This window comes from Cetorhinus maximus, chromosome 2, assembly GCF_964194155.1.
Source record: "Cetorhinus maximus chromosome 2, sCetMax3.hap1.1, whole genome shotgun sequence".
NCBI classification, from domain to species: Eukaryota; Metazoa; Chordata; class Chondrichthyes; order Lamniformes; family Cetorhinidae; genus Cetorhinus; species Cetorhinus maximus.
Window position 1 is genome coordinate 127,620,335 of NC_135880.1, and position 72,089 is coordinate 127,692,423.

The following is a 72,089-nucleotide window of genomic DNA, read 5'->3' on the forward strand; positions in this document are numbered from 1 at the left end:
GACCTCGGCACCCCCTCGGTTAGGGGGCAGAAATCGACTGCTCCTCCTGCTATCTGATTCTCCTGATTACTCTGAAGGTTGTGTAATGTGTACGATGGCTGAGAGTTCCATTAACCATACTTGGTTGACAAACAGACACCTCTGCTAGAAGCACATGTGTGGATATCAAGCGAGAATAGAAGCAGGCTTAGTTCCGTTTGCTCCCATGTTGGAATTGCCTGTTGACAATCACTCCAGGTGAGTAATAGCCATTTCAGTGACATACTACTTCGATTTCTTCAGGAAGTGAGAGGAGGTGAGAAAGTAAAAAAGATCATTAAAACTTTAGTCTGTATGTTCAAAACAAATACCTCTTTGCACCCATCAATTGGAAAATATATTGAACAAGCACTGTCTTCTTAAAATCACCTGAAATTATTGCAAAAGTTACAATTAATATCTGTGCCAATTCCAAATAACATTATGATGCCTAATAATTCAGGTCATTCTGGATGGATATCATGCTCAAAAGCTGATAGATATTCATATCCTTTTGAGTACTATGACATATCTCCTGTTGCTTTGACAAAAGGGATATCGCTGCTGGTTGTTTTCAGATTCGTGTCAGTTGAAATAGATATAAGGGGCTTATTTTAGTTGTATCATTGTATGGCAGACATTTTTCCCACATACATTAACAGATCTTGTCAACAACGACGATTTGTTTCCTACCCCTCAGGTACATATCTTGCCCCTGATATTCTGAGTCACACAATCTACCACCAAGAAGTACTGCAGGGCAGGAGATCCCCCCTGTGGAACGGCCCCAATGCTGATCCAGTCAGAAATCCCAGGGTCAGCTTATCAAGCTGTTGCTGGGCAACATAAAGGCACAACTCCCATTAGCAATTGGTGCACTGTGCCTGGTAAGTCTAGAATGTATGTGGGGAAGGATTGGAGGAAGCGTATTTGAGTATGCAGCTTCAGGTTTAAAGCTGCCCTTAAAGCAGAACTAGCATACAGGGAAAGTGAAGGTATAGCTCCAGCTGGAACAAACAGCAAACATCTCAAAGGCTGATATCTGAGATTGGGCATGGGGCAGATGCACCATTGAGAGGTTGGTGGAACGAAACCCACCAGCACAGCCAGAATCACATAGAAGGAAATAACACAGGAAGTGTGTAGCTACTCTAATGCCTAGAAACCTTCTCCAAAGTAAGATGAGGGTTAATTAACTCACAGAGGCAGTGAAGCTAGGTAGGTGTTATGGTGGCATTAATAGATATGTTATTCATTTCAGTTAGTCCACGTATATGTAAGCAAATTCACAAACCTAAGGGTGTCACCCTGTGAATCAATTGCAATGACAGGTGCACACGCACATGAAAGACTCCAACTAAATAGACACAATCATTTGTAATGCGTTTATTCATGTTGTGGCCTCACTCTTTCTCTATGAATGTCATAAGAGAAATGGTGTGAACCTCCCATAGTTGTCACATGAAACAGTCAGTGACTAATAATCACAAACTTTCTTATTCCATGCGAAAAAGATTGCATATAGGACTCAGGAGGAACTGTAGGAGGAGGAAGCACAGAAAATCCTGGGAACACATTCAAATAATGCTTCAGTGGATGGAGTTGAGGGAGGGCCTGGGTGACTGGGCCGACCAAGTGCTATAGTCAAAAATGAATAACAGCTGCTCTTTTGTGAGGTTCTTACTCTGAGGAGATACTTAGAGGAGCCTAAGAGAAATGAAAAAAGTGAGACAGCGGGAAACCATTAGAATTCTGATTCTCCTTATCTTCACAGAAGCCAGAAACATGACAGATGCTGCAGAGAGAGAGAGAGAGAGAGACAGGGAGAGAGAGAAATCGCTGTTAACATTTGGAAAAAAAAATCGCAAATGGAATAATCCTATTTTTGCACTCTTAGGGGTCAACAGAAAATTTGTGATTATACACTGGATTTAATGGTTATGGTGGTGGACCAATCCACCGACTGGAGAGCTGGCGGTTACCCCACTACGGCCATTCCCGAGCTCCCTGTTTAAAAGCAAATCAGGCACATGCTTGGTCAGTGTCAGTGTTCCTAGGTCCTGAAGTGTGGATGTCCCACCTCTCAGAGCTGCCGGCCACGAGAAGGCCGGTGGCACTAAAGTACCAACAGTGTCATGATGAGCAGGGCCAGAAGCAGCCATGGAGGCCCAAAGGAGAGGTGAGTGGGTGAGCTGGCTGGCGAAGTGGGGGAAGGGGGTCAGCTTAAAGGGTGAGGCGGTGTCTTCCTGCGGGCAGCCCTCGCCGTCAAAGGAGCCTTCCAAGCAGGATGGACCCACCCCAGGCCACGGGCAGCCCAACAGGTGGAGTGCCCACATGGCATAGCCCTCCCATCCGCCACTGGTAGAGTAATTGACCACTTAACGGCCTCACATGGCCTCCGGGCAGGAAAGCCATCCTTAAATTGGGAGGAGTTGGGAAGGTGATGGGCTCTCCACCCTGAGCCTTCCCGCTCCATTATATGGCCTCCCCTACCTCCCAGCCTGTAACGGGGATGGGGGGTGGGGGTTGAGAGGCACTAAATCCTGACCTATGTGTGCTTTGGGCTACTGTTACTAATCTGCATATTGAAATGTGAATCAATGTTAAGCATCATTACCTAAATAGAAAATCATAAGCTCAACCAATAATTAAGATGGGAGAAGGACTGAAAGAACATTACTTTTATAATATGTAAACAGAAGTGCATTTCTGATTTATTTGAATAATTCCCTTAATTCATTTTTGCCAAATGTACCATTTTGTTCTGTGAAGCTCAGATAATGGATTGTGGTGAATAATAAGGGCTACCATAACTAAGAATCTTTAGAGAGGAAATTATTCCATGGTGACTAAATTGTGCTGAACTGGCGTTTTAAAAGTCAGGAAATGCAAGACAGTGGGGTAAGATGTTCCACAGATTTGAAATCCTCAGGAAAATGCAATAAATCAGGAGATGGAGCAATTTTTGTGTTTGGCACTGAGTAATCGGCCTGCTGTGAATTGACTAACACATGCTCAACTGCAGGCACCCATTATTGAATTAATTTTATTTATACCTCCCTAACAGAACAGAGAGTGCAGCAGAGAGAGAGCTCAAACCTTCCCACTTAAAAAAATAACTTCACAAAATGGTGCATGTAGATAATTTTCCCAAATTCAATATGACGAAACCGACATCAATAATACCTTTAATTTAATAGGTTGATTAGGCGCCCCCTTGAAACCATCTGCCTCATCATGCTAAGGAAAACATTTACTCTATCCTCATTTCCTATTTTATTTGCTTTCAGCCTAATGTGTAACCTTCATTCTTAATTGCACCATTTCCCTTTGTTGGGGTTAAATTCCACCATTGTTCCCAATATGTCTTCAGTGCTATTTTTTTCAATGATGTGCAGTGCTGCCTCACTCTCCACCTGAATACAAGGTGCACACATGGAACAATCTTTCAAATTGGTGAAACTTCCTCAAAATCAACCTTAGAAGTTCCAAAAAGTGTGTCACATTGTCCTTCAGTCCTTAATTTCTCAAATAAAATGTAAGAAAGAATTCCACCCCAGCCTCATCATCATCTTTTTTAGTGTATTGCACTGAGACTAACACATGCTCAACTGCTGGCAGCCATTACTGAACTAACTCTATTGACACCTCCCCAACAGAAAGGGCTGTACACTATGGGGGAATTTTTCACTCCAAAGACTAAGTGAGGCGGAGGGTGGGAAAGGTGGCATGCTTCCCGCCAGCCAGCATGATGGGTTTCTGTGCCAGATGGTCCACTTTTCAGCTCATTATGCATGCATGAATGAGCAGCATGTTGTATCTCGTGGCAGGACGGTCTGGGATTCGTTCGACTCGCCATTAGCTCATTGGCTCATATTTCCGGGCACCATATTTAAATGGCACCTGTTCACTCTCACACAGTCACTCTCTGCAGGCCAGGGCTTGTGGTAAGCAATGGAATGGCTCCCAGAAGAGACGAGCACTTGTGCGCCCAGGTTCAGCGTCAAGGAACTGGTGGCATTCCTCAAGGTAGTTGAGGACCAGTGGGAGCTCCTTTACCCTTGTGATAGGAGCCGGAGGACTACAAACCTCACCACCAAGGCTTGGGAGGAGGTCGCTGGAGCAGTCAGTGCCTGCGCTTCTCAGAGGAGGCCTGCTCTCCAGTGCAGGAAGAGGATGAATGATTTGATACGCTCTGCCAGAGTAAGTCAATCTTCTCCTCAATCTTAACTCACACTTTCATAAGCTCATCAGGCAATTGTGGTTACAGTTCACAGGGATCTCACACACTACTAGTACAAAGGACATCACCACTGATTATCTCACACACACTTTAACATTATCATCTCTTGTTACACCCTGTAAAAGTTGCATTTTAAGCCCTTACATAGGTCCACTCAGCACACACAGCATGCTTATCATCTGCTCTGGCAACCATCCTGCTCGCAATCTGTCCATCTGTCTTTGTGCAGAAAAAAGTCACCCACAACAACAGGGAGAGATCCCAGACCGAAGGGGCACGCCAGAGCCCTGGCCCCTCACCCCTTTTCAGGAGCAGGCGGCAGAGCTGGCCAGTGAGGACAGGGGCCGTTCCTGTGCCGAAGGAGAGATTGGCATTCCCAAACAAGCCAGTGAGGCCCCAAACACTTGTCTTCGTCCACCCGCTGAAACTGTGAGTGCTCTTTAATGTAGATGACCATCCAGCCAATCACTAATTATCTCTTCTCTCTATTCCAGCCACCTGCAAGAAAAGGAGGAGGCACACCGCCTGTCAGCCAATCAGCTTCTGCCCCCAGATCACCTCTGTGGAGGATCCTGAGGACCCACCAGATGTAGAGCCGTCATAACATTCACCTGCACTCTCCACCAGCGCAGAGACACACACCTCGGTGGGACCTAGTTCTAGAGGAAGCTTGGGCTCTCCATCTGGTCAGCACAGCACAGATTCGGGTCCACAGCAGGCAGAGGCAGTGACAGCCAAGGTCACTGACACTTGGGGGGGGCCGCTGGAGGCCAGGCTCACGCTGAGTCTGAAGACGAGCCTCTGGAATCAGCCCTCAGAGAGATGTTGGAGCTCCAAAGACAGGCAGGGTTGTTGGAGGCTGTCAGCAGATTAGTATGGAGGATGGAGGAATCTGTCCATGTTCTGCCTGATGTTGTGGCATTGGCATGCCTGCATATCAAGGTTACCACTTGAAGGGTGGCAACTGCCACGGAGATTTTGGTCTAGCAGTTTGTGACAGATATACATGCGGATTTGCACACCATTGCTAGAGCCATGAGCGGGGTCCATCAGTGACTAAGCGAGAGGAAGATAGGGCAGCTTTTTTCTTTATTCTTTTATGGGATCTGGGCATCGCTGGCAAGGCCAGCATTTGTTGCCCATCTCTAATTTCCCTTGAATTGGCCTTTCTTGGTCATTTCAGAGGGCAGTTAAGAGTCAACCACATTGCTGTGGGTCTGGAGTCACATATAGGCCAGACCAGGTAAGGACGGCAGATTTCCTTCCTAAAGGACATTAGTGAACCAGATGGGTTTTTACGACAATCGATTATTTCATGGTCACCATTACTGAGACTAGCTTTACATACCTGATTTATTAACTGAATTCAAATTCCACCAGCTGCCATGGTGGGATTTGAACCTATGTCCCCAGAGCATTAGCCTGGGTCTCTGGATTAATAGTCCAGTGACATTACCACTATGCCACCATCTTCCCTTCTCCTCAAGGAGTCAGGGAGAGGCCCTCAGGCACCCACAGGAGAAGGAGCATCAGCTTGACACCCGAGGGCAACCCACCCAGGACTCTCCAGGGTTGTCCAGCCATTCGAAGCCCCCTCTGCCTGTGATTCTTGCAACTCCAGCTCCTCAGACCGAGGACAGTGCACCTGCCCCACAGCAGGAGACACACAGCAGGCCGGGGCTATCGAGGCCTTGGCCCTCCAGAAGACAGCCACCAAGGTCATCACTGACGTCAGGGCATAGCAGTCAGCAGGCTGCCTCCACCCCTACTGCGGATGCCTGGGAAGCACCTAGACTTAGCAGTAGGGTAAGAAAGAATAAGAAATATTGAGAGCGTAAAGGTGGCACAGATGTTCACTCACTGTACATGCTTTGCACATCAGTAAAAGATTTTGATTCTCTGAAACTCTCATCTCATGAATGGCTCTTCTATCTGATGCAATGCTCCAAGGTCACATAAGTGTAACAGGTGCCCCCCGCCACCCCTACCTCCTCACTTATCTCCTATCGTGTGTCTCAGGTCTATGGTGTCTAGCACAATCTCAGTACAGCGAGTCACCTTTCTGTCCACAGCAGTGACATGAGCAAAGCCTGTTGCTCTATCAACATTGTGTTTCGGCAATGCATATCTTAGACTTGATTCAGAGGATCATTTCATATGGCCTCATGATTATAGATTTTGCAGTTTGGCTTATTCTCCTGTGGCTGCTGCACTGAAGACTGGTCCATGTGGATCTTATAGTACTTGATGGCGAACCACATTAGAGTCCATTTAACTCAGTGCATCTTTCAATGGCCTCCGTGTAATGTCTGTCAGGCTTGAGGGTGGGTAATATTTCAGGTAATAGCCAGGGATCTTAGGCGCTCGTGGCAGCCTGTAGCATAATGTCGTGATCATGTGTACAGCTAGACATCACTCCTGCAGTAGTTCCCACTCTTCACCAGCATGATGCAGAGCTATGGACTGAGTTAGCACTAGATGACCCCTGAGATGTCTGTTAAACCTCAATGGCTATGTGAGATCAGAGGTGTGTGACTTGGCTCCTGATGCCAGCCAATTAAAATGGGAGGATGCAGAACTGGACCTGAAGGTCTGGCTAGCATGGTTTGAAAAAATCCCTGAGTCAGGTCTCTGGTGGGCTATCCACAATACAGTGTAGACATTTTCAGGGCCACACATGCTAAAGCAATTCTGGACAGGAACTTGGGAAGCTCCAGATGAAGGCTGGGTAATGAGTGCTTGACAATGATCAGATGATAGTCCTGCTGGAGCTCTCTGTGCACACAAAGGTAACCTGACTCACAGGCTCACATCCATGACTGCGAGTGACAGATCACTGCATCCTAAAGAATGATCTCATGATGAGGCCAGAACATTATTCTTGCATGAGGAGTGGCCTGTGGAGAGATGCCGCAGTACAGATTCAGATCAGACCTCAGACGTTCATGCAAGAACCAGTGATTGATGATTGTCCTCCTTTTGGTGCCTTGCAACGCTCCAGGCATACTGCCATGAGTGCACTGAGGTTTGCAGTGCTGCTCTTGCCTCTTGAAGGCTGTCATAGGCAGTGAAATGTTGCCACAATGCTTGGAAAGACAGCACCAAGTCTAATCACTTCACAGTGTGCGCTGATGGAGTTCTTATCCCATAACAGAATGGCCACATGCTCCAGAGTCTGCCTAGCCTTCCAAGCATGAGGCCATCATCACCCAAATTGTGACTACTATTTCTGATATAAAAGCAAAATACTGCAGATGCTGGAAATCTAAAATAAAAGCAGAAAATGCTGGAAAAACTCAGCAGGTCTGGCAGCATCTGTGGAGAGAGAAACAGAGTTGATGTTTCGAGTCCATATGAAGAAGATTCATATGGACTCACAACATTAACTCTGTTTCTCTCTCCACAGATGCTGCCAGACCTGCCGAGTTTTTTCCAGCATTTTCTGTTTTTACTACTCATTCTGAGATTGGTTTCCTTTATTGAGGTGCTGAGGATAGCAAAGGAAGTGTTACTGTTGGGCCTGCATGGAGGGCACAAGTGAAAAAGGCTCGAATGAGCTAGTCGTCTTCATCATCCTGGAACCTCGCAGGAGCTCACAGGCACGTCTGCCACATCTGGCCCACACTATGGCCTTTTCCCCTGAACCCACAATAACCTTGCCCTCTTCAAGCTCATCCCTCTCAATGTCCTCCACATTGGAGGAGATGTGTAGCTCCTCCATCTTCATCTGGCAACTCATCCCCACTTTGGAGTGCCAGGTTGTGTAGAGCACACAAACCACGATGATTTGGAAGACCTTCTTGGGATAGTACTGGAGAGCGCCACTTGACCGGTCTAGACATCTGAAACACATCTTAAGTATACCAACGGTCTGCTCAATCAAGGAGCGTGTTGCGGAATGTGTCACATTGTACCTCTCCTCTGAAGCAATTTGTTGCAGCTGAACAGGCGTCATTAGCCACGTCTTTTGGGGGTAGCCTTTATCGCCGATGAGCCAACCCTGGATGCGCTGAGTGGCACCTGTGAGTGACTCAAGATGTAAGAGTCATGCGAGTTCCCAGGGTATCCCGCACAGAGTTACATAATCTGCTTTTGGTAGTTGGAGATCAGCTGGATGTTGAGTGGAAGCCATTTCTATTAAGGAGTCATTGTGGCTGCTGCCAGGGAGCTCTTTAGGCTACATGTGTGCAGTTGATGACACCCTGAACCTGTGGGAAGCTGGAGATTGCTGCAAATCCCACTGCTCTGGCAGCCTGGCTGGCTTCATCCAGGAAGAACAGGACATAATTTTGTGCTTTACTGAATAGGGCGTTGGTAACCTCTTGGATGCATTTTGAGCGGAGGATTGTGATTTTCTGCAGAGGTGCCCAATGGATCCCAGGAACAAGTCACTCACAAACATGTTGAGTGCAGTGGTGGTCACCTTTATAGCCACTGGCAATGGATGGCCTCCCAGTCCCTGCAATATCAGCTGCTTCCGAAGAATGTGGTAGATGTGAGCCACCACATCCCTTGACAAGCAAAGGCGTCTACGGCAATGTCTCTCACTCATCTGCAAGTATGAGCTGCCTCTTCGTACATGCTATCTCGTGTCAAATGCCACCTTAGAACTAGTTTCTCCACCTCAGCTTCTGTGTCTTGATGGGGCCCCGCTTGCCCATATTCCTCAGGGCAAAGCTCTTCCCTTTGCCCTGCCTGACGGTGACGACCTTTCTTTTCCTCCTCAGTTGCTTGGCAGCCATGAAAAAGGCAGCATTTTCTGCTGCCTACATTCTACACTCTCCCATGTCTCTGCAGGGACATTGAACAGAAACATGATTGAACATAACACTGCAATGATCGCCAGGCTAGGGAGTCATCATAAAGCCCTTGGACTGCCCTCATTCTAGGCATCCTCCCTTGCAGTTGTCGCACAGCCCTAAGGATCACTGGATGCTGAACCATTTTGCACCCCCCGCCACCTTCCCCCTCCCACCCCCTGCCAACCCCCTCCCCCCCAAGCCCCTCCAAACGCCTCAGGCATAACAGCCTTTCACAAAGAGGGTTGGATCTGGATGAGTACAGCCAGGCATTATCAGTCTCAGTCAGGGCACTGTCAGGCCACCTCCTCTGCAGTAGACTAGAGCCCAAACTTGCATTAATGTAATATTGTAATCGTTGAGGTGTGTACAGCCTGAACCTCTCAGCTGTGAGGTATAGAGGCCTTTGGAGCATTTTGCATATGCACTTTAGCCATTGCTTCTTTACAGTTGGATCCTTCTGACCTTTGCGCATTCTTCTGAAAGGGACGAATGGTCATTCACACCTAATCAACATTTGGCTCCAAACCATAATGGTTTCTTGCAAGAATGCGTATCATGAGTTAAATTGCTCAAATCCTTCAATTAGCATTTGAGTTTTCCTAACATGTCTCAGCTGAGCCTTGCTCTCCATGTGCTGAAGTGGAAATTATTAGGGTGACCCTTCAACTGGCCCAAAAGTGCTGTAGTCAATTGCTGCCACAAGCCCTCAGACCCCTCCCCTGGCGATTTTTTGCAAGGTAATTTTTCAACTTTCCTCATTCCATCAGCTATCAAAATGGTGCTGCTCTGCTTCTACTTTGAGACCAGCTTCCAACCCCACACCCCCACCACCATGGCCATCCACATCCCTCCTATCGTCCGGGAAGAACATCATGTGCAAGTTTCCCTGCCTCCGATCATTTTCCTTCCTCTTCCTCTAATCCTGGAGCCCATTGTAACTCTTAATTCCTGTCCTCCCACTGAACTGTTTTCTGTTCATGTCCAGATGCCCCAATCTGACCACTCCCCATATTGAGGCCCAATGCGCAGAAGCCTACCGAGGTGCCCACGCCACCCCCCGCACCCCCCCCCACCCCCTCCTCCGGCCCCCGCCACTCCCCCCACCACTGTATTACCAGTTTCACATTTACATGGTGCAGATACCTCCTCTGACTGTGACTGTGCTAACTGCGGCCCAATATCAAGTCATCAATCCCAAGGACCAATATGTGTGAGGGACTGACCACGACCAGCACATCATGCTGGGCACAACTGACACAGGACATATAATTCCGCCCCCTCCCTGGGCTGGGACCAGGACAGGCATGCCAAGCGCAGCCTTGTAACATGGTGTGCACTGGTCCAGGACTGTCTCTGCCTTCTGACCCTGACTACTTGGTGCGCACTGGCCCAAGACTGTCTCTGATTGATGCCCCCTCTTCCTTCTCACCGCCCCCCCAGTCATGTGTTTCTGTCCACCCCTCCCCTCCTGTGCTCCAATCACCCCACAGTCATGTGTCTCTTCCCAACCGAACCCTCCCCGTCAACCCCCTCCCAGTCATGTGTTTCTCTCCAACCCTTCACCCCAGGCTCCAGACAATCCCCCAGTCAAGCATGTGCCTTTCAGCCCCTATCCTTGCTTCTGTCTTGTTTCGCACACCCCCCAAGTCAAGCCAGTGCGCACCAAGTAGTCAGGGTCAGAAGGCAGAGACAGTCCTGGACCAGTGCACACCATGTTACAAGGCTGCGCTTGGCATGCCTGTCCTGGTCCCAGCCCAGGGAGGGGGCGGAATTATATGTCCAAGACCCCCCCCACCCCACAACTTACCTTCCCACTGGTCTTGCCAGAGCAGCCTCGGCACAGAGTCAGAGCAGCTGCGAGTGCAGCGCACTGAAAGGTGGGCGGCCACTGTGTGCACAAACCTCAAGGTCATGAGTGAAGAGCAGTTTGCCTTTGCCTGGTGCACGTCGGTTATATCTGGTCGTGATTCATACTGGTCTAATTAGCCACCGGCATGGCCATTTGATTTGGAGTGGAAGTGTGAATCTGGCGAGCTGGGTTTTTAATGAGCATTCATGAGTTGCAAAGGCGGTTCCCGATCTGGCCCATAGAGCTACCCGAACCGCCATGAAAGTCTGGAGCGGAAAATTGCAATCCGTTTTTACACTGGCGAGAAACTGACTTTGGCTGCACTCCGAATGTTCCCGTGCCACCCGGAAGAATGCCCGCCGCTGGCGAGACTGGAAAATTCCGCCCAATGAGTTTTCCTTTTAACACAATCAAAACTAAATAGAAGGAAACAATGATAAGTTATACATTTGGAACTTAAGACGAACAAGTGAGGAAAAATTTTTTGCACATTGTTAAGAAGAAAGAGAGAGACTGTAGGAGAGACTGATCACTATGTACAATTATTTTCATTGATCACAAAGCAATGATAAGTATTGGAAGCAACTTCTGACACCTACAATCCACTCACAATGATTGTATTATAGTCTGTAGTGTGCACAAAGGGACAGTAATAAATATCTTCTTTTTCGAGAAAAGAGAAAGCCTGGATGGACACGATTGATCTGCAGTGTCATCCACAGAGCGATTGCACAAAAATAAAGGTTATCTTTTGTGCTACTTAAAAAGAATGAGACCCACGTCAACCACAGAAGTCTGGCTGATTACAAAAGATTATGTTGTACATTGTCTGTTGTTAAGTTGTTTCATTTATGATTAGCTCTTTGTTCCATTGGCTGGTTCAGGTCGACTGCCCATAAATTAAGATGAAAAAGAGTGGTGGATCCTACAGTTTCATTCTGAGATAGAGGCAGGCAAACATCCAGCACCATCCATGCAACATGCACAGTACAGGAGAAGGCCATTTGGCCCATCAGTTTGCTGTTGGTTCTTTGCTGGAAGAATATAAAACTACTCCCACTGCCTTGCTTTCTCCCCTTAGCCCTGTAATAACCTCTGTTGCAAATAATTATCTACTTTTTTCTTATAGGTTACAATGCCCTCAGCCTCAACTTCCTCTATGGTAAAGCAATCCATCCACAAGCAGCTCTCTACAGAAAGTTCTCCAAATTGCCGTGTCACTTGTTGAGTGACAATTTTAAATTGATGTTTTCTTGGCACTAATTCCACAACCAGGGGTGAAGGGGGTAATATCAGTTCACTCAGACTGGTGGGAACAGGGTGGCACGATGTCAAAATTGTTTCAAGGTATTTACTGCTCCATTGCCCTGCTTTCTCGCTGTTTGCCATTTCAGCTGTGCCCTTTTTGTAGAACCAGCCAGAGACAGGCTGGGACCTCATAAATATATGCAAATTCAGGCTCTATGCTTTGATTGGCCCAGATTTTGAGGTATGTGGCAAACAAATGACGCTCGCAGGCCATTGCACTAGGGTATACTGGGGACTAAATTGGAAAGTCCCTGAAAATGGGCACAGGGATCATGTTACCCGAATAACCTGCACCTGTTGCAATGCATGCAGCATTGCCCTCCCTGCTTCATTGAAGGATCTCTGTGTCTGGAGAGCACTAATATCAGTGTTCATTGACTGGATGCAATAACGGTGGAGGTTCGGCTGAGTGGGGTAGGGTTGGGGAAGTGCAATACAGTGAGCAGCTGGCACCATAAAAAGCTAGCGCACTGTTTAAAGCTAGTCTGCACCACTTAAAGGGGAGGCATATTGTGGCTGGAGCAGCTGGAATCATGGTTGAAGAGAATCTGACCTAGGAAAAACTGAGGAATGGCACATTCCGCAAGGAATCCCATGGGCAGGATGAGGTTTCCAACAGTAATTAGAATAGAAATAAATTTTAAACATCATGTTTAATATGTCCCTGTTCATGTGACTGAGTCACATGTTTCCCTTATTTTTAAAATCTTTATTTTTCATTGTAAAATTCTTCAGCTCCCTGAGGCAGCTTTGTGCCTTCAGGGAGCTTTCAGTGCGCACTCCCCCGTGCACGTGCGGGCTTTACCGCTCGTGCTCCTCCCGCCCCCACCCCAACAGCACTGAGGTTCTCAGCACGTGTTTCATGCTGGCTGGCCATTAATTGGCCAGCGTGAAATCGCGGTCGGGGCCCGATTGTGAACAGCGGTCCATTTCGCATCTGCTGGCGGGCCCACCCGCCACGCCCGCCCAACGAAGGGAAAATCCTGTCCATGGTGTAACACTGGGCAAGAGTCAGCTGCAGCCAGGGCAGCTGACAAGGATAATGCAGGTTCCAACTCGCCAGTCAGTGAGCTCTCACATAAGCTCTGCTTTTAGGGACTCAGATGAGTGGCTCAATGGGGTAGCTTAGAGAAGAGCACTGATGGATATACATGATGAAAGGCTTGGTGCTTTGGCAGGCCTACCAGAAAGCCTGTGGTCATTGTCGAGGAGCATGTAGGAGTCCAGCACTTTAAACAGATGTTGGAGCCCACCCTTCCCAACATGGACGTAGTGGCCAACTCTATTTGCACAATTCTAGACTCATCCATGTTGCAGCTTCTGTGGTCAATTCCATTGCAGCACAGGCAGCATCCAGCCAAAGTCTGCCTGCTGTAGCAGAAGCTCAGATTGCTGTCATACAAGGCCAGCTTGTTGCAATTCAAGCTCAAACTACTGGCAGCATAGCTGTGGATTACAATACGCAAAGGGGCTTGCAGAATGTCACAGCAGTTCAGCACTGTGACCTCCGACAGATGACTAGGATTGTTTAGGCACTGCTCAAGGGGACTGATAATAGCACAAACTTGTTGTCGTCTCTCAGGATGACAAGGTTTGTCCTTCCAGCACTTCCATTTACCAGTGTCCTTGCTGTTGCCTATCAGCCAGCCTGGACTGCTCACACCCATGCTGAAATGGTGCAGTCTGCAGCTGGGCCTTCAAGGACACACTTATGGTGCAAGACATGGCAGAAACTATAAGCACTGAGGGAGTGACAGGGGTGTGAGGATAAATGCTGCCTTCCTGAAAGAGGACAGCAGGTTTCTGACCCATAGAGCCACTGCCATGCTCCTGGATAGGGCCCCAACAATTGTAATAATCTGTTGGAGGACTAGTTGCTGGATTTCTGTGAGTTCCTGCCATCCACAGCGATGATGGCCACCGTATGAGCTTTGTGGCAGCAAGCTGAGCTTGCATGAGGCCAGTCTAAGCTGGTATGAAAGAAAACTGATCTTGCATGACTTCAGCCAGTGGTACCAGTGAACACAATCTCAAATCCCCACTTTACAACAATTCCACACCTTACCATCACTCTGTTACAGACAACCACGTGTCTTCTTGTTCATAGTACTGTAATACAAGCCATCTGTAAAAAAAAACATCCCACTACCAACTTTAGCAACCAAACTGCATCCAATGTTCCACACAAAAGTCAACTCATAACCCTTGTGCATTCCCATAGTGTGTATATTCTCTGTGCCTTTGCTTGGCCTAATGCTCCTGTGCAGTGTCACCCCAGTGGCTGCAGCCTGACTGGCAGGAGGCTGCTGGATTTCAGTGGGGGAGACTGCAGATGGCCTTGAAGGATGTCCTGGAGCATTTCTGGTATGAGCAGGCCCAAATGCAGAATGCACTGCTTTGGCATATGGGGCAGCAGTCTAGGCTGATTTGCCGACAGGCAACAGTAAGAGCACTGGTGGAGTACAGTGGTGGGAAGACAAATGCTGTCATCCCAAGAGACGCAGCAGGTCCATGCTTCTAGTATTTTGCAAGCTCTGAGAATTTTGTTATATTGCCCTCTCTGCTGCTCTCTCTGTTGAGGAGGTGGAAATAAAGTTAGTTCAATAATGGCTGCCTGCGGTTGAGCATTTGTTAGTCTTACTCAGTGCAATACAGAACAATGCTCCATGAAGCCACTGCCATTCCCCTCGGCACCTCAGCAATTTTAGTGCAATGGTTAATGTTCAATAACTATTCCTAATTATGGAATTGTACAGTTCATTTAGTTCATGTATTTATACCCTTAAGTATGCCACTAAGCTCCTAGGGTTATTATTGGTCCGTAATCTGTAAAGTATAAAATACAGGTGAATAACAGATTGCTACCATCATAATTACCTTTGCTGTGGGATCATTAAAAGTCTTCTTGCACTGAAGTATAGCCCTGGGAGTTAGGAAGTTACCATTCACTGTATCTGCCGCTTCTTATCCTGGCTGCTGTGTTGACAGATATTGTCTCCCAGTCCCAATTCATCATCCCTTGGGCATCTAATTTCAGGTAGAAGAATATTTACCGAAATCTCTAGGAAAGTTTTCAGCTTTTTATGTTTTGGCTCCTATTGAATTGAGGCAGTTTCTTTTTGGTTATGCTTCAAGTGCAGTGTAATTTCCAACTTTTCAGAGTGCTCTTAAATACTCCAACATCCATCCCTCCCATTTTCATGCAAAATGGAGCCAATATTAACCCGCTACCTCCCTGTAACCCTGTGCACCATCCTCCCCAACCCCAACCATGATAGGTGGGAGAAGGTAGGGAGGGCAGTTTAAAATTTAAAATCAGGAACCTTGACCCCCAAACTCACCACATATTTGTCAGTTGCCATTTTATTGCTGTTGGGTTGTGTGATGTTCTTGTGTCAGAAAGGTAAGACATTTTGTCATAATACTTGAATCCAGCTCCCGTAGTGCAGTTGAATTCCTGATATAAATTTAATGGTTGCTATCTTCGTTTACCAGAGCTCAGTAAACCCGACAGTTAAATGGAGATGGGAGCGACTGGCAACAGAAGGTAAATGCTTTTCAGAGCACGGTTTGTTGTTTAGGGGGAGTGAAACTGCCCCCCAACCCTTTACACAAACCTTCTGCTGATCGCAGCTTCTCATCAGATTGTTGTCAGTCACAATCTGCCAACTCCCATCCTTTAACCCACAATTCTGAGCCCCTTGCTCTTCACTCATTTAAGGCTCCAGCAAGCCCCCATCTTTCAAAATTGGAAGAATTCTAATCAATTCTAATTTATATTCCCAAATCATGCCATCGTTTAGAAGCATCCATCATGAACTTGGCAGCATTAAATCTTTCAGATGTCTGAATCCGGATACCCACGTGATAGGAAGGAATCTATCAAGCCAGCATCTGGCTGGAGGAAAGGAGATTTCCTATTGTTGCCTTTCTGGCCCAGTAGGCAGTGAGCATGTCAATCTGGCTGACTGCCAGACAAGAAATGGGAACAAAAATGATAATAAGGTCCTGCCATTAAACTCAGCAGGATCTCCACCTCTCTGGGATTTTCGGATCTACACAACACACCCATTCCCCAGCTTTTTTTCCTCTCCCCACCCCCCTCAATAATTATCAAAGTCATATTTTCTGATCAACCTGGTACATTGATCAAATTCTGGTGGGACTAGCATCTTTGTCTTACCAGCAATATTCAGATTAGATGACATAGTGACTTCTGATGGGTTTATCCACTTTGGTCATAGGTGGGCAGAAGTCCTGCTCCAATTCACTTATGGCAGTGATTATAGCTGTGAGCTACAATTTACAGCATTTGACTTAGTGTGCTTGTGTCACTGCAAGCTCTTCAAATGTAACAATATAATCCCAATCCTTTCCATTTAATTGTTTTTTAAAGGTACTTATCAAGAATTATGACACAAGTCTCATAGAACCCCTGAACAATCACAGGCTTATGGAGCTGGGCTGATGTTGGGGATGATGGCAGGAGTATAGGATAGCAAAGCAACCTGCACCCTGAAGAAATGGTAGATTTTTAATTGAATTGACCCCTTGTGGTAACTAATGAAGGAGCCTATGGGGCCTGTGAGTGGAGCCAGAGCAACCTCCCCACAATAAACAGGTAGATGGCAGATTAAGTGCCTTCGTTCAGACCTTGCAAACTCTGACAGGGTCAAGGTAGGAGGGCACAGGCAATGCATTTTCTCTATTTAGCTGATGACAGACTGCTACATATTTCCAGTGCATTCTGTTTTAGTTTCAGATTTATAGCATTTACAGCTTATTTTTTTTTATCTCAATTTAAATTGCAATTGAGCTCCTTCACAATCTGCTCTCACTGTTGATTTTAGTGGCCTTGGTACTAAAATCCAATCTGCACTGCATCTTGATTTTGCTGACAGAGGGGCTGGAATATGTTTAGTTCTATCAGTTTGGCTCAAAGAGGAGACAGTTTGCAGTTTTCTGCTATGTGCAAAATTTATAGACATTCAGGGCACCATCGAGATTGGCATTCAATGGCTGCAAAATCTTGAAATTTGATTCGGAATGCCTTAGGCAGGGCAAGGGCTAGCTGATCATTATCCTGTCTGCAGTGATACAAAATTCAAACTACAAGGGGGTAATTTTGACTTTGGATGATAGTAAAAAATGCGTGACTTCAAGGGAAACAGATATCAGCAATGGTGTTTAAGGGGTGGCCAAGCTGATATAGCCTGGTTTATACTATTGTCCAAAATTACTCTCCATAACTCTAGAAATCACCATGATCTCCAGGAGGCCTGGAGGACACCTTTACTTAATCTGAGACAGAACAAACATCAATTCTGCTGTTCCTCCATCAGTGATGTTCATATTTACTCATTATCAATTTGGACATGTTAAGGCCATTTGTAAGTGTATGCATAAAACAGTCAGTCAGTGGGAAGAGCGAAACCTCCACCTGCCCAATGTTTCCACTGTGTGGCACAAGTCTCATTTGTAAGCTGCCGTTCCCAACTGTGCTCTACAGCAGCTGACTAGTGAATGTGGGAGGTGAATGGGCTCCTATCTGGAGCTGGCCAGCAGTTGGCATTGTGGGTGAGCAGAAGCAATACCAGTGGAGGTGCATACATCAACAGTGGGCTGGAATTTTCTTGAGGGTCCTCCTCATTCAGGCATTTTTCATGCAACCTCCTATGACTAGTTTAGGCCACTGTTTAGGTCATTCAATGCCAGTACAAATGGGTGGAATGTCAGCATTGTATACTCTGTCCATTTGTATATCAAAATTTCATGAACATCAGGTTGTGTTATTATAATGATATAATGCCTTGGTCTTAGTTACTGTACAAGACACAAGGTACCAAGTACTTAAAAGGGAATGGGTAAACACATTGTGGGTTCATTTATTAAGACTAAGCACATGAGAACAGTTATACATAGATATAAAGCTGGAAGACATCAGGGCTGTGTGTGTGCTCTGCTCAAAGCAAAAGTGAAACTAAGACTGGATCACATGACACATTTTCCTTCTAGTGGTGTCATGCTGATATCCCTTAAAGACATATTCCAACATCCCCCTTTCTTTTTAAAGATACTTTCCCATCTTCTCATAAAAGTTTAAGTATTTACAATATAAGTTTGTGTTTAATTAGCATTACATATGTGCACAGAACTGATGAATCTATGAGTTTTTAAAGCATAAATGTAATCTGCTGGTATGCCCAGATTTTGTAATGGTAACGTTGTCTGGTTGTTTTTTTCATTGCTTGCAGTCATCTGTAGGGTTGTCATTCTTGGATGTTGATCCTGGTTGCATTTGGAATCATGTCCTAAAAGGAATAGGAATGTCTGATGTTTGAGGAGCTGGAATGGATCTGTTGTGCCTTTGTGTGTAATGACTTCATAGGATCTTGGTTCTGGACAAACCCTTGTCATGTCGAGTGGTCGCCACATGCCCTCTATGGGATCCCGGATGCGAACTTGTTGTCCCAACTATAAACTTTGCAATTCTGTACCTACATTTTACCATGCACATTGGTCATCTTCTCTTGTGGATTTAAAGTGGTGACTTTACACAATTTACAGCATAGTTTACGCATTTTGAAGCACAGGTGATCTGCACAGCACTTTGAAGCTCTGATCTGATCTTGCCTTCAAATTGCCTTCTCAGTCGCAATTATGGATGGGCAATAAATGCTGGCCTAGCCAGCCCACATCCCATGAACAAATAAATAATGAAAAAAATCTGATATACTATTATTTGGTTACTTTGGACCTTAGATGAGGACTAACCACCAACAACACCAGGAGGACCACCAGCACCTGGAGCAGTAGAACCAGCACCAACAACAGCCTATTGCTTCTGGCAGAGAATTTGCTTCCTCAACATGCCTGAACATCAGTATCTCAAGAGGCTCAGGGCATCATATCAAATGATTTTCAGGCTGCTGTAACAGGACCTGCTGTCAAGTGGACCTGGTGGTCATGATTTACCAGTGGCGATCAAAGTCACTACAGCCCTCAACATTTTGCCTCTGGATCCTTACAGGGCTCTGCCAGAGATATTTGCAGGATCTCGCAGTTGGCAGCACACAGATGCATGATACAGGCTTCTTTGTCAGGGTGGCCAGTTATGTCAACTCCCCCTGCAATTACAGCAGCCACAATGAGCAGATGCTTGGGTTTGGTGGGGCATCATTGACAGTACGCATGTAGCAATTAAGACATTCCTAAATCACCCAGGCTTTCACTCCATCAACATGCAGTTGGTGTGCAACCACAAAAAGATATCTGTACAGATATGTGCAAGATTCCCAGGTAGCTGCCATGATGCTTTCATCTTGCAGCAATTTACCCTCCTGGATGTCAGGAGGAGCTGGGCTGCCCATAGACAAAGAGCTGGATTTGACCTTTTTCAGCTGGATGAGGGAGGTGGAATGGAAAGTGAGAGCTCACTTCCATCCCCGCCATCTCATATCATCAAGCCAAGCATTGGATGGCTAATTAGCGGCTTCAATTTGAGGTAGGAGGAAGGGCTCCAAATGCTCCAATCAGGAGCCCAGGCCGGGACGTCATGTAGCAGAGAGGTTATGCTGTGAGCAGGACGTCAGTCACGGTTGCAAATTTAAAGGCCTCCTGCTCTCTCAACCTGTCTTTATTTTTTAAAGAAGGCTCAAAAAAGTCCAAAATTGAACTCAAAAATTATACAGCCACTCCCACCTTCACTGGAAGAATCTGCTGCTTCGGGCAGCCATGGTCCCGGTGGCAGGCCTTTTCTTCCGCCCTTGCATCACCTCATAGCTATCGTAAAGCACTCCCAAACATTTTCCCATCTGACACCACTAAAATGTAGTGGGCAATGAAAAATTGTGTTCAAGCTGCTCTTTAGCAAGCTCACTAGCTTGTTAATTGGTGATCTCAAAATGGCAGGCGGACTTCCAATTACAGTGGCTGCTCACTGTTGTGGCACAGCTGATGGTAAATGCTGAGTTGTTCAAATCCCAAAGGGAAACTTGAAATAACTGCCACAACTTGTTTTGCAATTTGCATAAATTTTGAAATACATGCCCTGAATTCAGTAGTAATAAGACCACCAAGTCTTATAGGTTTTTATAATACTAGATTAAACATTTATTAATAGGAGAAATGACTTTAAAATACATACATACAGATTACTACTATGATAATTCCTAAATCCCTGAATCAATCTAACTCCCAGTTACACTTTCATTAAGGCAACTGTAAGACACTGATTTAAAAAGACCCAGGCAAAGAAACATGATACCCTGAACAAGTTGGTTTGCAAGTGAGTTTTCTTAACTTCAGTCCACTGAAGACAGCAGCTTGAGGCATAGATGCTGAAGGCTTTTCACATACTTGTAAGATTTTAAAAATGCCTTCCCTTACACACAGCCCTTGCTCCTTCTTTGTACACATATTTCTCTTTGAATGCAAATACCCATGTCTTCGGACTTTACCACCCTGATAATAAAACCCTCTCATAGCAATAAGTTTTACCAGTAATCTTTAGAAAAAATAAACACACTGTTCCTTAACTTCACCTGACTAGGTGACACATTTCAACCCTCCTTTGAAAACAATCTATCTGGTTTATTTCAAAATGCAAGAATTTTCTCCCCGTTGGGGGTGAAGTTCAAGAGCGGGCGCTTGCAGGTGCGCCTCCTTGGGCGCGCCACCATTTTACGTGGATGGGCCGATTAAGGCCCACCCAGTGTGATGTCTGCCAGGAAGTGCTATGCGCTCCCTGTGCGGGCGGGGGAATCTCTCAGCTGAGAGTGCGCTCTTTCGTGCATTCACGTGAAAGAGCCCACTCGTCTCCCTGAGGCTAAGAGCTGCCTCAGGGAGATTGGCGCCAAATTCAAAAATGTGAAATATAGAAAAATAAAATTTCCCTGACATGTCCCCTCATGTGACATTGTCACATGAGTTGTGACATGTCCATCACTTTTAATTAAACTTTTATTAAATTTTAAAAAACCTACATGAAACCTCATCCCGCCCATGGATGAGGTTTCATGCTATTTCTGAAGCCCGCCAGGGTTCCCGGCCTGCCCGCCAACCTTAAGATTGGACGGGCAGGTCCTTTAACTACTTCAATTAGTTTTTAAATGGCCTCAATTGGCTGTTGACAGGTCGGCGGGCGCACAGCTGATTCGGCGGCGCCCCCGCCAATCTGAAAATTGAAATGAGGAGGGGTGATGACGGGCGTTCCGCCCGAAGTCATCCTGCATCATTTGTTATGTTGGCAAGCGGGCCCTGCCCCCCGCTCGTCGACCTCAATATCCTGCCCTATGTTTCTGAGCTCCCCCATGCTTATCCAATTAACATTTCAAACCTAACCTCTCTTTTTAGATCAAAGCACTCAGACTAGCTGCCTCTAATTCAATTAAATCTCACACACACAGCCACATATAGACACATAGACACCTCCCACTATTACTCTATTTTACAATAAAATTCAATAACATTATGAGAATTATTATATCATTATATCTTCTTGATACTCACCTCCTATAATTTCTGAGACCGCAATGATGTTGTTGTGTTGCCGGCCTGATGTCATTACACAGCTTTTTACATTTGTGGTGGGTGGTGGTGGAGTCAGGGTGGAGGGGGGGTGGTGTTGTGGCTTGTCCAATCTGTAGCCATAAAATACAGCCCAAGGGAAACCTACTTAACACTTGGTTGACGGCATCTCTCAAAAACTAGAAGAATGAGGCTCAGGAGTGATACAGCTGAAGGTCATACAACAACCACGATGTGTCACTGAGCAAGCAACTCAGGTTCCTGGACAAATCTAGAGATGCCTTTCTGTAAGCACCAGACATGGTCTCTAGAATGGTTGTGGTATGCTGTGTTCTGCACAACATTGCACAGCAGAGAAGCTTGGGCCTGCGGAAGGAACAAGATGCAGAGCACAAATTCTCCTTGCAAGGTCATGATGAAAGAGAAGGAGGAGAGGAGAAAGAGCGGATGTAGGAGCAGGAGGAGAAGGAGGAGGCAGTCGGTGGTTCAGGCATACATCACCAATGCTGTCCGACATGCCCTCATTATTGCAAGGTTCACTTAGGTTCCAGCAGTGCACCCATCTAACAATCACTTGCCCCACTACTACCCCCAACCAGGCCATGAACACCAGGAACAACCAAGCCTCTGTTTCCCTGCACCCCTATTGCTCGGCATCATTTCATGTCTTCCCATTTCTTGTCACACAGCTGGAAAGGTCACTTGCCAGCCAACAGCCAAGAATGAGCAAGATATGAAAGTGGTGCAAAAGAATAATACTAAATTTAGTTATGTATAAAACAGAAACTTAACATCCTAGCAATGTGTAACACGTCCATGTGCATACATTTATATGACTACAAATCTTTACTATTCCTTTTCCTAGCACTTCTATCAGATACAACCCATGTAGCTTCAGCAGAAATATAGGTAGGTTGTTCAGGTCCCTGCTCTGACTGTTGAGATGTGCTTGAAGGCATCCTTTGGGTTTTGAAGATCTGCTTGTTCAAGTGTAGACTTGGCCACTGGGAGGCAAGGCAACATGTGGGTTACTGACTGAGGTTGGGAACTGTGCAATGGGTGAGAAGGGAAAGCAATTTGAAATTTGTCTTCATTTCCCCTATCATCATCCTCCCTTTGGGCCAGCTTATTCGCAACCCTGCTAGCACTGAGCTGGAGAACACTTTGTTGTAGGCTAATGGGGCAATGAATAGCCAAGTCTCAGGCATCAACCATCCAATATAAGGTTTTATTCATACTGTGCAGGCCATTGGTGAATGCCTGCATGCTCTCACGTAATTACTACATTTAATGCTCCAATCAAGTGACCACTCTTTCCATGGATGATCACTGAAAACACCTGCAACATTATGGCACTCATGTTTGAGATTGACTCCTCCAATCTCTCTACAAACATATATGGTTGGAGCTTCTCCTAGTACATCACCATTTTCTGCTGATGCTTCACAAGTACCGTGCTTATCAACAGCCCCCAAGATAGAGTATCTGGACATCAGGATGTAGGTGCATGTATCCGTTCTGCTGTGTTTAAGACGTTGAACTGTTTCTTTGAGCATAGCACCATGCTTCTCCTGCTGGCCTCTTCTGCTGTCTCCAACCACATCTATTTTATGTTCATAATCGACTTCTTCCTTCTGTTGCTAAGCAACAGTATATCGCTCTGGCTTCTCATGGCCCAGAACAGCACATCATGGTGGTATCACTGAACCAAGGCACAGCCTTTGGCCATCTGGATTCTATTCTGCATTTCCTTCTCTTTGGCTTCCAAACACCTTAAATTACTTATTAGAACATATTAGAAGTGTTCGTATAAATACTGGAGCTGAAATTGTGTCATAATGGTCATCATTACATCTGCTGATGCTAATTGGTTGGTAAACCTGTAAATAATATGGTAACGGGGTGTTTGGATAAAAAAGCCGCCCACTATCCTTATCTCCAGCTTTCCCACATGCTGTGGACGTCCCACTCCCAGTGCATTGTGACAACAGAATCCCATCCTATGTTTCAACGTTCCAAATTTTGTATATTAGAGGTGGTCTTCCACCTGAAACAGGCAGGCACTCCTTCTCAGAGCCCTACGGAAGATAGTGCCAACCAGATGTGGCAATGTAATAAGTGATCCAATGGCATTTTCAGGCCATTACCACTCCATCTATGCTAGACAGTTACACTTAAAATTAAATGTTGTCTCCTTTAACTTTCAAACTTTACAAAAGCACAACTATTTTCTGCAGGCACAGAAATGATCTTTCTTGAAATCTGTAAGCATGGCTTTCAGTTGATACCTCTGAATGATATGGACACCAGCTCCATGGCAACCCCTAGATAATTTGTATCTCTTTGTGACTGGTGTAATTCTATGCATTACATTAGAAACACTTTTACCCTCTTTTTCTGATAATTTGGAATGTCTTGAGCAGCATTTAAGGAAATAATCTTGCTGGTACTTCAGTGATACCCATTAGTGGTGCTATCAGATAAGGTACTACATCAAAGCCCTCTCTCCTTGTTTGGCCTAATATGAAAGACCACATGTCACTATTCAAAAAGTTCTCCTGGTGTCTTCCCTCAGCCAATACTATGAAAAGGAAACAGATCAACTGATCGTTCAGCCTGATTGCTGTTTGTCGGTCTTTGTACGAAATGGCTGTCGTATTTACGGTACTCACTGAACAAAGACTCTGTAAAGTAATTAATTGCATGAGAAGTTTTTGAAAGGTTTTGAGAGACATGCTTGGGTGTTATTTGTAAATTATCTTTTTCTTTCTTTAAGAATGCAGAAAATTCCAGATGGAAAAAAATAGACAATTTGGTTGAATAAGCCTACGCCTTTTTAATTGATTTCCAGATCTTAATCATATCCTCAATTGCCTCTTTTTCCATAAACATACCCAGTAGTGTGTTAAACCCAGCTATACTTTTTCCTCAATGGCTTTCCCTTGTAACTTGTTCCACAATACTATTCCCCTTTGTGTGAAATAAGTGAGCTTTCACTCTCGCAAGGATAATATCCTTCAAAGGGATGATGAATTTTACTGCACACAGTGGCCCCGGTGATGGACAATATGCGTCTCTGGATAGCAATACTGCAATGAATGCTGCAAAATTAAGATTTTAAATCTTTAGAGAGAGGGTTCCTCCAGAGCACTCCAAACAGCTGAACCTTTACTCAAAGATATCAAATGTTCTCTAATGGTGCTCAATGTTGCCTGAAACACCTCATTTTGCTTCTGCTTACTCAAAGACTGGGGTTTGTGCCAAGATTTCGGGAACTATGCCTTCAGACTAAAGCCAGGGCCCCAAAGAGGAATACATTTATGCTGTCATTGTGTTTGAAGGCTCTTGGCAACCAAGCTTGATTCAAAAGAAACAAATCATGAGTTTTGAGTTGAGCAGTAAAACTTGCAGCTAATTATGTACAAAATCCCTTGCTTGGCATTGCACACAATTTGGACTTTTACAGAACAACTTGAGAGCAAGAAAATATGCTGTGGGAGGCACTGAATTTGAGATAAAGGCCTGGATTTTCATCCTCGAGGTGGGCAGGGGAAGCTGGGAACATTCCTGGCTTGGCCAGCCCACCTTGGGAGAAAGCAGCTACCAAAGGGGGATCTTCATGCTGGGGGCATGGGTGGGCTGGAGTCAGGCCAGCCAGCCCAGGAAGAAGTGCAGAGGCAGCCACAGGGGATGGTGGATGCGGGCCAGGCTGTTTAAAAGGCCTGCCTCAGTGCCATGGGGCTATGTCCTAGTGAAAAAAAAACACAAAGGCCCTCCAACCTTCATCCTCCGCATCCCCTTTACCCTCCAAACACTCCCCATGTCCATCCATGCCATCTCATGGCCCCATCCACCCATTTGTCTGCTCATGCCCCCTATGCCTAGCTCTGCCATTCCATCCACCCTGTCAGGGCCCTCATGGTCCCTTGCCAAGTTATGGCCCCCACCCCCCTCTATATCCCTCATGCCCCCTATGCCAGGCTCTGTCCTTCCACCCACTCCCACAGGCCCCACATTCCCCTACGCCAGGCTCTGCCCTTCCACCCACCCCGCCATGTTCCCTCATGTGCCCTATGTCAGGCTCTGCTCCTCTACCCACACCCTGAATCCCTTATGTCAATCTCTGGCACTTCCATGCTCATTGACCCATTGTACGCTTTGTCAAAACAATGAACATCATAGTGTTTAGTGGTACCTGTAAAAAAAGCTTTAAAAATTGTAATCCATCAATAAATTTCTCCTATAAAAAAATCTAGATGGCAAGCTCATAAAATTGTCGGGGAGCCCATACAGCTATTAAATTACAGGAACACCTGCTCCCCAGCAACTTTATAGACAAAAGTAATTTGAGCCAAAGGATGTAAGGGCAAGTCTAAATAATGGCAGATACTCTTAGTCACCCTGCTACAGCAAATACTGGCTCATTTGCTTTTGTGTAACTGTTTTACTGAGGTGATGGCCATAGTTCTACTGAAATGCATGTATTTCCCAAGAACAGGTGCAAGCCTGTCTAGCGTCCCTCCAAATGACAATTGGATTTCTCCAAAAGTTGGAGTGGAGACTTTGGCCTGGATTTTCACGAGGTTGGGTTGACTCGGAAGCCCTTTAAATTAAGCAGGCGGATCCCGATTACAGGACTCCTGACCCCATTCCCGGGCTGCCTAATTTTCAAGAATGCCTTTAAAGGGTGCCGGCTGCTTCCTGTCAGAGGCCCACATCCGGCATGCCTGACCTGGTTGGCTCCATTGTGGACAGAGGCATTTCCTACTCCTCCAAAAGCTTCAGGAAGTCAGGCCAGGTTTTCAAGGAGTCGTGGTACACGGTGCCTTAGAGGAGTTGTGAACACTAGTGTGCATGTGGGGATCTTTTAAAAGGTAAGTTCAAAAGATCCCCCTCATGCCCCCTATGCCAAGTTACACCCTCCTCCACTCACCTCTTCAGGCCCCTCATGCCCCTATGTCAGGCTCTGCCCTTCCACCCATCCCCATGTCCCCACATACCTCCTATGCCAGTCTCTGCCCTTCCACCCATACCCATGTCTACTTATGCCCCCATGCCAGATTATGCCCCCCACTCACCTGCTTAGGCCCCTCATGCCCCCTATGCCAAGCTCTGGCACTTCCACATTCATTGATCCACTGTGCACTTTCTAGAACCAGTGAAGCCGATAGTGGTACCTGTAAAAAAAAGCATTGCAAAAATGTAATCCATTGATAAATGTCTTCTATGAAAGAAAAGACTGGATGGCAAGCTAATAAAAGTGTCAATCATCCAGGCCGCTTGAAGTTTCAAAAAGCATAGAACCATAGAAAAACTACAGCACAGGAAGAGGCCATCCAGCCCGTCATGTCTGTGCCTGGTAGAAATAGATGGAAAGGAAACTAGCCACTCATTTTAATCCCACTTTCCAGCACCTGGTCCATAGCTTGCAGGTTACAGTGATTCAGATGCAGATTTAAGTACCTTTTAAACAAGTTGAGTGTTTCAGCTTCAACCATTGATTTAGGCAGTGAATTCCAGACACACACCACCCTGTGAGTGAAAAAAATTTTGCCTCATGTCCCCTTTAATCCTTCTACCAATCATCTTAAATCTATGCCCCGTGGTAATTGACCCCTCAGCTAGGGGAAACAAGTCTTCACTGTCTACCTTATCTAGGCCCTCAATAATTTTGTACACCTCAATTAGGTCACCCCTTAGCCTCCTCTGTTCTAAGGAAAACAACCCTAGCCTATCCAACCTTTTGCACAGCTGCAATTTTCAAGCCCTGGCAGCATTCTTGTAAATCTTCTCTGCACTCTCTCCAGAGCAATTATGTCTTTCCTATAACGTGGTGACCAAGACTATACACAAAATTCCAGCTGTGGCCTAACCAGCATTTTATGCGGTTCCATCATTACATCCCTGCTTTTGTATTCAATACCTCATCCAATAACGGAAAGCATTCTATATGTTTTTTTGCCACCTTATCCACCTGTCCTGCCACCTTCAGGTACCTGTGGACATGCACTCCAAGGCCTCTCACTTCCTCAACTCCTCTCAATAGCATCCCATTTACTGAGTATCCCCTTGCTTTGTTTGCCCTTCCCAAATGCATAACCTCATGCTTTTCGGGATTGAATTCCATTTGCCACTTTTCTGGCTGCCCAACCAAGCCATTAATATAACTCTGGAGACAACAGCTATCCTCTTCACTATCAACTACATGGTCAATTTTTGTGTCATCTGCAAATTTCCCAACCATACCTCCCAAGTTTATGTCCAAATCATTAATATATACAACAAACAGCAAGGGCCCCAACACTGAGCCCTGTGGAACACCACTGGAAACAGTTTTCCATTTACAAAAACATCCATCGACCATTACCCTTTGTTTCCTGCCGCTGAGCCAATTTTGGATTCAATTTGCCACCTTCCCTAGAATCCCATGGGATCTCATCTTTTTGACCAGCCTGCCATGTGGGACCTTGTCAAATGCCTTACTAAAATCAACAGACAACATCCACTGCACTCATCAATCCTCCTTGTTACTTCCTCAAAAAGCTTTATTCAGTTAGTAAGATATGATCTTCCCCGAACAAAACCATGCTGACTGTTCCTGATCGACCCGCACCTTTCTAAGTGACAGTTTATCCTGCCTCTTAGAATTGATTCCAATACTTTTCACATCACTGAAGTCAGACTGACCAGTCTATAATTTTTTGGCCTATCTCTTGCACCCTTTTTAAATAATGGTACAATATTTGCAGACCTCCAATCGTCTGGGACCTTGCTTGTATCTAGTGAGGATTGGAAAATTATCCTCAGAGCATCTGCTATTTCCTCCCTGGCTTCCTTTATCAGCCTTGGATACAACCCATCTGGCCCTGGTGACTTCTCCACCTTCAAGGATATCAGTCGCTCCAGTACTTCCTCTCTCACTATGCTTATTGTATCCAATATTTCACACTCCTCCTCATTAACCAGAATGTCTGCTTCATCCTTCTCCTTAGTGAAGATGGAGACAAAGTACTCATTGAGGACCCTGACCACATCTTCAGCATCAACCCACAAGTTACGATGTACATCTCTGATAGGCCTTACCCTTTCCTTAGTTATTCTCTTGCTCTTAATGTACTGGTAAAACATCTTTGGGTTTTCTTTGATTTTACCTGCCAATATTTTTTCATATCCTCTCTTTGTTTTCCTAATTTCCATTTTTACTTCACTCCTGTACTTTCTATACTCCTCTAGACTTTCTACAGTATTAAGTATTTGTGACTGTCATAAGCTTTCTTTTTCTGCTTTATCTTGGCCTGTATGCTTCTAGATAACCAGGGGGCTCTAGATTTGGAAGCACCACCCTTTTTTGGGGGGGACATGTCTATAACATGCCCATAGAATCTCGCTTTTGAATGCCTCCCACTGATTTGACATTGTTATCCCTTCTAATAGTTGTGTTCAGTCCACTCTCGCCCTCTCACCTCTGAGCTTCGTAAAATTTGTCTTCCCCCAATTTAGGACTTTCACTCCTGTTCTATCTTTGTCCTTTTCCAAAATGATGATAAATCTAATTGTATTATGTCTGCAAAATGGTCCCCACTGCTACTTCACCCACTTGCCCAGCTTCATTTCTTAAGACTAAATCTAGAATTGCGCTCCCTCTCTTTGGATTTGTGACATGCTGGCTAAAATAGTTCACTTGAATGCAGTTCAAGAATTTTGCGCCCTCTGTGCCTTTCACACTGTTCGTATCCCAATTGATATTAGGGTAGTTGAAGTTCCCAACTATTTCTGCCCTATTGTTTTTGCATTCAAACATCTGCCTACATATATGCTCTTCTAACTCTCTTCCACTATTTGGGGGAAAATAGTACACTCTTAGTAGTGCAGCTGCCCCTTTTTTATTTTTGAGCTCAACCCATATGGCCTCATTTGATGCCTCATTTAGTATATAATCCCTCCTCACAGCTGTAATTGATTATTTAACCAATAATGCCTCCACCTTTTTTATTCCCCTCCCTATCCTGTCTGAAAACTCTATACCCAGGGATGTTGAGCTGCCATTTTTGCCCCTCCTTAAGCCAAGTTTCCGTTGTAGCAACGATATCATGTTGCCACATGTCTATGTGTCCTTCAGCTCATTGGCTTTATTTCTGTACTCCTTGCATTTACATATATACCTTTTAACACTGCCACAAACCACATATATACTTCTTAACACTGCCACTGCCACAAACCACAAACACTTGAAACAACTTGACCAATGTCAACAAACATTGTGAAACTGACCCCAGAGATCAGAGAGCCTGAGCTGCCAATCATACCCTTGGTGGAAATCCAGTAGTCTTATGGAGTGGCACTAGACTGACTTGTACCTATTTCTGGGGAATACATGCATTTCAGTAGAACTATGTTCATCACCTCATCAAAACAGTTACACAAAAGCAATTGAGCCAGTATTTACTGTAGCACAGTGACTAACAGCATCTGTCATTAGTTAGAATTGCCCTCATACCCTTTGGCTCCATTTCTTTTTGCTTAAGCTACTGAAAGCGTGAGCTGCCCTGATCCCACCCTCCTGCCACAATGCATACATCCAAGAATATTTAAGGAGTGAGGGTGGAAATTGCAGAGGCACTGGCAATAACCTTTCAATGTTCCCTGGTTTGGGGGAGGTGCCGGAGGACTGGAGAATTGCAAACATTACCCCCTTGTTCAACAAAGGTTGTAAAGATCTGCCCTGCAATTACAGACCAGTCAGTTTAACGTCAGTGGTGGGAAAACTACTAGAAACAATTATCTGGGATAGAATTAATAGTCACATGGAAAAATCTGGATTGATTCTGAAGAGTCAGCATGGATTTGTTAAAGGAAAATCATGTCTAACTAATTTGGTAGAGTTTTTTGAAGAGTTTTCAGAGATGGTTGATGAGGGCAAGGCCATTGATGTGGTGTATATGGACTTCCAAAAGGCATTTGATACAGTGCCTCACAATAGACTTGTGAGGAAAATTATACATCATGGAATAAAAGGGGAAGTAGCAATGTGGATACAAAATTGGCTGAGGGATAGGAAACAGAGAGTAATGTTAATGGTTATTTTTTGGGCTGGAAGAAGGTTTGTAGTGGAGTTTCCCAGGGATCAGTATTGGGACCCTTGTTCTTCCTGATATATATATAAATGATCTAGATCTTGTTAAGCAGGGGACAATTTCAAAGCGTGTGGATGACACAAAACTTGGGAGAATTGTAAACTGTGAGGAGGACAGTGTAGAACTTCAAAAGTACTTTGATACATTGGTGGAGTGGGCAGATAGGTAGCAGATGAAGTTCAATGTGGAGAAGTGTGAGGTGATACACTTTGGCACAAAGAGTGTGGAGAGACAGTATAAAATAAGGATACTATTCTAAAGGGCGTCCAGGAGCAGAGAGACCTGGGTGTATATGTGCATAAGTCATTAAAGGTGGCAGGACAGGTAGCGAGAGCTATTTCTAAAGCATACAGCATTCTAAGCTTCATTACTAGGTGCATAGAGTACAAGAGCAGGGCAGTTATGATGAACTTATATAAGGCACTGGTTAGACCTCAGCTGGAGTATTGTGTATAGTTCTGGGTGCCACACTATAAGAAAGGATGTGGACGCATTAGAGAGAGTGCAGAAGAGGTTTATGAGAATGGTTCCAGGGATGAGACACTTCAGCTATGAGGAAAGATTGGAGAAGTTGGGACTGTTTTCTTTGGGGAGGAGAAGGCTGAGAGGAGAGTTGGTAGAAGTTTTCAAAATAATGAGGGGCCTGGACGAGTAGATAGAGAGAAACTGTTCCCACTTGTGAATGGATCGCAAACCAGAGGGCATAGTTTTAAAGTGCTTTGCAAAAGAAGCAAATGCGAGGCGAGAAAAAAGCTTTTTCACATAGTGGGCCCGACTCAATCTCCGGCGTGTGGGGAGACGATCCCCGCTAGGGAAGCGGGCCGCGCTGCCATTTTACGTAGGCAGGCCAATTAAGGCCCGCCCAGCGTGACGTCCAGTGGGAAGCGCTATGTGCTTCCTGTGTGGGCGGGGGGGATTCTCTAAAAGCAAGGGTGCGCTCTTTCACACATGCGCACAAAAGAGCGCACAGCTCCCTGAGGCTAAGTGCAGCCTCAGAGAGATTGCTTCCATTTTGAAAAATATTAATAGTAGAAAAAAAAGCCCCTAACATGTCCCCCTCATGTCACATGAGATGGGACATGTTCATAATTTACATAAAAATTTTAAAAAAAATTAACACCCTGCATGAAACCTCATCCCGCTAGTGGATGAGGTTTCATGTTTTATCTATTTGCCGCCAGGGCTCCTGGCCGACCCACCAACCTTAAGGTTGGACAGGCAGGTCCTTTAATTGTTTAACTGATCCTGTCAATGGCCTCAATTGGCCATTGACAGGTCGGCGGGCCCGCAGCTGATTTTGCTGTGGGCCCGCCTTCCTGAAAAATTAAATGGGGCAGGATGACGTTGACATGCCATTTTACACATTGGCGAGTGGGCCCCGCAAAATTCTGCCCAGTGAGTAGTTAGGATTTGGAATGTACTGCCTGGAAGTGTGGTGGAGGCAGGTTCAACTGAAGCATTCAAGAGGTCATTGGATGATTATCTAAATAGAAACAATGTGCAGGGTTAAGGGGGAAAAAGCAGGAGATAGGCAGTAAGTTAAAATGCTCAGAGAACCGGTGCAGACACAATGGGCTGAATGGCCTCCTTCTACATCATAACAATTCTGTGATTCTGTGAGCAATCTTAGAATCACTGCTGCTTGTGAGACTCCTTGCAGTGTGTATATTGGTTTCTGTGTTTTCTTACATTGAAACAACGACTATATTTTCAAAATGTGAACTCTGTCTTTCTCTTCATAGATGCTGTTAGACCTCCTGATTTTTTCTAGCATTTTCTGTTTCTGTTGTGACTACTTTTTAAGTAGTGTTTTTTTGACAGTGAAATGCTGTGAACATCCTAATGTCATGAAAGCTACTATATAAATGCAAGCTCTTTCTTTCTAATAGGAGTTAGCCCAGTACATTCATAAGAGTAATAAATGTTGGGAATAATCTGCAAGGAATGTTAGTAAATATCATAACATTTTAGATACTGAAAATACAGTCAGATGTTATAATGTTATAAGGTGAGCTTTGATGGGTTAACTGGCCTTTTCTTTCCTTTTATTTGGCCAGTAGATACTGTGAAATAATGGTGAGGCTTCTGATGTTCATTATATTTACGTGTGAATGGTAGAGCAACTTCAGGTAAGGAGCAAAGCAATTAAATACTTGTACACAAAATTTGCCATTCAGCTTGCAACATTCCAACATTAGGTTGAAAACAACACCTCACTCTGGCTCACCATTTAAATACATTAAGTTATGTGAAGTTGCTGTATCAGAAAGTTAAGCCTTGTAATTTCGAGTGTAAGTATCTTCTAATGACATGAAAGTTGTTAATTACTGCCAATCAATCTCTTTGGCACTGATAATTAACCACCACTAGTGGGGACTCTCATTGCTTTGGGTTTTGAATTTTACAGGAAGATCTTAAAAATGTCAAATTTTACATGAAAAATTGTTTTTTATTACGTTTTCTTTCTGTCCTTTTGTCCTCTCTTAATCCAGTATTCCTTGCCCTCTCTTTATTTGTCTTTCTGTAACTGATTTGACATTGAAATTTCCCACTCTAATTTTCACTTCTCCTCAGTCCTTTTGCTGTTTATTTCCTAATCCTTTAGTCTGATTGGCTAAGAAGATTCACAGTAGGTTGCGCAGTTTATTCAGGTCCCAGATGCCCTGTTTCCATCACTGCACCATTATCAGCTTGCACATTTAGTAACGTTGTGGACAAAATCTTTTTGCGCTGAAGGGTGCAGTGGTCAGTCTAACTAACTGACTAACAGAAGCTGTTAGTTGACTTGCTGCACAAAAAAATCTGGCTAATTGTGTGCTAAATGGCAGTACTTTTTTCCCCCATTTTTGTTAGCATGAATGCAGGAAAACATAAGTTCACTCATGAGTTTCAATTTTACAAATGCATGTCCCAAGTTGAGAGCCTCCTCCACCAGGGGTGCATGGTGGGAATTCAGCCTTTCCATTCTAACTCAGAGGTTTCTCCCTGCATCCTGTTCATGGCAGCAGGCCAGCACAAACCGCATTACAGGCCTATGATTGTTAACCGTGGCATTGAAGAAAATGTTAATATTCTCTACAGCAGTCAAAACCAGGGGTGTAGACCATCAAGATATAGCACAAGTCTTCATCCCAAGTACTGTGAGTACACAAGCAATCTATATGGTATATAATAGGTTGATAAAGACTTCTGGCTGATGATGGTGAAATCTTTGCCTACAGCCTCACACAAGCTTTAGCTCTAAGTTCAACAACTCGATTAGGAACTTCCTTTGCTATCTGGGGACCTGAAAAATGAACAAAGTGCCTGCAAGCAAACTGGATGAATCAAGAAAGAGGTCTCTAGAGAAGAGCAACCTTAAAGAATGAGGAATAATTTATCATCTAATTCAATCTGTTCAACTGGTTTTTGCATCACAATTTCAGATATTAGTGTTTAACTTCAAATATTTAAAGTTTGATGGAATATTTGATGCTGCTGATTAGAAGTCAGCACTATAATGGCTATGGTAATCATAAAATATCATAAAACAATGCTTTGAGTTGAAGTTAAAGCTGCAGTATTAATCTGACTAGGTTTATATCAAAGCACTTTTGATCATTTTGATTCAAATCCAGGGCAAATCGTTTATTTTAAACTGATGTATGATGTTAGTTATATACTGTAATAATTTTCTTGGGCCCGTTTTAGAATATAGCACATATAATACTTGGGAAAATTGTTTTTTTTATTATTTTCTAAAGCTAATCCTAACTATTAGGTGAACCTGCTTGATTTATCAAGTGTGCAAAATTATGTTTTAGATCAGTTACTCGAGCTAAATATTTAATGGTTTTCAAATTCCACTGTGCAGGTTAATACATATAAATCAACTCTGGGCCATTTTCAATTGATGAGTCGCACTGGATGTAACAAACTCAGCAGGTGCTTCAGGAATGAGGCCCAGAGTATTTTACCATCTGGATTACATTTAAATCTCACTGGCCAAATTCTGAGTGGAAAGTTGGTAAGAAACTGTGGAAAAATGCATGGCTCAGAGGCTGCCTGCTGGGTGTCATCAGAGTGCATTTAAACCTGGCATTGTGTTTTCAAATGATATCGCTGAGGAGACCATGTAAAAGGGAAGTATAAGGGAGTCAAGGATATGTCCTTAGGGCAGTCCTGAGATGACATTGCAAGAGAAGGAAGGGAAGCCATTCCAAATGATTGTATGTTATGGCTGGATAGATAGGAACAGAAAGGGGCAAGGACAGTCCCACCCTCCTGGGCAAGGGTGAAGAGGCTTTGGAGGAAAATGGAATTCCAAAAAGGTTGAGATGGATTAGGAGGGATAGGGACGAGGAAGGGGTGCTGTTGGAGATGAATACAATGAAATGACCAGAAGTGGTCTTATCTGCAATTAGCATGGTAGAATTAGCAAGGCCACATGAGATAGTGAGATCAAGAGATGCCCATGAACATTTTAAAAAGATAGGCTGAATGGCAAAGGAGGGTGGGGGGGGGTAGCCCTGATAATAAAGGATGACATAAGAACATTAGTGAGAAAGGATCTTGGCTCAGAAAATCAGAAAGCATAATCAGTACAGATAGAGATTTGGAATAGCAAGGATCAGAAAACATTGGTAGGAGTAGTTTATAGGCCCCCTGCCAGTTGTTATATCATTGGACAGAGCATCAAACAAGAAATTATTGGAGCTTTTAACAAAATCAGTGTAATATTCCTCAGGGGCTTTAACTTCATATAGTCCAGATCAATAAGATTGGCAAAGATGGCCTGCAAGATAAGTTTGTAGAATGCTTTCATGACAGATTCCTGGAGCAATGTTTTGGAACTGACTAGGGATGAACCTAAATTTGATCTAGTACTGTGCAATGAGGCAGGGCTAATTAGTAATATGGTACAAGATCCACTGAGAAATAGAGATTAGAATGCAATTGAATTCCACATTAAGTTTGAAAGTTATATACTCTAATCTCAAACAATATTTTAAACTTAAACAAAACCAATTACATAAGGATAAGTGGAGAGCTGGCTAAGGTTGATTGGATAAATCGACCAAAAATTATGGCAGTAAGTAAACAGTAGGAAATATTTAAAAAGACAATTCAAAATGTTCAACAAAGATACATTCCATTGGAAAACAAAAACTCAGCAAGAAACATCCATTTGTGGTTTACTAAGGAGGTTAGGGATTGTATTAGATTAAAAGAAAAGGCTTATAATGTAAAGATTAGTAGTAAACCTGAAGATTGGGAGTTTATTAGAAGCCAACAAAGGGCCACCAATGAGTTGATAAAAAGAAGAAAAATAGAATATAAGAGTAAACTATCCAGGATATTAGAAAGATCATATGAGCTTTACAGGTATATAAAACAGGAAGAGAGTAGCTAAAGTAAACATTGGTCCTTTAGAAGCAGAAGCAGGAGAAATTATCACAGAGAATGAGGAAATGGCAGAGACATTGAACAAATATTTTGTGTCTTTCTTCACAGTAGCAGGCACAAGTTAGATGTTAGAAAGAGAGGGTAACCTAGGGACTAATAAGAGGGAGGAAATTATGGTAACTAATATCAGCAGAGAACAAGTACTGGAGAAACTCAAGGGACTAAAATCTGACAACTCTCATAACCTGATGGCTAACATCCCAGCGTTCTAAAGCAGAGAGCTTTAGAGATAATGGATGCCCTGGCTATGATTTTCCAAATTTCCCTAGATTCTTTGATGGTCTGAGCAGATTGGAAGTTAGCAAATGTAACACCAAGAAAGGAGGGAGAGAGAAAACAGGGAACTACAGGCCAGTTGACCTGACATCAGTCATTGAGGAAGTGCTGGAGTATAGAATTAAGGAAGTCTTAATGATGCACTTAGAAAAGCATAGTATGAATAGAATAAGTCAACATGGTTTAATGAAAGAGAAATCCTATTTGACAAATTTATTAGAGTTTTTTGAGGATGTAACTAGCGCGCGGATAAAAGGGAATCTGTAGATGTAGTATACTTAGATTTCCAAAAGACATAAAATTATTGTTGACTATCCTTCAGAAGCAAGGATTGTTGTCTTCCACGGGTCTGAATATGGCTAATGAGGCTGATTCAGGATCTGCAGACTTTGTGGCATGCAGAGTATTTGTTGTTATGTGGGTTGTCTGGTTATGTATTATTAATTTTACAGCTGCAGAAAAGCACCCCTGCCAAGTCCAAGTGCTAGCCAACCATCTTGTAACTGCCACCTCAATACCAGATCATGACTAGAAGCTTCCAGACAACACAATCCTGCTCCCATTGCCATTTTCTGGTCGCAGAAGGGCTTGGGAGATGTGCTCGGAAAGGAAAATGCCTGTGTGTGACATCTTTTAGCATGGAGAAACGGTTGCATACCAGCTTCCACATGTGTCTTGACGGAACAAAACCTTGATCCAATGGCAAGGAAACCAAGGTGATTGGAGGTTTCATCCTGCTGCAGCTTTCGTCTGCCAGAAAAGCCATTGAGATATTCCAGGTGACACATCTTCCTCCACCTGTTCTGTCGTTGAAGACTTGTTTTCCAGAGCCCTGTCAGCAGAGTATTTATAGGGTTCCTAGCAGGTCTTCACAGTAACTGAAGTGGCCCTGGGCATAAGTTGTCTGACTGTACTTCACCCTGTCTTAATCGACCCTTTCTTACTCCTTACCCAGGTTCTAGAGCGAGGATGAGGGGGTGGACTTGGGAACCCAAAGCATTCAATAAGTTGCCACATAAAAGTTAAGATAAGGGTTCCTAGAGTTGGGGGTAATATATTATAAGAATGAGAGGTGATCTTATTGAAAGAGGAGACTTCATAGGGTAGATACCGGGAGGATGTTTCCACTCATGGGTAAGATTAGAACTAGGGTACAGAGATGAGGTGAACTTAAGACAGAGATGAGGAGAATTTTTTTCTCTCAGAGGGTCATTGGTCTGTGAAATTCTCTTCCCGGAGAGTGGTGAAGGCTGGGTCATTGGATTTATCCAAGGCAGAGTTAGACAGATTTTTGATTGACAAGGGAGTCAAGGTTTATGGGGGGATGCAGACAGGAAAGTGGAGTTGAGACCGCAACCAGATCAGCCATGGTCTTATTGAATGGCGTAGCAGGCTTGAAAGGCCGAATGGCCAAATGGCCTACTCCTGCACCTATGTTCTTTGTTCCTATTAGCATTTTAAAAAATTCGCTCATGGGGTGTGGGTGTCGCTAGCTTGGCCAGCATTTAATGCCTATCACTAATTGCGCTTGAGAACTGAGTGGCTTGTTGGGCCATTTCAGAGGGCAGTTAAAAGTTAATTACATTGCTGTGGGTCTGGGGTCACATGTAGGCCAGACCAGGTAAGGATGGCAGATTTCCTTCCCTAAAGGACATTAGTGAACCAGGTGGGTCTTTACCGACAATCGGCAATGGTTTCATGGTCATGATTAGACTTTTAATTCCAGATTTTTTTCATTGAATTCAAATTTCACCATCTACCGTGGTGGGATTCGAACCCAGGCCCACAGAGTATTACCCTGTGTATCTGGAGTACTAGACCAGTGACAATACTGGAGCGGAAGCAGAGAGTAGGGATAAATTGGACATTTTCAAGTTGGCAGACTGTAACTAATGGAGTGCTGCCAGGACCAGCGCTGGGGCCTCAGCAATTTATAATCTATGTGATTGACTTAGACAAAGCGATAGAGGGCGGAATCATCCCAGGTTTGCACTAAGTGCGGTGGTGGGCAGGTATTACCCACAAGCAACAAAGGTGGCTTTTCAGGCCCTATCACCCCAAACCCACTGCATTAATTATTCATTCCTGGGAAACATGTCATTTCCATGCCAGGTGGGGTCTCATTCACCCGCCATGCCATGATCTCGCCACTTCATCACGCTGAGCGCCATATTTAAGGTGCAGCCACACAGTTGTCCAACTGCTCCAGATACCTCTCTGCTCCCAGCTCATGACGACTGCAAAGAAGACATGGCCCTGAAAGGCAAAAAGACTGCAGCTCCCAGGTTCAATGCTGTGTCCCTTGAGTGACTTTTGGATGCAGCGGAGGCTCACTGTGATGTTCTCCATATGGTTCTGGCTACAGGATGGGCAGCAACATTGCCAATCCGGCTTGGGAAGGGGTGGCAGCGTTGGTCAGCACCAACGCCCTGCAAAAGAGAACAGCCACGCAGTGCCAGGAGAGACTGAAGGATCTTTTCCGTTCTGCCAGGGTAAGGCACTCCTTTCATCGCTCTCAACTCACACATTCACAAACCCATCACAAATCCACAAGGCCCTCACTCACTGCCAGTTTAAGGGTCATTACCATTCACTCTCTCACACACACAGTCATTGTCCTCATCCTGCCCATGGAACCACTCACCACCCACATATGCCAGGCATAGTTACCATCTGGCCTGGCAGGCATCCTGCTTACAGTCTCTCCATCTCTATTCGTGCAGGACAAGATGGCAAACAACAACAGGGAGAGGTCGCAGACCAGTGGAGGAACACCTGAAATGTACAATTGAGATTGAGATTGTACAACGTGCCCAGTCGTCCAACTGCTCTGCAGTCCACTAAAACATTCATTAGTTTACAGTCTGTGCCCGAGGGGTGAAAAGCTCTGGAACATTTGGTGGCACTTTAATGCCCCTGCGTTGCTTGAGTGGGCAGATAAGCTAGAGGCCCAACTCCAAACATATTAATGTGGCTGTGCTTGAACTGTCTCAGATGCAGGGGAATTGTCATTTTATACAAGATGTCCCTAATGCGTGGCCGCTTTCCTCACCCACCCCCCTCCCCATCCCGCACGTGTTTGTGTGCTTCAACCGTAGGGCAGCCTTTGACATCCCACCACCCCCACAATGTGCCTCAACCTTGAAGTCCAATAGGCGACTCTGGCAACTGCTCCGCAATGTTACTGTGCACTCACCTCCGAATTCCCCTCAAAGTGCAGCCCACCTTTTATATGCTGTTGTGAAACACGTCTGCGTGTAACCACTCTGACGTGTGCAGATGATCCAGTGGAAGGGCATGAGTCCAGCAGGCTAGACTTATAATGGTATACTGATGTATTACAATGAGGTTCCTGACATCTGATGGCAGGAAATGCAGCCCGCCATCGATGGGCTGAGCAGATGATTGCAAATTGGTTTCACAACATTGTGAAACCAATTTTTGGCCTTCTCGCCATATTATCCATTCATGCAACCGTACACACCCAATTACAACGGGCATGAATGATTCTGCCCAGAGAGTAATGTGTTTAAGTTTGCTAATGATAGAAGACTGGATGGGAATGTAAGCTGTGAGGAGGAAAGAAAGAGGCTGCAAAGAGATGTGGACAGGTTAAGTGAGTGGGAAGCAAGGTGGCAGTTGGATTATAACGTGGGGAAGAGTGAAGTTATTCACTTTGGTCAGAAAAATATAAAAGCAGAATATTTTTTAAAAGGCATGAAACTTGTCAGTGTTGACATTCACAGATACTTGGGTATAGTCATACAAGGTTCACACAAAGTTAACATGCAGGTACAGTGAACAGTTAAAGCAAATGGCATGTTGGCCTTTATTGCAAGGGGATTGGAGTACAAGAATAAAGGAGTCTTGCTACAATTGTATGTGGCTTTGATGAGGCCACAACTCGAATAACGTGTACAATATTGGTCTTCATATTTAAGGAAGGATACACTTGCATTACAGGCAATACAGCAACGGTTCACTACATTGGTCTCTGGCATGAGAGGGTTAGCCTATGATTAGAGGCTGAGTAAATTGGTCCTATGTTCTCTGGAGTTTAGAAGAATGAAACATAATCTCATTGAAACATCCAAGATTATGAAGGGGCTTGCCAGGGTAGGAGCCGAGAGGTTGTTTCCTGGCTGGAAAATCTAGAACAAGGGGGCACAATTTTAGAATTAGGGGCCAATCATTTAGGACTGAGATGAGGAGGAATTTCTTCACTCAAAGGGCTGTGAATCTTTGGAACTCTACCCCAGATGGCTGTGGATGCTTTGTGAGTGAATACATTTAAGGCTGAGTTAGACAGATTTTCGTTCTCTCAGGGAATTGGGGAGCGGGCAGGAAAGTGGAGTTGAACTCCAAGGTTAGCCATGATCATATTGAATGGCGAAACAGGCTTGAGGGGCTGTGTGGTTTTCTCCTCCTCCTACTTCCTACTTCTTCACCTCACTCTTCCCCACATTTTACTCCATCTGCCACCTTGCTTCCCACTCACTTAACCTGTCCACATCCCTTTGCGGCCTCTTCCTAATGGGTTAACGAGTTTATATGGAGGGAGACATTTAGGGAGGATAGGTAAACTCAGAGGAGTATTACATAGAATTTATAACACAAAAGTAGGCCATTCAGCCCAACTGGTCTGTGGTGATGTTTATGTACTCCATGAGCTTCCTCTCACCCTATTTCCTTTCATCATATCAGCATATTCTTCTTCACCTTTCTCCCTCATGTATTTATCCAGCTTCCCCTAAAATGCTTTCACCTCAATTACTCCATATGGTAGTAAGCTCCATATTATAACCGCTTTCTGTTTAATTAAGTTTCTCCTGAATTCCTTTGTGGATTTATTAGTGACTATTTTATAATTATGACCCCTAGTGATGAGCTCCCCCACAAGTGGAAACATTTTCTCTATGTCGAATCTATCAAACCCTTTCATAAATCTAAAGACTTCTATTAGATCACATCGCAGCTTACTCTGTTCTAGTTAAAAGACCCCCAACCTGTTCAATCTTTCCAGATAATTATAGCCTCTCAGTTCTGGTATAATTCTTGCTAAGGCCTGAGGGTTGTAAAGTGTCTAGTTGAAAGATGAGGGCTATTCTTTGAGCTTGCTTCATTGGAGCAACTGACAAGGCCAAGGACAGAAAGTTTAGAATGGAACAGAGAGTTAAAGTGCTAAGTGACAGGGAGCTCCGTACTTATGGACAGAATAGATGTATATAGCAATGCAATCGCTGAGTCTGTGTTTGGTCCATTCTCTTCTCATTTCAACTTATTAAGGCATATTCAGTGATGCAACACCCTGGCAGGCAGCATGAATACATGGGACTGCAGATTACAGAATTAGCTCTCATTTAACTGATCTCTCTGTGGCCTGCAATCCAATTGAGCGACGCTCCTCCCTGGAAGAATAGCAATTTGCCTGATAAAGAACTATTCCCTTTTCTAGGATGCAGCATGTATTAGCAATGACATCATCATAGTTAAATGCTGAGAATTCCCCTTTCCATCTTCACTCTTTGAGTAGTCAGTGTCAGTGGTTCTCATCACCCAAGGATCTGAAATGAATCAAAGGTTTGGTGGTCACATTTTATTTTTAAGAAAAAGTTAACATTAACCTCTCAGTGTTTTATTTCAGGGATTTCTAAACAACTCATTTGCAATTACAAGCCTGTGGAAAAAAACCTGCATTTTGAGTGTCACAGCACTCAAGGGGTTATAACACTTTTTTCTTTCAGGGAAAATTTTTCTCTATGGTCAGTTGAGAGGTAAACAAGGGGAAACTGTCTCTCCCCTGTCTGTAACACAGGACATCTTTGTAAAAGAAGGAAAGCAGCAGAGAGAATAGTAGAAGGAAGACCCCATGTGTCCCCATGGTTCAGAAATGTCTCTCTGCAGGCTCTGCTCCAGACTGCAAGGGCAAGGTGGGTGTTCCTCTTCCCCAGGAATGAGAGGAGGAAGTTGACCAAATGACCAAGCAAGCCTAGATTGAGATAGCAGAGGAGGTCAGCAGCTGTGAGGTCACCTCCAGAACCTGGATCCAGTGCTGCAAGTGCCTATTCATTCTGTCAAGGTAAGTACTCCATATCTCTTTTCTCTTTGTGGCTTGTATGCGACAATGTGAGAGAGTGCAGTTGGTAGAGAGGGAATAACCATTCAATCAGGACGTTGGAATAGGCAGTAGCATACTCTGTCAGAAGCGTGGTTGCATCTAGGTTAGAGATGCTCGCCTTTGATTAATAACTCAAGCAATATCCCTAAAGCGCGGCTGCATGCAATAGGCATCCGTGTGTCCTTATCATGTGCTGCCATCAGAATAGGTGTTGTGCTTGTCTCTTGGGGTGCCTGACTGTGCTCATCTTTTCACTTACAGGAGAAAACAGCCCGTAAAGCCACAGGCCAAGACTTGCAGAGGGATTTCATTCCTGGCCATCCTGCCCCCCACAGAGCAAGAGGTGTTAGAACTGGCAGGGCAGCATGGCGCTGCTCCATTTCTGATGACAAGGCAGAAGTGCAAAGACAAGATAGCAAGTGTCTGAGTGAAAAGGCACATAGGAGCTTCTGGTGCACACAAGGCATAATGCTCATGTGTCCACCACTGGACACATGGAGTTCCACATGAGGAATAGTTGGAAGGATGCAATAGGAAGTGCATACTCTTTAATCTGCCTGTTCTCTCATGTGGGGCAGGCTGAAAAACAGAGAGCTGGAGTGACCAAGGGCAGACACCCACCTCAGAGGAGGAGGAGGGAGCTTCAGAGAGTGCACCATCATATCATTCCCCTGAACCCTCTGTTTTGTTTTTTGCCTTGGAGATATGCAGAGATGACACACCAGCTTCTATGTCCAAACAGGAGTGGCACCTACAAATGTTTTTAAAAAGTCTGCTCTTATGCTTCCAGCTTGCTGCTTCTGTTTGGTTTCTGTTTCTCTGTAACTACATCTTGACTAATAGTATACAGACAACAGCTAACAGACACATCTAATCACACACTGAATAATGAATAATTGAATGCATCTTTTCCACCTTATAAAACGTAAAGACCTTATTTTAAATTAAAATATCCTAAGCAACAAACACATATACATTGAGTCATTTCTCAGGGTTCAGAATGTCCATTTTCTCCAATACAGAAATAGCCTTTGAGGTATGAAGGCTGTTGATGAAGACAGTGCTAAGATCTATGAACTCGAGGTTGTGGTTCTGTGTGATCAACTCAATGAGATGGATGATCAACATCATGGTCACTCAATGGAAAAGGAAATGTATCCTCATAATCACTGTCCTTGAATTAACCTGGCCTGTGTCCTATCAAGCATCTCGCATTCCATTTTGTGTTGTCATCCAACAGATGGGGCAGAATTTTCCGGCTGACATGCGGGTGGTGTAGCCCGCATGTCAGCGCGTAAAATGTCGCATGTTGATGTCGCGCAAGCGTGCTGACGTCAGTGCGCGGCATCACAATACTTCGGTGGGCGGGCGTGCTCAGTTCGCCCACCATTAATTGAAGGGCTCGATAAGGCCCTTAACTTGCCAATTGTCCAGGATTTTGAGGGGCCCTTGCGAACTTCGGGTCGGCGCACGGGCCCAACGAGCAGGCAAGTAGGAGATTTTTTAAGAAAACTTATGCAATGTCAGGATATGTGGACTCAGAGGGGTTGTTCATGTTTTACATGAAGTTATAATTGATGAAAGTGTTTAAAACTTGCCTGTGTGATTGTTAATAGTTCTCATCGATGTCCAAGAGGTTTTTGTGTAATTTGAAACCAGTTTGCAGACAGCATTCTTTTTCGGCCATGCAGCTTTCCGGAGGCCTCCATTTAACCTGGGGCTATGGGTTCTGACCTCTCCAGTGGAGGCAGCACCCTTGAGGAGGAAGGGAGGGATAGAATAAGGAGGAGTCCAGGACTGAACAATCAGCCTCCAGGCGAGCCACCTTTGGGTATCCAGGCACAGGCACAAGGGGCGCAGGGCCAAGAGGTTGTCCAAGTTGGAAGGGGCCGCAGACGACTTCACTATCCTGCTGCCAGGGTATACAGGCGGCACAGCAGCTACCTCAATATGACTGAGGTGCAGTGCCGAAGGAGGCTCCAACTCCCAAGGGAGACAGTCAACTATATCTGTCAGATGATTGGCCCTGAGATATCTCCTAACTGTGTGGGTGGACACCCCATGCCAGCAGCTCTGAAGCTCACAGTTGCCCTCCACTTCTATGCCTCTGGCTCCTTCCAGGGCTCGGTGGGTGATCTTTGCGTTGTGTCCCAATCAGCTGTCCACATTTGTGTCAAGCAGGTCACAGACGCTCTGTTCAGATGGGAATCAACCTTCATCCACTTCCGATGCAACCAGGCAAGCCGGACACAGCGAGCCAGAGGCTTCGCAGCCATTGCTGGCTTCCCCCGCGTCCAGGATGCTATAGACTGCACACATGTGGCCATCAAGGTGCTAGCAGGTGAGCCCGGTGCCTTCGACAACAGGTAGGGCTTCCACTCCATGAACGTGCAGATAGTGTGTGACCACAGGATGCTGATTCTACAAGTCTGTGCAAGGTTCCCAGGCAGCTCCCATGACGCCTACATCCTCAGACACTCCCCGGTACCGGGGCCCTTCAGTGCTCTGGCTCGGCTGGATGGTTGGCTGCTGGGTGACAAGAGCTATCCCCTGCGAAGGTGGCTCATGACACCTCTCCGCCATCCAAGAACAGAAGCTGGGCAGCGGTACAATAGGAGCCAGGGCACCACAAGGGCTGTGGTGGAGAGAGCCATTGGTCTTCTAAAGATGCGCTTCCGTTGCCTGGACCACTCAGGGGGCGCACTCCAGCACCCCCCAGATCGCATCCATCTGATCGTGGTAGTCTGCTGCGCCCTGCACAACCTTGCGCTGGAAAGGGGGGATGCAGTTGACGATGAAGACCTTGACACCCTGGATGAGGCTGCACATGATGAATCCAGCAATGCCTCAGAGGATAAGGAAGCACAGAGCAATGATGAGGGGCACAACGATGACCCGCTACTACACCAAGGAGGCAGGAACACCCGGGACAATTTAATCCAAAGAACCTTCAGCTAGCTCCACATACATGGATCAGCAGGAACAGCATTGCCTGGAACTTCCAAACGTGGCACTTAGGTGCTACATCTTCCACCTTATTAGCTGCAAATAAGGCCTTAGTACAGAAACATCAATGTCCACTCAAACACTCATGATAATTGTGTGAAAAAGAAAAATGCACCACAATGAAAAGACCCTCAGCCATGGTAACAAAGGTGGACTTTATTCTGTCCAAAATTAAAGCACACATGATTATTTTACAATGACAGAAAAATGGGTCCCTATTCTAAGGCCAAGACAAAATCACCAGTGACATACCCGGGGAGTGCCTAAGGTGTGTTATGCTTCTATTTCCGGGTGCTATGTCTAGGTGCCGCCCCATCACTCGGAGTGGCTTGTGAGACAGCCTGCTGACTCTGCTGTTCTATAGACCTAGATGACCTTGGCGGGTGTCCTCTGGCCCGTGGAGCCTGTGATGGCCCCGCCTGGGAGGGAGTGGCCAGCTCCTGAACTGACACCTCCCCAGTTGTCGCAGCCTCAACGGAAGAAACGTTGACTGGCAGAGGGGCGGAGGAGCTGCTGCCCTCATCCGGAGCGCCCTGAGAGGAGCTCGCAGCGATGACAGGCAGCTGCTGCACCGATGTGAGGTCTATTTTGACCTCCCTGCTCACCGCAGATGCATGGGTACCAAGTGCTAGCGCTTGGTGTCCACAACATCTCCCACAATGGGAAAGACCACCCGTGGCCAGTACCCCTGTGAGGGCTTGCAGGTCAGAGCGTATCCCAATATATTTTGATCCATTCGATTGAAGCCCCTCTCTATTAGAGTCACCAATCTCTCATTGGAGGGAGCCTGATGCTCTGCCCTGAGGGCCAAACTTTCACGTTCACTCTGCGGGGACTCCTCCGTCGCAGAGAGGAACTGAACCACTCCCTCACGCAACCCTGCCAGATTCAAACGTACTTCCTGCCCCCTGTTCTGCAGCTGCTGCATTGGGGACAACTCCAGAGGCACGTCATCAGTGCCGGACTCAGCATGTGCCTTGTCCCCTGCAGCCCTCTGGCTGCTGGAGCCATCAGCCCTCTCTGCCCCTACCAACTCCTCCAGCGATTGTGATGTGCCCTCTCCACTGTGACTCAGGACATTAGCCAACGGTAAAGTCCCCACCGAGTTGTGTGTGTCTGCGCTGGTGCCTGGCTGGCTGAAATGATGTGCCGGAAGTTGCACATGTTGTCCCTCAGGTGTGGAGGGGGAGCTGCGTTGAGGATGTGTGGGTCGCTCTGATGGTGATGCTGAGATTAACAACAAAGACAGTGCATCAGTTAGCGTACATTCACTTCAACCTTTCATCCCTTTGCCCCCCAGCCTCATAAGTCATTCACCCTTAAAGACCCTAAGGAGAAGAACATTGGTGAGGTGGAAATAAGTCAAGACGGGTCCCAAGCATTAAACGCACATAAAGACAGGCTGGTCAGATGGCCTCATGAATGTCACATGGCTTGTTATGAACCATAGGAGTGGGGAGAGTGCAGGGGTGCCTGATGTGGATGCATTGTTGCCTGGATAGTTGCGGGGCTGAGGAAACATTTCAAACAGTTGTGACATTTTCCGCCGAGCACAGGAGATTGAGAGGTCATATTATTGCCCTTCATTCCGTAAGGAGGGACATAGACCGGGTGGCCAGAAGACAACATTTCCCCTTGGCGCAGGGATGAGTAACGTGGTGGCATTCATCTAAGTTGAGTGCCATGAGGTTCACAGCTGAGGTGCTGAGAACCTTTTGGACAAAGTAATGTGGGGCGCACTGGCTGAAATGGTGCAGGAGGTCCCAAGCCCCCTAGAATTGAATAAGTCTTTGGCTGTGCAGCAGTGATCCAATGGCATGTTACACCATGGTGATTGTGGTCACAAATGGGATAAGGTGACTTTGGAAGGTGGTGGAGACACTATTCCTCAAGGGGATGAGGGTCCCTCCTGTATGACCCAAACATCAGAATGTCTCAGTCTATGAATGAGCATTGTTTCAGCATTAACGATTGCAGCAACCATCAGTTGTTTGGATGGTGGGCAGACAGAGTGGATGGGACTGTGGACCTCAAATACCTGGCCACTGGACCCCAGCCTCGCTGCCCCCGGCCGCCCTGGCCTCTTGCCTCCTGCCCAGATCCATGGCCTGCTCCTCGAAGGGTGTGAGGCACTGGAGGAGGGCGCGTCCACCTCTAGTCCTCTGGCGCTCCCTGAGATTGTGTTCAGTATTTGCCTGCAAAACAGAGAAGAGGATTTATTAGGGCAACTCGCTCATGTACTCTGCACGCGCACACCGCACCCCAACCACAGTGGCCCACCTGAGGCCTCCAGCAGCTCCTGTCCACACTACTAGTCATGAGTCCCCATAAGATAGTACTGCTGGTCCCAACCCCCTCCCCAAAGGACACCTTGGACACATTTGGCGTCCATCACTTTGAATAGCACACAGGTCCTAGCGCCCATGGAAAGGAGGATCAAATAGGTGCGGCGCCAATGCCAGCAGATGGGACTTACCCAAAAGACCTTGAGGCACCCCTTGGACCATCTCATTACCATCAATATGACATGGGTTGGAGTTCTGAGTATGTGTCTATTGGCCTCCCATGCACCTTGCCCCCAAACTACTCAAATGCCACAGAAACCAACATATACTACAGAGAAAGCCCTTCTTCTCCTCAACCACTAAGGCTGATGCATTGTCAGTACCCATTTGCCCACCCAGCGTGCGACAGATGCCCTATGCAGTAACGACAGCAATACATGGTGAAGGTGGGGTCAAGGGCTAAGGCTGCCTTCTGGGTCAAATGGCCAAGACAGACGTGGTACTCATCCGTCCAGAATGCAGCAAATCATTGAATCGTTTTCTGCACTGTGTGCCAGTGCGCCGGACATCATCATGGGCACTTACAGCCTCACCCACCTCCTCCCACGCCTGGCTGGTAACATGGGGGGCCCTCCTCTTCCCATCCTCAGGATACAGAATCTGACGTCGGTTTCCCACCTCAAGGCATGCATCCAAAAATCTGGGGGCACAGTGGCCTCCCTGCTGGCCTCTCCTGCAGCCTGCCCCCGTCTTCCTCCACATCCTCCTCTGCCCTCCATGCAACATTCCTTGATCTCTGAGTGGCCATGGTGCACTGCTTCAAACAGGCTGCCTGGCCACTCTTTAACCAGGCTGCCGGCTCCCCATTGGAACCGGCAGTCTGAGGCCACCCACCCCCGCGACTATTTTCCTGTTCTCCACAGGATTCGCAAAGCCATGGTGCGGGTCTTAATTGGCCCGCCCATGGAAAATGGCAGTGTGGCCCATTTCGCCAGCGGCAATCAGCCACCCGCCCGCCGCCAAGTCGGTCGCGCCTGCCCAACCAACGAACGTAAAATTCTGGCCATAAGCATTGATACTGAGCAACCACTTGGTCTGCTTTGGCCCAGATAGAGTTGATGTGAGTTGTAATAACTATTTGGTTTTTTGTTGTGAACCCAATCTCCAACTTGAAGTCATGGTTTCCTTGCTCATGTTACATTGTCAATGTAATCTTCTGCTTTACTGCATTGCTTTGTGATTTCTTCTGTTTTCACTCTCATTGGATGGTGGTGACGGTTTAAAAATGGTCAACGGCATGCAAAAGTAATAAACAGACTTAAGTTTGCGTAAGGTCTTTCTGGTCCGAGAATGTGGGGTGGATCAATATGTGTGAAATGGGATATGAACGCTTTCCCCTCTGACATGTGAACTTCAGACTATCCTTGATTGCCTTATTGAATTGTTGGAAGCTACCATTCGATTGCAGATTGTATCATGATGTCAGATATTGGTGAATTCCACTATCACCCTAAAAATAAGATTTATCAATACGTCTGAAACAGAACTATTGGACCTATGAGTTGTAGAAGTGGCCATTGGAGGATTAAAAACTGTATAGGCAGACCAACCATGTAGTCAGAGACATTTGTATAATATAAACAGCTCTCTTCAGCAACTCATAGGCCTCAACTCCTTCAACTGCAGAGGCATACTTGAATTTTCCCTACCTCCACAGCTCACCAAAAGCCATGGCCGAGATTTTCCATTCCCGCCCGCAATGGGAATTGTTGTCATCACACTTCATTTTGCATGGTGTAGCGGTGCCATGAAGATGTGCTTCATGCCAACTGATGATTTTCATTCTACCAGCTGGAACATGAATTGAACTTTTAAAAAATAGACTTAAACAAACTAAAGTGATTTGAATTCACAGCCACAATGGCTACCTAATTTGCATCACTGTTCATTCCACATCCAACCCTATTGGGATAGAGATGGCATGTCTGCAAAAAACCCTCAACCTCAGAGGAATGTGACTGAACTATATTTCCTATTCCATTAGCACAACATCCTGATATTCAATTGGGTGAAATCATGAAACCTAATCATTTGAACAATGGGGTCCTGACTAAGAGGGGTCAAGTTACAATTGGAATGCATGACCATGTTTGAATTACTTGTCAGTTAGAGAGGGTGGTCACATGGCAAGCTAATCCTTTGTATGTTTTAAGCATGTTTTCTCAGCAGAACTGAGGACAAGCAGCTCGGAAGCTGAGAGATCCTTTCTCCCTTTCTCTCTCTCTCTCTCTCTCTCTCTCTCCAACCAATTTGTAAGCTTTTGGACCCTGTCTGCTTTTGTTGATTCTCTCTCCAGGTGTAGCAGACAGAATTTTTGATTGAAGAGATCAGCTCCAAAGCTGTGTCTCCAGGAGAACAGAGAGCTCATCCATCTGCAGTTTTAAATCACCTTGATGTTGAAAACAGAAGACCAGCAAGTGAAAGCATCAAGAGCATTGGATTCGGCCTGAAGATAGCTGAGTCACCAAACTAGAAACTGTAAATTCCTTTTACCTTTTATGGATTCTAATTTGGCCAACCTAACCTTCCCCACTCGGTAATTTGTGTTTGTGTGCACGTGGACTTTGAATGTATGTGTGCGAAGTTCGGTGTGTTTATTATTATACTTAGATTGGATTAAGTACAATAAAGTTAACCTCTTTCTTTGTTAAACTCAAGTTCTTTTACGATCACAGTGCATAAGCAGTTAAGTACTCACTGAATAGGCAAGTATATCCTGTTTAAACAAAAAAATCTGTTGCTTCAAACAAGAAAAGGGCAAAGAGGGAAGCCATGTGGCCCCTGCTCACCTGCTCATAATAATTGTTTTAAATTATTTTTGCCAAAGTGGACAAGTTCGCAATTTCCTATACTATTCTCCATCTGCCAAATTTTTGCCCATTCACTTAACCTATTGGTTTCCCTTGCAAACTCCTTATGTACTCCTCACAACTTACTCTCCTACCTATCTTGTGCCATGTTGTCATGTGCAGGCTTTTCTCCAGCTGTCACTCTGTACCCTAGAAAGTGAATCTCGGATGCCGTGAAAGTGCATCTGCCCTTCTTGAGTGTCAAAATTGTGTTGTGCAAGTAGAGTGAGCACCGCTGATAACTTCTGATTATGTTCTGTTTTGTCTCTCCTATGGAGAGTCATTGAGTAGATAGACGTCTGACAAGATTGAAGGAACAATCTCAAAGAACATGCTAGGTGCTGAATTTAGCCCACAGGGATACTGAAACACACCTTCGTGAGTAACAAGGTAACAAAAGCTGTAAGGTATTGGCTTTGTTCTGCTAGTGATAGCTGAAGAAGCTCTGTCTCATGTCAAGCTTCATGAAATGGAGTCATGAAATGATGCTGATGGTTCTTGGATCATAGGAAGTAGATTCTTGTCTGGAATGATTGCTTTGTTGATTGCTTTACCATAAGGTCGACATGTAGTCTGAGTTCGCCATTTTTGCAATGACTAGGTTCAATATCCATGGCGATAGGTCGATTTACTCAATCATACCATCAGCTTCAAGTCATTTCTGCTCCTGTGACACTTCGGCATGGATTGCAAATGACAATTGTCTCAAATTTTATGAAACTGGCAGAATTAATGCAAGGAGCATGACATTACCCCATAATCTCCTCAAACCTGGTATATAAAGAAAGAAGTTTACAATGACTTGATCATTCTGGTTTTGGGCGCAATAACAGTCCAGTGCATTACAAAAATGTCACCTTACAGAGGTTAACATTCTTCGTAGCCAAAGACAGAAGCTTAATGGGGGTAAATTTTTTTGATAAGCTTGGTTTGAAATTTGAAGGACCCATTGAAGCACACATGTCCCTTCACACATAGATTCAGGATCACAGCACTGATGTGCCTGAGCAGCTGATGGTGGCAGTGACAGCCAAAGCCACTGAGATGCAGAGGTCTGTTGGATGCCAGGCTATTGCTCAGCCACTTGCCAATGCTGTGCCCCTGGAATTGTCAACAAATTGGCAAATTCTGGAGCTACAACATGAGATAAAAGAACATCTGCTGGATCTGCCAGAGGTTATGCACATTCATGTGTGGATAATGGAGGGGCTCATCCAGGCTGTAAGAGCTGCCATGTCTCTGGCCTGTGCACACTGGCTTCTTCTATCAACAGGTTGGCAGCCCTCATGGAGAGCCAGTTCCAGCTGACCACTCAGTGGATGCCAGAGATGCCTGCAGAGCTGCATGCCATCACCTTGCCCAGCGGCAAACCAGGAGAAGGATGAGGTGCCTGGATTCTGCACCAGGTCCTCGCACTTCTCAGGTCAGCAGGGAGGAGGAATAGCTGCCTTGTGCTTCTGGGGACTCCACTCATGGTGCTCCTGCTGTGGACAGCAGCTCTTCAACTCCTCTGCCAGTAACTCCAGCTCCAGTAGCTACAGCAACAGAGGAGGCTCTTGAACAAGCCCCTTAGCATGCCAGGGCCCTCCAGGCCTCAGGCAGCTAGAGGACAGAAGACAAGGTCATCCCAAGTCATCGGATAACAAGGTCAGCATCCTGCCTCCACCTCAGCTGCAAGCGCATAGGAGAACCGTATAAAAGCACATAAGATATTTAAGAAGACACCTAGCCTTACTTAGGGTTCATTGGTAAAGAAAGTGTCAAACTCTGAAGCCTCATGTTTCTTATCCTGTTTATTAAAGGGTGAAGATGTTATCACAAAATCTCCTTCCTTGTTTTGTGATCCTATGGAACTTTAGTTACGCTGGGGCTGGTTTTGAGGGACCATGCTAAATATCACGTTTCACCGTGCCATTGTATGATGTGCACCTGAGGGCAGAGCACTGGAAAGGTAAATGAAAGAGAGTTGTCAAAAGGGAAGGTTTGTTGGTATGGATACAACAGATAGTAAGGGCCAAATGAAAAGTCTGTGTATTAGCTGGTCCCGAGCCTCCCTAGCACATAATCCACTATGCCTTGCCTATGGTCCCTGGGGTCCCTGGTCATGTATGTATGGTCAGCAGCCTCCTTCTACATCATCATCGTCGGAGGAGGCATTGCAATCCATGATATCCTCCTTTGTAGCACTAGGTTGTACGGTGCACCGCAGAGCATCAAAATATATGAGACCTTTGCTAGGTCATGCTGAGGGCCCCACTGGATCGAACTAGGCACCTGAATCGCATATTCAGAAGACCTATGGCCTGCTCAATGGTCACTTGGGTTGCTCCATGGCAGGTTTTGTATCTCCTCTGAGCCCCTGCATGTGTTCTTCACAGGCGTGAACTGCCATGTCATCAGTGGGTAGCCCTTGGCTCCAATTATCCATCCCTGAAGGTTTAAGGGGTGAGGGTATGGTTGTGGGCAGAAATGCTGTGGTACCTGGGACTGCCAAAATATATAAATATGATGGCCGCTTCCACACGCCTGTACGATCTGTCTGCAATGGCTGCAGACCATTTGGCCATTGATGGAATGGAAGACCTTATTATTGATGAAGGCCACTGGCTGATCCGTGGGAGCCTTATTGGCCACATATCTGCAGTTGATCTCATCCTTCACCTAGAAATATCCAGCAATGGCCCAGAACCCAATGGCCCACTCAGCTTAACTGTTGAGGTCAGTGCAGAAGCACAAATATTCGCTCACCATCTTGAAAAAAGGCATTGGTGACCACATGGATTCACTGATTTACCATAGACTGTGAGATCCCACATAAATCTCAAGTGGATCCCTGGAAAGATCTGGGGTCTGGAGGTATAAATGTTCAGGGCCATGATGACATTCAGTGCCACTGGCATTGAGTGGCCACCACCCAATGGGGCTCAGTTCGTCCTCCATCATGGCACACAGGTCCATGACAACCTCCCTGGTGAGTTGCAGTCTTTGGAGATACTGCCACTCAGACATTTGTAGGTTATTAAGCCTTGGATGATACAGAGTGTTTGGCAGATAGATGCTTCTGCACACAGGACTCTGGCCTGGTGCTCCTCTGCCCCTTCCCCTGCATCCCTACCCCAAGGCAGGACCTCCTGTTGGCCCTGAGATTGCTAATCTCCACTGCCTGGGCTGGACCTCCCTCCCTCTCTGCTGTTCCTGCTCGCTGAAGGTCCTGAAACATGGGAGGAGGAGGATCATGGCACATGACGTCTCTGTTTCCCAGGCCTCTTATTCAAACATGCCACCGCCCCGGCCACCCCCATCCTCTGCATCCACAGTTCCAATGCTCACGTGCTAATGCCCAGATGGGACACTGGCAGCAGTGCTGGCACCTTTCCCCCACACCCCTCCACCACTGCCAGCATTGGCCAGTGTCTGTGCTGGCCCACTCCCCCTGCTGGCTTTCACAATGGCTGCTCGATGAAGCAGAATTTAACTTCTGTTTGCTTGCTGCCGCCTTCCAATGGGCAAGGCCTCAAGCCCCGTCGTTCCTGTGTGCTGTTTGTAGAATTCAAAAACCTACATAAAATGTTTGTAATTTGGCCAATTAATTAACTAATGACTTTCCCATTGCATTGCAGCAATGTGATGACATCGAGCTTGCATCCCAACATCTTCCATCCTGATATTCCACCCCTCCTGCCCCCCAGCCTGTCCCTGAAGTGTTTGGAGGATTCAGACCACTATACCTGATCACTTTGTCCACTTGAGCAAGATACCGTGTCAATGAATGAGTGAATGTGTACAGGAGGGAACACAGAGAAATTAAATTTGCACACACATAAATAATTAAATGCACACTTCTTCCTACTTCCACTCACATGTTCCCAATCACTAACTCCATGATCAGTGGAAAGAAAGCCTGATTTTTCAGACCCTCATTGATTGCATGATTGACACCATAGGCCTGCAACTAACCCCGTCCTGGCATCATCTGAGATTGCAGCCAAGCTTTACGATCTCACTGGTTGCTGGGTGACCTCCACGAGCAGTGATCTGGCATTCCCCCATCAGCTGAGCACAATGAGTTGCGATGGAGGTTAAAATCACAGTGTGAGCTCGGTGCAGAGACAGGGGGAGGAAAGCTGTCAGGCTCTCTCTGTAAGTAATTTGATGTGGTAATTGATGGGCAGTAGAGAATGTGGATCTTAAATGAGGGGCAAGAGGAGTGGAGCAAAGTGAGATGTTCAATGGAAAAGAAGGTGGCAGAGATGTGGAGGGATAGGTCAAGGTGTGAATTAGTGGTGGTGTAGGTAAGGCAGGTGGGGGAAGGTGTATATCCAGGTGGGATAACTTCAGTTAGGGGGAAGGTACCATCACCCCTCAGCCTGGTTTTTGTCAATGCCTTAATGTCAATGCAATGATCCACAATAAATTCATGGAAAGCCAAAGCTTTGTTCACAACTGAACAGATGTTCAGGAGGAATATGCAGAGATAGATGATGATAGTGGTCCATTGGCAGAATATTCAGGGTTGACACTGGGAGCAGTGAGTGGGATGAGAGGGTGGTTGGGAAGATTAGCAGCTAGCAGGTGCTCTGTGCAGGAAGGTCAGCAAAAGTAAAGGATGCAGCATTTGGAGTTGCTGCTTATAAGGAGGCAGTGATGAGTGCCTCAGTAGAACCTTTGGAGGAGGCTGAGGCCATTAAGGGAGCCTATCAACTTATCTAAGAGGGAGTCAAGCTAGGATGACAGACCGAGAGTGGGAAGATTGAGGAGTGCTGAGGGTAGGGATTGGGAGGGCTGAGTAAATGAAAGGGGAGAAGCAAAACAAGGCATGACCACAGGGTAGAGGGGCTTATGGGAGATGAAGAGAAAACAAAGAGGGAGGATAAAAGGGAAGTTGAAGTGATGGGGCTGGTTAAAATCACAAACAGCTGGGTACCAGCAGCTCCAAGGCAAGTAAGTAATGTGGACAATTTTAACACACTAATCTGGTTTCCACCAGGCAGATCGAGTTAAAATCACCCCCATTGTTTTTTCCTTTCTTTGATTGTATAGTTTCTAACTCCCCTTTTGCTATTCGCAACGATAAGGGATGAAAGTACTAGGAATAGAACATTTTGTTTCTCTTTGCTCCAGGTGTAGACTCCGTTGCCGTTCTGACACCAGGTATAGCACAGGCTAAATGCAAAACAAAACCTTAACACTGCACAAATGTGACATTTTCAGTTCCCAACTAATCATTCTTGTGACCTTTCTGAAAGGAATCACTGAATTATCAGCAAATTATGGTCACTATTCTGCTGTGAGCTTCTGACCTTTAGGAACTTGGATCAATGCAGGCCAATTTAATTTCACGGGAGACTCTTATAGCTGATGGTTTCTTGCAGATATGTTGAATTTTTCAGAAACACCTTCACGTTTGCTTGTACGAGCCACTTTGCAGTGCACTGACTCTTTTTATGTAGGTGAGGACAGAAGCTATTTTACAATATCTAGCAATCAGCAACGAGATGAATGACCAGCTAATCTGTTGTTCATGGTTAACATTTGGAGAACTACCTACTCTTCTTCAGAAAGCAGGAAGGCCTGTTCTGGTTGTCAGATGGACTCTAATGTTTATTCCAAAGTACATATCTCTGATTATGCAACAGTGGAGCACTCAAGTATCAACCTAGATTAGAAGGGGACATTCGATTAGGTCAGTTGGAAGATGCGGGGATAGCAATGCGTGGTTACCCCTCACCTAGTTGAATTGAGGTAGGCAGCATGCAAACTTTGTGCCACCTACTCATCACCATGATTGTTGCAGCCCACTGTGAAATGCCCTGCTGACTGGCTGCATGTTCATCAGGAGCCCCAGGAACGTTCATGGCTATCAGGATGTACAGCTAGCCAAAACGTCTTAAAGGCAGCTTGCCCCTCTTAAAGGAGATGTGCACACAGGCTATAGTAACTGGTAAAGCAGTGACAGAAAGCTTTTAATGGAAGAAACAAAATGACCAGCAGAGCAATAAGCAAGAGAGAGGTCACCCAGGCTCTCTGATATAGCACAGAGGCTTTAATCCAGGAGGCTGAGAAGAAGAGAAAGGTCATGTGTCCACATGAGCTAAGAGGCCCTCAAAGGTTACACTGTGAAGGGAATGGGAACAGATGGCCATGGAGATCAATTCCAGCGTCTGGCTCTGAGGACCTGGCTGCTGTGCTGGAGAATGTTCAATGTTCTTACAGGATTAGACAAGGTCAGTGAATGCATCTTCAAATTACACCTCCTACCCATTGAAGCGCCCCCATCTCTCAATCAGCAGCAATCAGGACTCATGCCTAACATTCAGATGCTCCACCTCAACCTCACCTATTTACCACAGCTGTCAGCATCACATTCATCTCTTGCAACATCTACATACTTCAAGCTGTTTCACTATGGAAGGCACATCACTCAAACACAATGCAACACACACTCACATTTTCTTTCTCTCTTGCAGGACAAAGTGGCACCTAACCGTAGGAAACAATGCATAACCAACGAAAGACAGGCACACATCTCCTGAGCCATCTATGGGGCTGGTAGTGAATGAGGACATTGCATCTGGCATCTCTGAGAACATTCAGGATGATGGTATATCTCTTCACAAATCTAACGTCACCTTCATCCAGCTGTGTGGTATGAAGCACAGACTGCGGATGGTGTGACCATGGATCTTTTGATTTCCACCCAACTCCCCTCCCCCATCCCAACTATGTCCTTCTGCATTTTTGCTTTCGGATGCTCAAGAATTTCTCCCTAGCCAGACTCACCATGATGGGTGTGGGCAGCAACACACCTCTGACGAAGAAGCACCATTGCCTTATCTGACAATTGCAGTAATTAGCTCAGATACTGGCACTGCATGTATGTTAGAGGGTAGCATGAAGTCAGCATCAACATGCAGTGAGTCTCCAGCCATGAGTGGGCTGTAGCCAGAGCAGGGAGAAAGAACAGTTTATGTGTCGGCTTCTCGGAGGATGAGGTGGCAGACAAGTTCTACCCCACAGGACTCACATAATGACTTCAAATGGGCAGCATTACAAGCAAAGTAGTTGAGCATGCACAGCGATATGCTTGAGGCATTGGCAGGCCTGCCATAGCGCTTCTCTTCACTGTCAAGGAATATGGAAGATTCCAACTCCAATTTAGCACATGGCTTTGCACAGAGCTTGGAGCCAATGTTGCCTCTAAACTGCGTGACCGTGCAGCAACCCAGAAGCCTCCTCTCCCTTTAAATTACTGTGCATGAGGGAGGCAAATAAGAACTTAAAGAAGCTGTGGATTTAAAGAAATTGCTTACACACTCAAAGGAAATTAGAGGCAATATTGCTTGGAGACCATCCTTTCCAGCATGGCAGTGGCGGCTAATGCCAAGAGAGTACTTGCAGACCAAACCATGATGCAGCATCTGGTGACCAATGTATCGCCTTTGTTATGATCCTTGGCCAAACTCCTGAGTTGTTAGTAGGATCCAGTTATGGACTGATAACATTTTGTGTAAAGCAGACAAAATTTGAGATCCAAGTGATTCAGTGAAGAAAGTCATAAGATGCCACAGATTTTGAACAAACAAAAATAAACTTTATTATACAAGGTCAGAAAGATAAAACAATATACAGTATCTATCTTATGCTCTAATATTCAGGGTAAGTATGAGGAACATGTAAATTAACAGGCAAACTGTGGTTGAACACACCACATGCCAAATGCAACCAAAATAGATTCCATGGATTTCTAATGACCCACACAGATGTCAGTAACACTGTGAGCCAATAACCTCACTGAAACTCCATCTGTTTCATGAGGGATTTCAATCTTCACCTTCGAAGACCTTACCTTGTGATTCTCCAAAAGCATTGCTCTAATTCAAATGGCTTCAATGACAGCCCACATTGCAGAGTTTCATTCTTGCCTTCCGAGATTCCATTCCCCTGGATTCCTGAGTACACTCAAACATCAATTTACAAGCACAATTTTAGCTCTCCTGCTGTGCCAATCAGAACATCATTGCTCCAAAGGGGTACCCTTGCCCCAACGGCCTGCAGCACGGAGTCGCCAACCTTTGGCTACCTTCTCGGATATTCAGGGCTTCTCTCGAGCCCACTTCACTTAAATTCTACTCCCCACAGCCCTTCCTCTAATTGGAGTCTGTTTCTCTGCTCCGTCCTTTTAATTAAACATAATTGGGACCCAGTGCCCTTCCCCTGTCCCCTGTCTGGAACACTTGCTGACTATGGCGCTCTGCACCCAGTCACCTGGCCCAGGTTTTCATGCCCTTCTTCTTCTGTGCAGATCCTCACCCCCATTCATCCCCATTCGGTCCTCAGCCCGAAGAACATAAAAGATGTTGAACTGTGCATGTGCATCTGGTTCCTGGCCTGTGCATATGCAGAAAGGAGTTCCTGACCTCCGAGCTAAACAGGTAATTTTGGGCTTCATAACACCTTCCACTGCAGTCCAAGCAGAAGCCATCCAATACCTGAGTGCTGTAGTGGAAACTCAGACTGAGGTCATGAGGTTTATGCTTGCTGCCATGCAAATTCAGTTTGATTCCTTGCTGTCTCAGACTGCTGACAGGCATCACTGCAGATAGCAATTCCCAAAGAGGCATACAGGGTTTCACAGCAGTCCAACAAATATGCTTTGCTGGTTTACTAGGATTTCTGAGGCAACACACGGGAGAAGGAGCAGTGACTCCCTATACCTACCTCCCCACCCCCCCACCACCCACCCCCGCCTCTCACCGGAGCAAAAACCTGCTGTCCTCTCTCAGGATGACAGCGTTCATGGTCCCTCCAGTGCCACTCCCTTCAGTGCCTTTGCTTTTGCCTTCCAGCCAACCAGCCCAGATGGCTGCCACCCATGCTGAGGTGGTGTAATCTAAAATTGTGCCCTTAAGGCCCACAGATGTTCGAGGGCTTCCTGCACTGCCAACCTCGGTCAGCCCAGTTAAATTCAACAACCTTTTGACCAGCGATGCTGCAGCTACTGAAGAAGCACTGCATAGGAGCACCAGGCTAGGCGAAGGCATAAGACAGACACTAAGGGAACTTACCAGGATGAACAGTTTAGTTTTATATGTATTATTGAAAGTGATGTTGAATAAAGTTGTTATGGAAAGATTTTTTTTGTGTGTTATCTTTTATTTCAGGATTTTGGCCAAAAGGTTGCTGTGATGGTCCATATCAGAGGGAGAATCCTTAAATGGAAAGGTAAGGAATTGTGGAACTGCAATAATATGGGGATGAGATTTTAGGCAAACCGGAATCTGAGTAGCCAGTCACAGGCAGTCCTGCTGAAGAGAAGGATGCCTCCAAAATCTCCTCCTCTTTCTTCTTCCTAGCTTGCCCCCAAATGCGTGGTGGAAAGTGCTGTTAGCTCATAATAGTAAAGTTATGAAGGATGGAGTGGACCACCATGAACTTGGAGACATGCTGGTGTGTATTAGAGTGTTCCCCCAAGTGGTTCAGGCATTGGACCCGTTGTTTACAAATGCCGATGATTTACTTTATGTCATCCTTAGTAGCAACATGGCTCTCACTGTGGGTGTTCTGTTCATGCATGGTCCAGTGACAGAGGGGAGTCATCAACTAGGTGTAGAGTGGATAACCCTTGTCACTGAGCAGTCTACCTATAGTTTGCTGTGAGGATTCAGAAATGGCAGGTAAAGCTAATTGGTGCATGATGAAAGCACGTCTCCTCTGTTCACAGCTTTCCCTCTCTGCCTCTGCTTGCTTTGCCTCTCCCTGCTATGCTATAGCCCAAGAGGGACTGCAAACACAGCCCCCATCTCCTGGCAGATCTTCACACTCCACTAATCTATTTGTCAAAGTCACCTGGGAATAATTCAGAAAGGACATCAGCAGAACTTGCAAGGTATAAAAAGGCAGCTTGGGCACCAAATCATCGTAATATGCTGTTTGATGCCACAATCTGCCCATTCCCCTTCCGCTCACAGAACCATGCCATGCCCATGTTAATACTGTTACAATCATGACGCCATGTTGTCAGTACTGGAAGTGGTTGGAAGTGGTCGAACAAACATTTCTGGTTCCAGGTTTCTAGGCTGTTGCCGGCACCAGCAGTGCTACAGAAACACATTTTGCAGCCACATGCCTTAATTCTGGAATGGGATTGACGGCCGCTTGGGGTACAGAACTTGAGCATTGCCTAAGACAGCTTGAAGCCCCTGAGGTTGGTTAAGGAGCCAGGAAGCAGAATTAAAGACCCTATTCAGACTGACTGGCAGCACCCCTGAGTCTGAAAAGCCTTATGGCGAGAGAGGAGAGAATGATTGCAGCCAGGAGCTGAAGCAGCAATTCAAAACTGGTGAGTCACTGCATTGTGAAGCCGAGGCCACAAATAGGGCAGGGATCTGGAGCATTGGTCATGATTATTCTCTGTAAATAGATTGTTCCTTGAAGTTAAGCTTTCCCTGGAGGGTTGATATCGTTTTGATGTCAGTGGAATAAAAATACCTTGTTTTATAGCCTTCGTGCAGTCCATGTGCATAAATCCCATGTTACGTTTTAGCATCAGGAAGTGGGATTCCACAGTATAAGCATCAGGTCATGGCAGACAAAATGGAAAAGCGTCTGGCCAAGATCGAGCAGATGGTGAAAGAACTGAAACTGGCCCTGTCAGTCATGGAGGCTGAGGCAGCTGCAGCTCTAGCCGAGACACAGGCTTCACAGGATGAAGCTGAGAGTCGAAACAGTGACCAGCGGCATCCAGTATGCCCTCCTTTAACATAGCAGGGGAAGGACAGAATATCCCATCGCAAATATTTTACCTGGCAATTGGTAGGAAGCTAGACAGATTTGGGGGGAGACTGGATACGTCCAACAACCTGGCAGCCGGGGACTGGATCAAGGGTGCCCAGCTAACTATGGCGACCAGGGGCTTCAATGAGAAGGAGAAGGCAGCATTTGCGGCGGAACATTTGTGTGGGAAACCTCACCAGGAAATACTGGGGAGGGTCGCAAATGTTCAAAGAAGTTTGCAGCTGGTCCTGACATGAGTTTTTGGGGACAGCTGTAACCTGTAGCAGAAATTTTATGAGTGCAAGAAAGCCGAAGGAGACGACCTGGTCTCCATATCCCTGGAGCTGATGAGGTTGTTCGATATCCTTGCCATCCTCGATCCCTCCTTCAGATCGACCAGGGACATGTAGCTTCAAAATTGGAAGGCAGTCCACTTTTATCAGTTTAGAGGGGATTATGGCTGATGCCATGCCTATGCCTCAAGCAAACAGTAGCATTCCCACCCCAATCCTTTGCGGAATCTGGGCAGGGAGTCGTCAAAGTATCACCGACGTACATATGAGAGAAATCCAAACCCAATCCAGAGGGGTAGAGCCATGTACTGTTTCACCTTTGCCATCCTTCTCAAAAGAGGACTTCTGGCAGCTTCAACTGGTCGATGAAGATATCAGTAAATTTCACTTTCACTGGAAGACTAAGCGTCCACCGACCCGATGTTCCTAATGAAGGAGTCCAAACATACATGCAAACTGCTGAGGTGCTGGAAGAGGATTACGGAGGAGGGAGGAGTTTTTTATAGGCTGGTCCATGACAATGGGAGAGAGGTGAAACAACTCCTAGATAAGAACAAAAAACTGCGGATGCTGGAAATCCAAAACAAAAACAGAATTACCTGGAAAAACTCAGCAGGTTTGGCAACATCGGCGGAGAAGAAAAGAGTTGACATTTCGAGTCCTCATGACCCTTCAACAGAACTGAGTAATATTAGGAGAGGGGTGAAATATAAGCTGGTTTAAGGTTGGGGTGGTGGAGGGGGAGGGGGGCGGGGGGGGGTGAGAGAAGTGGGGGCGGGGTGTGGTTGTAGGGACAAGAAAGCAGTGATAGGAGCAGATAATCAAAAGATGTCACAGACAAAAGAACAAAGAGGTGTTGAAGGTGGTGATATTATCTAAATGAATGTGCTCATTAAGAATGGATGGCAGGACACTCAAGGTACAGCTCTAGTGGGGGTGGTATGTCTAGTTGCCGAGGATGGCAACTGTCAAGCAGGGAAGTGTGTAGTGGGGCCTATGACAGTGGTGGTGAAGATGGGGAAGAGCACCAAGCAGGGGAACAGGTCAACCCCTGAGGGCCCCTTCCTGCAGGGACCAGTGTGTTTGATAGGTTGAGGGGTGGAGCCAGATGCCATGAGGTGAGGGGAAAAGCAGCTAGGACAAGGCTAGGACTTATAAGTGACTGTGTGACAGGAGCCTAGGGCAGCTTGAAGTCCCTGAGGGTTGCTAAGAAGCCAGGAAGCAGGATTAGAGACCCTACTCTGACTGGCAGCATCCCTGAATCTGAGAAGCCTTGTGGAGATAGAGAAGAGATGGACTGCAGCCAGAAGCTGAAGCAGCAGTTCAAAACTGGTAAGTCACTGCATTGAGGAGATGAGGCCACAAATAGGGCAGAGACCTGGAGCATTGACCATGAATATTCTCTGTAAATAGTTTATTCCTTGAAGTCAACGTTTCTCTGGAAGGTTGATATTGTTTTAATGCCAATGGAATGAAAAAAACCTTGTTTTATAACTTTGCAGTCCATGTGCCTAAATCCCACGATATATATCAGTACCTGGATAACTTGCTGATTCACCTCCATTAAATGATAGCCCTCATGATCAGCATCTGTGTTCAGTCAAAGAGAGCTTGCAGTGGATTTTGCCCTCCACGCACTTCCACCCACTGTCCCCACCCTGCCCACATGGATCCTGGACTCTCTGCATCTGTCCCTTCCATGAGGACCTGCTCATGATAGTCTATGAATTGTGAATTATCAGGGAAGATCCAACTAACTGTCGAATCGGACCCACCAACGTTTGAGTAACTACACTTGTAATGTCCTGTGATGGTGCATCCTCAGAAGGAATGAGGTCCTCTGAAGAATTGTTCTCATGGATGTCCTGTCATACTTGCTGCTCACATGAAGACCCTGGAAGACCAAAGAAAGGGGTATGATTCAGTTGTGGCAAAGTCACAATCTTGGTAATCACCACACTCAGGCCAGTCATAGTTCAGTCATTGATCAGCAGCTATCTGTGAGCTCTCTGTCTTTTCATTTATGACTGAGAAGGCCACAAATGTACCACTTCTCTCCAGGGCATGCTCCTCTGACTCTGTTAGCTGGACTATTATGTGATGCCCACCTCCAGTATGCTTCCTCTCCCTTGCGTTTTGTGTTTTCTTCTCCTACAAGGGCATGAGAAAACAGACCTGCGATTAAAGGTTAGGTATTCACCCAATGGGTGCAGGACATTTGGTGACGCTGGCTTTCAGACAGGTGCATCACATTCCATAAGAATTAGGATGAGTGCCAAACATGGTGGAGTAAATGAGGAGGTGATGACGTGCATAAAAACTGAAGGCTGGGTGCTGCTGACAGCTGAATGAGCATGAGGAATCATGTTGTTGCAGAACATTTGACAAGACAGGGTGAAGGGTGGGCTTAAAACCCAGGATGTAGTTGAATCAGCAAATATTGACACTTTCGCTGACCTGATTAGGTTGTAGAGCCCTAATACAAAAGCAAAACACTGTGGATGCTAGGCTTGAACAGAAAATACTGGAAATACACAGCAAGTCAGGCAGATTTCGTGGAGAGAGAAACCATTATCAAGCTGAATGCTCCCGGCCCCACAGTGGTGGACTTGTTGGCTAAGGGGCACCCAGAAAATAGTTGTGAGTCACTTTGGGATGGCTCCCTGACACACTCCTGCCATTGGGAACTTCCCCAGAGGCAGCCTGGGAAGTGGATCATATTTAGAGGGGTCGTCGGCATTTTGCCGGCTGCAGCATTGTCCCCTGCTATGTGCAGCTCCATGGAGGTGGCCTCACTGTGACAGGCTGTGTGGTCATCGGAGCTGGAGACTCCATCACTCAAAGGTGGCTCAGCAGCTCAGTTTCACCCACACAATCCCATCCTCTACTCAAAGGCTGCCTTAGGTTAATATCTAGGCCCAGGTGTCAGTCTGTTTTCTGACAACGGTCAAGCTTGCTAGGTAAGAATGAAATGGAGACTAACAAGCTGGTAAAATACTGCCATGTGCCTACAGGTGACACATATTGCCTGGTGTTGGAGCCTGCTGTCCACTGCACATCCCTATTCTACACAATACTTTAACCCATTGGATTAAAGTCTAGGTACGTGGTGGGCTCATTCAGACTCTGAAAATTCTGTATATGACCTAATGGATTTGCAGAACTTGAACAGTACTCATGTGAAGCAACTGATAGTTGGAAGATTTCTTCAGCAATGGGCTTCCCTTTGTTGAAAGGAAGTCTCTTGTTATTTAGCGTAAGCAATTCTGTGTTGATTAAGTCATTTGACTGTTTATTTGTTGATTTTTAAATTTTAGTTTTAGTGTTGAATTGATTCCTTCTTTAAGTTGAACATTATTTCCGATCTGGGATTTTTTTTCTCAGGTAAACGGTAATTACCCCAAGCTTTAGGAAACTTTGCGCAACCCTTCCCTAGTTACAGGTTCTGTATGTAAAATGCAGGGTCACAAGAAAAATTTGTTTGCAACTTGAGTGCTCAAGAAGAAGCTGTCCTTCCGTAGCCAATAATATGTAGAGGCCAAGGCCGATGCTGAATGTATCCAAGAATAGCTGAATGCAGACATCTGACTCTCGACAAGGCCATGACAGGACTGTGCAGGACACCGCAAACAGACCCAGAAACTATTTTTACAGCAGAGATTGTTATGTAATGCTGTGAAGTTGCTGTAGATTTTATCTGTTACTCTGTCCTTCCAAACAACAGCAGAAGGTATGTATCAGATCTTGAGGCCTAGTGCATGGTTGGATTATGCAGACACCAGGTGCCTTTTTTGCCTGGGCCAGTGATGCCATAAATTTCCCTATGGAAAACAGCCTGTAACATGGAAGAGGCTTCAATTTTGCCATTTGGCTACATTTTAAAAAGTGCAAGGCATTATTGATGTGCATATGTGAGCATTTGAGGAAGTTTATCTGTGATTTTCACTGGGGAATTCTTATTGCCTGGGGAAAAAACACAGAGAATAGCGTTGGAGAACTGTGATGCTAGGGGCTGCATTTTATAGGGGGGGTTTGGGGAGGGGAGTTACCCCACTCCCAACCTCCAAGGGAAAGTTGGCTAGAAGCTGATTCGCTCTGTGAAAGCCATACAACGCTAAATGAGCTCACAGTGGGACTTGTGCCCCTCACTGGGGAGGAAGTCCACCCTTGGGTGATGCAATGAGTCCCAAGAGGAAGGTTCAATGCATCCCAGAGTGAGGTTAAATCCAGGGTATTGGTTAGGGAGGGTTCTGCCAGCTTAGGGAGGGGAGAAGGAAGGGCGGGGTACTATCTTCAGGGGGCTGCCCATTGACATACAAAGGGAACCCCCAAAGATAGTACCCCTCCACCTTCATGCCCTTTTACAAACTTCTTTTAAAAAACAGCCTGCCCACTCCCTCCCACATGCCCACGACAACCATATTATGGCGTGGACAGCTTATTATCGGGGTCAATTGACTTGTTAACAAGCTCAATTGACCCTTAATTGTTTATATAAATACGGTGGGCGGGCTGCCGATTTCAATGTGTGTCAACCTACAGTTATGGGATTGAGCTGGGGGAGTGGGTAGGGAGGTGGTGGGTTGAGCACCCACCCGATTTACATGCTCCCCTGATGAAAACATACCCGACCTGGCCACGTAAAATCTAGCCTGAGGTTTTTGACCCCTTTTATATTGTCCTGGCATTTCTTGTGTTCTCCCTGAAAGCATGGGACAGAGTTCCCATATCCATAATCAGTACAGGTTAAGGTTGGACATAGGACAGAGGTGGGATGAAACATTTCTGATGCTTCCATCTCATTTCCCTTTCATTGTCCAGAACAACAGCAGAAACAATTGACATTAAGCTTTCTACCAGGGCCCTTCTCAGAGCCAAGATTCAGAGAAGGGAGCAGGCAGAAAAGGCAAGGGTAGTCTATAAAGTCCTAACCTTTTCTTTCAGCCTTTCCATCTATTTCCTGGCAGAAGGCCTACCTGTTGATCTTTCTGATGGAATGAACTTTTGTTATTTTTTTCTTGCTGTTTTCTTATAGGCTTAAAGGAATTGTGTAAAGTGTTTGTAATTATTAATGAACATGTGAATTTGAGCTCTTTTAACTTAAACCTAGAATAGTCAATGCAATATTTAAAATTTGCACTGATTATAACTTTGCTGCCTTTCAAGGTAGTTGAGCCATTATGCTGCTGATCATTAGCACACTAATTCATGAGAGATAAGTGGCTTTAGAAGAAATTATCCTAGAAATTGGACCTCATTGGCTCAAGTTTTTAAGATACAAAATGGACACACCAATCACCAATTTTGGGACCCACCATCCTGAACCAAAAGTGGCATGAAAGATGTCCAACTTGATGTTGCTTTGGGCCATTTTTCAGGCATCCAGCCTGGCCACCATATGTAAGCACCACAGCCAGATCTCACAGCTTGCACACATTCCAACAATTCAAAGCATGACAGAAGAGCAACTAAACAGATTGCATGACACTCTCTTCCCTCTCTCTTGTGGGACAAATGCAAAATACTGCAGATGCTGGAAATCTATGCCACAGGCATAAGAATACTAGAAATACCCAGCAGGGCTAGCAGCATCTGTGGGGAGAGAAACAGAGTTAATGTTTCAGGTTGTGACCTTACATAATTATTTTGCTTTTCACCTAAAACAGGCATTTGTTCCCTTGCATAAGCTAATGAAGGGCCTAATGCATGTTTTGGTACCTGTCTAAATTGGGCTGCACTGAGAGGGGAGTATGCCAATAAGACCCAAGTTCCCATCATGGGCCAGCTGGTTTGGGTGCCTTGGGCTACATTTCTGCTCAAATCTGGGTACTGGTAAATTTCTACTCCATTTAGACAACGTGGGGAGTGGGTAGGTGGTAAATATTAATTTGAAAAACGATAGCTGAGCAAAGTATTCCCTACTTCTCCACAAACACGCAGATGAAGAATTAGTTGCAATCCCTGTTGAATTTTGATCTTTTTCACAAAGAAGAAAAGTGTAAAGAGGGTTGTGTAAAAACAAATTATCCTGTAACTCAGCATTAACATTTAATATTTGTGGGGATTTTTTATTACTAAAATTTAGAATACATATTTACTTTCACTCACATCCCTTTCAACAAATATTCAAAATAGTATGAAAAATGGCATGCAAAATTTAAGAATAATTTTAAACTGATATAAATCACATTGCTTTTATCTAGTATTATACCAAACCACATATCCCATGTGTATAAAGAGTATTAATAAAACATTTGCTTATAATATCGCTGGTATAAACTCATATGTTTTCACTGTTCTATAGCTAGAAATATATGACCAACAGCAAAAATCTGTAAATATGAAAATAAATTATTCAAACATTTGCATGTGAACCTTCATATGCCATAGTTATGGTAATCACAATCTGTTTAATTATTTATGTAAGGGAGGAAGGCACTTTGTAGACAATAATTTTGTATTCTATTTATATTCATATTTAAGTTCTTGTTCTTAATTGATACATTTCTTTGTTTCTTCTTCCTCGCAATTTTTCCTTTCTAATTCCCTGTATGAACTCATTTGATTCTGCATGACCCCTATTAATTACTAAAGGTGGATGGTTCAGGTTGGAGACCCCTGCACTTCCAATATTGACACCAATATTAGTACCGAACCATTTGGGCAGTTAATTACGCTCGGACAAGATCAGTTACTTTCTACACTTCTACGCTTCCAATGGCTCTGAGTGACGCTGCCCTGCTTTCTGCTAACTCCCCATGGTGAGTTGGAAGGCTGAATCCAGAGGCTCATCATCTGACTTGGACCTACAGATGCCTCTTCCCCAGCAGTCCTCCGAGTGCCGAGGACATTGTCTTAACCTGCCTCCTCCTGCTGCGGGCATGTGTCGTGCAGTGACCACCAGGTTGTGAATCCAAGCCTGCTCTAGTTTTAGGTCCCACCGAGGTGTGTGCTCTGGTGGAGGCTGTGGGTAAGCACGGTGACGGGTCTTCCAGGCTGCTTATTTCCAGCTTTTCAATGGAGGAGGTGTCCTTTTGGCTGGAGGTGAGGACCTGGATGGAGCTGAGGGAATGGCTGGCTGAGGGTGTTGATCACTTGGCAGAGCTCCCTATGAACCAAAGCAGGGATAATTAGTGCATGGCAGCAGAGTCAAAAGCAGGAGAGAGAGCACTCACAGTTGTGTTGAGAGAGGGATGATATGGTGTAGGATCCTCACCTGGGTATTTGCCACTGACCTCACCATCACCGCAGGCACAGTCCATGTTCTCACCAGTCAGCGCAATGGCACACTCCTCAAAGTGAGTGAGAGGCCTAATGTGGGCCTCTTTACCCCCAGTCTGGGACCCCTCCCTGCTGTTTTCAGCCAGCTTCTCCTGCATGGGGACAGATGGAGAGAGTGTGAGCAGGACACATGGCACTGCATGGAATGTTTGTGTGGTGAGCAGAACCATGGACGAGATGAGGCTGTAAGCCCGAGAGGATATGAGTCAGATGGAGATGTGAGGGTGTGCGTGAGAGTTATTGGTGTTATCCCTTGTTGTGTGAGATCCCTTTGGATGAGTGATGGGTTGTGAGTGTGTGAGTTCAGAGTGATGAGAAGAGTGACTTACCCTGGCAGAATGGAGTAGTCCATTCACGCTCTTTCGGCACTGGGTGGCTGTCCTCTTTTGTAGGGCATTAGCGCTGACAATGTTGGATTTATCACCTTGTTTGCTGGCCTTTGCCTACAGTGGGGGTAGAGGACATCGTGGCAGGCCTCCAAGTATTCCATAAGGCATACTAGGGAAATGCCACTGAATCGCGAGGCTGCAGTCTTCTTGACTTTCGGGGCCATGTCTTCTGTGCAGCAGTCCTGGGCTGGAAGCATTGAGAGCTGTGCACACGGCTGCACTTTAAATATGGTGCCTGACATGAGGAAGCAGCGAGGTAACAGCATGGCGGGCGAATCAGAGGCCAACACCAGCAAAACTGTGTGTTTCCCGGGAATGCATGGTTAATGAGGCTGGATTGGGACAATACAGTGTGAAAAGCTGCCATTGCAGCCGACGGGTAAACGTCCTTTTTCTCGCCTGCTACCACATTGTGTAAATCTGGGATGATTCCGCCCTGTGTGTAATTTCGAGGATAGCGTAGAGACAGTTTCTGTGTATATTGAGGCACCAGGCACAAGTGGCCTGCAACCAGGTCAGGGGGCAGAAAGAGCATAGATGCTGGATTGACGGAGAGTGATGTTACACACAGGTTCTGCTCCGAGGTTGTAACTGTTGCTGCAGAGGTGGCAGACTTCAATGAGGATGTTCTTACTGAAGTGGAGACATCTCACACATTATTCATTGCTGAGGTTCATGCAGAGAATTGTTTCCTGAACACCATGGTCACATTTTAAAAGTACTGGATACATGCTTGAAGTGCAATAACCTACAAGCAGAGGACATAAGTGAGGAATTTGATTGGCCAGAGTTGTTATGCAATACCCATGAGGTGATGTGCATGAAGTCAATTGGACCCTGCATCATGGGGAACACTGAAATACCACTAAAGTATATGTTTGCGGGGAAGCTTCTCTCTAGCAAAATAGAACAAATATAGTTAGCTTTCAATGAACAGAGAGCATCAATGATCTCCATTATGCAACGGTGGAGGCTAAGCTGTGGGGTATTGCTAATATCTCCAGCTCTAGCCAGGAACAAGCCAGGCACATAAGTTCATTGCCATGGTCAGCTTCACAACCACCAGCAACAAGGTCTCCACCCTGCTCCGAGGTTGTAGTTGTTGCTGCAGAGGTGGCAGACTTCAATGAGGATGTTCTTACTGAAGTGCAGACATCTCACACATTATTTATTGCTGAGGTTCATGCAGAGAATTGTTTCCTGAACACCATGGTCACATTTTAAAAGTACTGGATACATGCTTGAAGTGCAGTAACCTACAAGCAATGGGCCAAGAGCTTAAAAGTGGGATTTGGCTAGACAGCTCTTTTTTGGTCAGCACAGGCACAATGGGCTAAATGACCTCCTTTTGTACCATAAAATTTTAGGATTCAATTATTTCTATTGCCTTCACCCAGGGCATTTCTTCCCACCCTCCTCCTCCCTCTTTTAGCAGCTTGCCCTGCTCTGCATGTCCTCTGTTCATTCTCCAAGTCATGGTGAAATCCAAGAGGAATGCTGACAAGTGCACACATGTTTGTGAGCAATTAGTTTCGGCAGAAGCCTGAAGTCAGCAAAAAGTTATCAACACCTGCTACACCACTGTCTGTAGCCTGTCAAGTCATTGGGCAGGATTTTCCATCCCCGCCTGCCACCAGGATCGTCCGGTCCTGCCGAAAGTCAATGGACTTTTGGCTGAGCTGTTGAATCTCCTGCGATGGTTCCCACCACAGCAGGACCAGAAAATCCTGGCCAATGTTGCACAGTGGTTGGCGTCATGATCTGCCTGCTTTGCATACTTGAGTTGGGGGTTCCCAGTGCGTATGCACTAAAGCCCTCACCAACATGACATCCATCATGACTTCCACACTTTGAATATCACATTGGATCTCAAACAGCACCCACAATACCCAAACAATGGACTTGACCAATCCGGATTTTGCATTGTGCAACACTTATCTGTCTAATTGTAAATTTAAAAATTCAACCTTCACATACTCAAGCTTCTTAAATTGGATTCCTTTAGCATTTCTGCCTCCCAATATATTCATGCTGTATCAAAAGTTACAATGTTATACAGACACCTCCCAAAGGGAAAATATTAAATTAGTTCTTGCCATGTCAACCACTGCCCAGAGGGTTATCATGAGGGAGCAGACTTTTTGCATATCACTGGAGGTTAAGGAATGAATAACCTTAACTGCCAACACCGCTAAATTTGACCTAATGTTGTATTGCACCAAACTTTATAGAGAATATCGAAGGAAATTAAAACTCCTTCCTAAATCCTTCACAATAAGGTCACTTTAGCAAAGTAGACATATAAAATAAAGTCATGTCCATTTCACCACGTTTCCAGGACTTTCTTTTGACTCCTATGGATAAAGAAAATTGTGTGTGTTCTACACTGTAATAGCTTTGATAGAATATCACATCCCTTTCTTAGTGAACTG